The sequence below is a fragment of the Ixodes scapularis genome, unplaced genomic scaffold (genome assembly GCF_016920785.2).
Source record: "Ixodes scapularis isolate PalLabHiFi unplaced genomic scaffold, ASM1692078v2 PGA_scaffold5__190_contigs__length_132052651, whole genome shotgun sequence".
Lineage (NCBI taxonomy): Eukaryota > Metazoa > Arthropoda > Arachnida > Ixodida > Ixodidae > Ixodes > Ixodes scapularis.
The window spans coordinates 106,061,990-106,130,387 of NW_024609880.1; the positions used below are offsets into that span (position 1 = coordinate 106,061,990).

A 68,398-nucleotide genomic window follows, 5' to 3' on the forward strand; every position below is an offset into this window, starting at 1 on the left:
CGACAGATAACAAAGTATGTACCTCAAATAAGGCTGTATATATGCCAGATAAGTCTGCATATGCGCCAGATTAGGCTGCATATATTCTAGATAAGGCTTTATATTCGCCAGATAAGATTGTATATACGCCAGATAAGGCTGTATATACGCCAGATAAGGCTGCATGCATATAGGCCGTATATTATCATATAATGTTTAATATGGCCAGATATGCCCCATATATAAGATTACTGTGCGGGGCTGCTTGAAGGGGGAAAGAATGGTCCCGGTGGTACCACAGTGGGTTGGGCGGCTTGATGTGGCCACACAATCACACACAAACACAGATTTCGTCGTCGACGCCTTCCTCAGTTTGGTACTGGCCTGATACTGTTGAGCTCCACGGACTCGACGCTTCGATTCCCCCTCTGTTGCTTCCGAGTTTCCCGCTCACACTGCTCGCCTTTGCCTCAAAAGGTCCCCCTCAACGGGCCCCCGCAACCTAGCACGTAGGTATAGAAAAAACGAACAAAAAGAAACCAAACCCCAGGACGCTCGCTCGTTCGTCCCTTCATTCTCCCCGAAAGGCAGCCACGCTTTGTCTTCGTGGAGGCTCGGTCCCAAGTCTCGCACCCGCGAATTTTTTGGAAGGACGCTTCAGGCCCGGAGAATGGATAATGTAAAACAGCCGAATTTTATGACATACCCTACCAAAACATCCGGTATAACCTTCCCTATCCGGAATATGGAACCGGAAATTTGTTACTGGAAACCCGAAATCCAGATTGAGAACAAAGGAATGATTTCTGAAAATCTAAATTCCAGATAGAGTCCAGATAGAATCCAGATAGATTTCCGGTTCCATAATCCGGATAGCGAAAAGTTATACCGGAATTTTCGGTAGGGTGAATAATGTAACGCAACCGGATTTTGGGACAATTTTTTGCGATTGTTATTTTGCTTCAAATCGCCGCTTGTTTTTCCACACCTGCTGCGGAACACATTTTTGGGACTGAAATGTAGCGAAGTTAATCATCGTGCACTGATAAAGAAAAATGCGCTAACTAAAGCAATAACACTTTTACAATATTATTACAGGTACATACTATTCGGCAACACCCAACTAACCAAAGTTTTCCATATCAAATTTCTGGCGAAGGGAGCAAAGACACATGCGTTTTCCCCCGGGAATGCACAGAAGCATCGCAAAAGTAGAGTGGTTGCTGTGTACTTCCATTTGCCTCACGGAACTTTCATAGACACTAGCGTCAGGTGAACCTCTAGCGTACAATATAATACCTTTATGAAAACTTTATCAACCCTTCCTGCCTTAACTTTGACGAGTGGTGGGCAAACCTCAGAGAATCCTTTTTCAAGGCACCGTGTTATCAGGAGAGATGCCAGCAGCTCACGTTTGTACCTGCAAGTGTAACTGTAAACGAGGTCGCACGTTTTATTCCGGAGGCATCGAGCTATGTTCTAAAAACGTCCTAGCGACTTCGAGAACGTTTTGGCGTGTAAGAGTCTCGAGCCATACCAAGGCGCTAAGATGGGCGAGGACATCATGCAGTCAGCCACGCGGTTTTACACCGAGGATGATTTCGACTGTTCCAAGCAGAGCCCCAACAAAAAAGACGTTGTAACTGTTCGAAGGGGCGTCCTTGTTTTTGTAATGGGTAGGGAACGTTGGAAAGTTAAAAAGAAACGTTTGTGCAGTTCTGAATGAGGATGAGTTGAAGGATATAGCAAAATGGGGGTATCACGAGCGCAACGAGTTCAAATTTATGCATCAAGTTTTTCTAAAAGATCATAAGCCGAAAATGTTCCTTTGTCTGGTCATTATTGAGAATGGGGTACAGCAGAAAGTATCCTAACAGTTTCTACAACGAGGGTTGAGTTATGCATGCTTACAGAAGTCGCTTTCCCTTAAAAAGTTAAATAAATTAATTGACATTTTGGAGACTCATTATGGGAGGCGTTGGTCGGTGCTATCGATGGACATTAAGGGCTTTTGCTGTTCCCTAGAAGAGACGCGGTTAATGCAGAGAGCGAGGGAATCAATGGAGCTGAATGTCGGTAAGTTCCAATTGGGATCAGGTATTTCGGTAGAAAGTTTCTTGAAAATCCTGGAATTTTATCGGAAGTAATCGGTTGTAGAGTAGGAAGGAAGGAAGCTTATACAAAAAGGAGGTATTTGTAAAGGGTCATCCGTGGCATCGATGTTAGTCAAAATTTACCTAACTCTTTGAATCGTGCAGTACACGATACTTTACAGGAATTGTTCAAGCGTATGGCAATAGTGCGAAGATACGTAGATGGCATCCTGGTATGTACGATTACGGAAGGTCGTTCAGAGCGCATAGAATGTGTTTAGAATTGAAGTTTAGAATCTAAACGCGAGAGGGAGATGTTCTGCAGTTTCTGTATTTAGGTATTCACGTGCTTCAAGGGTTATGTAGGGAATACGGGAGAGGATATTTGAAACCGGTTTTGCGAAGAACGAGTTCTCATTCGAAGACCGTAAAGGATGGGATTGTGATGGCATTGGTCAGGAACGCGATAGAATGATAGTGTGTACATCATGTCACTGAAACGGTAGGAAGGTCGTGGAAAGCGATGATTAGTGAAGGATGTGATGAGTTTTATCAAACGACAATTATAATCGTTTATGAAATACACGAGTGAAACTAAATAAAAATTAAAGAACAGCCCTGCTGTAATCCCATATTTTCATAAGATTTCTCACAACCTGAAGGCATGAGCGAGGCAGTTTGGAGCGGACAAGGTCTTTAGTTCAAATTTTATTTTAAGTAAATTGTCACCCTTTCAAACAGGTGTGAGTGAGTGCAAAAAGGTCCATAAAAAATCGATACGTTGCGAGAATGGTGTTGCGAGAATGGGTCTGAATCAATGACAGATTAAACAAACATAAAAGAAATGTGAACAACAATCCAAGAAATCCGGAAATGGCGAAACATATCCATCAATGTAACAAATGCACGACGATCTTGTTGGAAACTGAAATCATGCAAAAAGATCGAGAGGAACAATCTAAACGGAGTAGTAAGGGAGACTGCGCGGATAAAATCTCTAGGCAATTGCGGAAGTCATGCTTCGCAACAGTTTGGAAGCAATTCAAAACGCTTTTTAAAAGTATAATGACAATTGTTGTGTGTGTGTGTGGGTGGTGTGAAGAGTGAACTGGGAAACCCCGGACTGTAATTGTCAAAAATAACTGTGAATGAAAAAAGCGTTTTTTAGAGGGTTGGGGGGGGGGTGCTCTGACGTGTGTCCGCACTAAAGCCGTTTCGTTTTTTTTTTTTTTTTTTTTTTTTTTTTGGCGGGGGGGTAGCAGGTGGTGAGTGAGTTTTTTTAATCTGAAGTGGGAACTGCGTTGGAATATAAAGGAGGAGAGATCCTTTTGTATAAGTTTGAAGGAGGATGGATATTGCCTAATCGCGACGACCAAGGTTGTCCACATTCTTACATTGTGGGATAAAGAATGTGCGGCTTGAGCTGTATAGACTTCGTCCATTTGTGTTCGTGGGGATAACCTTGAGATTGGGATATATAAGGAGGTGGACTAAACCAACGAGTTAGATGAATTTGAGACGCCGTCCTGTCTAGCGTGAAATCCCGAGATAGCCCCTTTAAAATTGAAAGAAAACTGGGGGAAAATGAGGAAAGGGCGGACCTTCAATACGCCATCGAGAAAAGTTGAAAAAATTATATTTTAAGATTATGCGTCTCTGTCAAACGTTTTATCTCGGCGAGGGTCATTGAAGCAAAGATGTCTGTATTTCCCAGTCAGCAATGTTCACTTCTATCCTACCCTAGCTAACTAGACGCATTTACGCCCAGGTATAATTTCAAGCAGCACCAAAAGTGCAGGTTACTGGGTCTTTTCTGTTTATTATTGGTTCAGCGATGATATAACAGATAAAGAAACATGACGAACACCATGATGGGGAACTTTTAACGCAGTCTTAATGGCACGTGAACTCACAGCACTGGCTCCGCTGAACTTAATTGAAACAAAGTATAGCTTGAAAATTGCACCTAATAAGGAAAAAAAAACTTTATTCGTACTGATAGGTTTGTAATTCCAAAAATGTAGACACTGTAAAAAAAATAGAAACAATTATTACGACGCTTTATTCCTTTATATATAAAGTGTTTTTGTCTCTGATCTGACGGGTTTCTATTCTATGCTTCCTTTTATTGATAGATGTTTTTCTGCAATGGTCGAAGGGTGTATTTATTTTTGTATTTTGGTCTTTAAGATCTGTTCCTTTTTTCGTCGAGGCTTTTTGAATTTACCTAACGCAGATGCATTTAGTTGGTTAGCTAGTCCTACACACAAGCATTAGGCACATGTCGTGGGCCAGCAATATTTTTTTGTTTATTTATCATCAGAAATAAATATGTACGCTCGTATGTATGTATGTAATTCTATTGCATAGAAAGGTGATAATCTCGCTAAGTTTTCTACATTTTTTTAATTAAGTCGTGTACAGTAAATATCGCTCAGATAATAACAGGAGAGATTTCTTATGCGCGAAATATGAAAATCACAATTTCACTTGGACATATTTATGTCAACCGAAGGTATAGCGAGAATAACATGAGACAGGAACACATGGAACTCCACATTAGCGCGAACCAAATGCATAAGCGCACGCAAAAAAAAAAAAGTATTTGCAACAGGTGATTACAGTTCTGACTATGTTTCCTAGTTTATATTGACGCTATTTTTATTTAATTATTCTGCTATTAGTATTGCTCTCGATTTCTGTTCATTCCTATATAAGCGCTTTTGAAATATCTCTCTTGACCTGAGCCAAGAGCAGCTTAAGCAGCAGGGATTTTTATTTCCAATAATATTGTGAGGATGTTTTTGGTCGCTTCAAGAAGGAGACAAATGCTGGTTGTTTCCTGGTCGAGATCAGCACGCGCTACCCGAGTCTCGTGTCCCAGCCCCAGCAGCGCGCAGTCCCGCGCACTGACGATTGTGCTTTCCACGCCACAAATGCCCCCTTCGAAGAAAAGGCCATCCTGGCCTTAAGAGATCAGGAGGGAGGGAAACGGGGATAAAACATCTTGAGGCGGCCAACATGTACGATATGTCGACCGGTGGTTCGACGATCAGATGGTGGGTTGACAGGCTCAACTAGGTAGTTGACCGGGGAGGTCTGACGAATGACTTTGTATGGGCCCTTGAACTTCGGGAGAAATTTTTCGCAGCGACCCGTTTGACGGAACGGGAAGAAGATTAAAACGAGGTCACCTGGAATGTAGTGTACGTCACGGTGTTGGGCGTCGGAACGACGTTTTGATACGTCTTGGTGTTGCAGTGTGCGAGATCGTGCAAGCTGACGAGAAGCTTCGACTGTTTGTGCCAGAAAGGAGTGTCCCTGGTCTGTGATTAGGACCTGGGGGGCGCCATGTCGTAGGATAATGTGGTGCAGAAGGAATCGTCCAACGCACTCGGCAGTTGCATCGGGAAGAGCTGCCGTTTCCACGAATCGAGTGGTGTGATCGATGGCTACGAGGATCCAACGGTTCCCTGTGGTGGACTGGGGAAGAGGGCCAAGGAGGTCCACTCCCAATCCGTCGAAAGGTTTGGGCGGTGGAGTTAGCGGTTGCAGGAGACCAGTGGGTGCCGATGACGAACGCTTGTAGCGTTGACACTGTGGGCAGTAACGGACATATTTGCAAATGGTGCGGTACATACCGGGCCAGAAGAAACGGTTGCAGATGCGAGCGTAGGTCTTGAAAAGACCGAGATGGCCTGCAGTGAGGTCGTCATGAAAATGATGAAGGATTTCGGTACGGAATTCCGATGGTACAGCCAGTAACCAGCGCCGACCTTCGGGCATGTAATTCCGGCGATAGAGATGACCGTCAATTAGACAGAAGTTTTGAGTCTTCTTAATAAATCTCTGCTTAGTAGAGGGGAAGGCTCCATTGAGGTGTTGAAGTATTGGTCGTATCCAGGGGTCAGAATGTTGGGCGGAGAGAAAGTTGTGAGATGAAGTGGTGGCGAGAATCGAAGGTGGGACGTTGGTCGACACTTCTGCGTCGTGCATAGTGCTCGGTGGAACAGGGCAGCGTGAAAGTGCATCAGCATCATTGTGTTTACGCCCTGATTTATGTATTACCGCGAAGTCGTATTCCTGAAGACGAAGTACCCAGCGTCCAAGACGGCCGGAGACGTTCTTGATGGACGAAAGCCAGCAGAGAGCGTGGTGATCGGTTACTACCTTGAAGTGGCGGCTGTATAGGTAAGGTCTGCGGGGTATTTCCTTCCCATACTCCAAAGGAAAGTACGACCGGCTGAATTCTGCTCCCATTTGACCAACCTGGAGCTACAAACTAGGACACTACCCCCAGCACAAGGTATGTTGACAACAACTCCTGTCATGACGTCCACTTCTTCATCACTGCTCACGGTACCTACCACCTCCCCGCCTACCCCGGCACCTCCACCAGATTGTGAGGGTGTTTTTGGTCGCTTCAAGAAGAGTACAAATGCCGGTTGTTTCCTGGTCGAGATCTCTATCAGCACGCGCTACCCGAGTCTCGTGTCCCAGCCCCAGCAGCGCGCAGTCCCGTGCACTGACGATTGTGCTTCCCACGCCACTATATATAAGTTTGCGGCCTCCATTAGCACGGGGCACCGTGTATTAGCGAAGAATCAATTCGTTATAATTCGAATTTAGGCATCTTGGTTATAAAATATTCCTATTTCCCTGAGATTTACGGTCGCTTCGAAAAACCAACGCGATCAGGCTGAAGTTTGTTTCGGCGACAACAGTTTGCTACTCGTGCTTGCTAAGTAACACTTAGGTTAGCCAAAGAGATCCATAAAATTCATTACAATCCAATACTGCTAAAGGAATCCAGATGAGCGTACATTCGCTGTGTCCCAAATCTTACTCAAGTAGATCCGAGCCGTATTATCCGTCTTAACAATTGATACGTCCCGTATCACGTGATAAAACAGATAAAGCAAAGCTGAACGCGAATATAATTACGAACGCAAAAGTAGAAAACATTTGCTTTCGAGTGAGATCGAGTACATTTCGAATGACTGCCTTTGTGAACTTTGGAATGATTCGAATGTGAGTTTGTTACGTTCATTGCACACTTAGTTTGCAACCTATGTGACATGTTTTCTACGTACGCTGGGGAAATTAAGTTTAAAACGAAAGGCAATGGTTTGTATGTTGTTTTTTAAGACGTTATAAAAAAGGCTTGTGTAGACATATTACTAAACAGCATCGGTTATGGGTCATTTCACATAAGAGCCAAGCGCATTAAGGTTTGTTTCAAAACCTATGTTACTCAGTATTATTTTACAGGGTATGTATTTTAATGTACTATTGTTTTAAGACGCTGCAGTGCTATCTGCAGATTTTATTTAAAGTAAAAGATAGAGGTTGCCATTTAAATTCGACCGCACATCCCACGGTACTCCTAAATTCTTTTAAAAGTATATACAATAGCTAAATTCCTGCAATTAACTAAACCTCTCTTCGTAAACTTTGAACCTGGGAGTTTCTAAATAAAGATAAAAAGTGCAGACCTCCGTATTTGTAAATTAACAATTATTTTTCTGAATGAAGAAAAATGTTCCAGAAAACAAAATTGTCTTTTCTGATCCTTTAAAAGGTACCACACTTTCCCAGAAATAATCCCCGGACTTATTGCCTATGGTTTGTAGTTTATATTCTACATTGTGCGGAAGATGTAAAGGTGCGGGCTATAAAAGAATGTGTTTGTTTGTTTTCAAATTCTTGCGTTATCGCTGCCAGGATTGATCAATGTGACTGTCGAGAACGCGGTGTTTCATACTGGCCATAGTCAGAAAGAAATTCTGAGACCGATATTATATTGCTCTTGCCCTCAATGGCCCGCTATTACGCCCAAAGTAGCTGTGCCCAAGACGACGTTGCAGGTCAAGCGTTTCGATAAAACAAACCCACTTCTCTCGGTTGTAAAATCATTACCAGAGTCAAATAGGTGACTGTGAATTCCTGCAGAAACCACAATAGCGATGCTCCCAAAAATAAGAAGAGCGTTCGGGTTCATTTTATTAAAGCGATACTAGCAATAAATACAATGAGACTAACAAAATTACACATTTACATTCATATTTAATTCGTTGGTATGAAGTCCTCTCTTGTGGGATCTGACGACACTATTGAGGGGGTAATGCATTGATGAAGTAAATGTATTGTGTATACAAAGAAACAGGTATTTTCTATTTGAAAATAGTGTTCTTTGTCATGCGAAATTTGCCCTTGCAGAGTCGAAAACCGGTAACCAAAAATACTTCAAAAATACAAAATTATAAAAAATTGACTGTAGTTATGCGGCGCCTTAGTTAAATGTTGTGGTTTGGCGCATCTATTCTTTTAATCAGGTTGTTAATGAAAAAACGGCTCGAGGTACACCTAAGCACTTCTTATGAGTTGTGAATGCGAAAGCATCCACGTCGTTCTTCCGCTTCCTTATTTCGTCTGCGGCGTACTTGCGTAGAGGGCCGAGCGCGCGCTCTCCTCGCCGCGCTGGCCTTGGGCGTGGAGCCTCTGCCCCGCTCGGCGGCCAGACGCTTCGTGTTACCGGCGCGCTGGTGGCGCGGACACGCCGCGCCATGGCGTGGCGGTCGTTGAAACTGACTCGCAGCGGCCAATGGGAGCCTCGTTTTTTCTTGAAACTATGACGCGTACCAGCCAATGGGATTGAAGCTGAAATCCATCAGAATTCGTCTTCACTCCGCTCCTCTGGGTACCGGGAAGCTAGGTGCTCTTTGGCGAGGCTTTTCGCACCGCTTCAAAAGCGGGGAGCCATCTGATCTTGGCTTCACTTGGAGAAATGAATTTAGGTGCCCTATTGGCGCGGCTTCAAAGCTGATTACGTCGGCTCGCTCCATGGGGCAGTTAATGCTTTCGCATTAATATTGCTCTAAATATCACTGGAGAGAATTTTAACCCGTAAAATATCAAAATGAGAATTTCAATGGGGCATAATTATGTGAGGCGAAGCTATAGCACGCAGTAAATGGGGCACGGAGACACGTAGCTTGACATTAGCGCAAACCAAACGTATGAGCACTACAAAAATTATTTGTTTGTTATGTTTTGCCCTTCTTTTCTTCCACTAACCTTAACTGTCGTCCTTGTGTTCAACAACGACGAACCTAAAAGGTCAAATACACAACTCCTTAGAAAAAAAGCACTGAGAGAAACGAATGGCAAGACGCACGAAGGGATTGCTGATTATATTTCAAAGGTTGTCCTCAACGGAATACTGACATGTTTACAAGCTTGCTTTTCGCACGCGGCATTTATATGGTCTTTGAGCTATACCAAGGATTATTTTTGAGTAGACGCACATACCTGCCGCGAACGCAATACATATTTACTCCCAAAACTAGATTGGTTTCGCAGAACCAAAATACATCCACAATAAAACTTTTACTAGGACTAAACTGACGGCAAAGGAGTTTCTAAAGAATAAACAAACAAATATATAGTATGTCACCTATTTTACGCCATATAAATTTAGTGCTTAAAATGCCGGATTTACTTTATTATTTCAATTGTTTAATCAATTATTTTGTTTTACTTCTTCAAGGCAAGAATGATTTAGTCCAAATGTACATAAGGCGAATGAACTTCTCTGACAAGTCACCAGTTGCCTGTGTTGTGAGACAGGTACGTCATCGTTGAAAATACACCAATGAACACAGTGACATACAAATAAACACACAGAACTAGGCGTACTGTGCGCTAAATTATGCAGGAGTGCCGTGTGATTCGAAGGGTGTGTGGTGCAATGGTCATACCACCAAGTTCCGGCAATGTGCCTCAGGGGTCATTTAGGAGGTCTCCCTCTCTTGCGGTAGGGTTTATGTTGGCCAGACGGGGAGGTGCATTCATTATAGAATCAGAGAACATTGCCGCCACCAGGCAATCCCTCTAAGTCCAACTGGCTGTACATTGTGATAGGTGTGAGTGCCAAGCCGAGTTTAAAAGTACCAAGATTATGGGAAAATTCAAAACTAAATTGGAAAGCGAGATACATGAGGCATTCGTGGCACAAATGCCTCATGGCACGAATGTGTGTATCAGTGCTCCTTTTGTTGCCTTATCCGATAAGAAGCAGGCGTTTATCGGTCACTCAATAGTGACGGCAGGCTTTCCAGGCGGTTAATGAAAGGCCATCATCTTTGCCCATGTGCGGTTTTATTCTTCTTTTTATGTGTTTCCTTCGGTAATGTTCAGTTGCAATACGCTTCGTTCTCTGTGCTTCTTTCTTTGTCCCTGTGTTTTTTCGCGTGTTTTCCACCATGCAAAAGTACCAACTAGCCCAACTCGCAGTGTTAATAAATGAACAGCAGCACGCGATGTAACAAAACACAAACAAATTATGAAAAGAAACACTACGCATACATTAATGACAACAGCAATACACTTGCAAAAGAGCAAAAGATAAAACTAAGAATAGGAAAAAACACAAAACTTCGTGAGTACCTAAAACTTCGTAAGTGTGTTCATTAAACAAAAACGTGTCAAAAATACCACAAAGGATGCTTATAAGGTGAAGACGTTCACCTTTAAAAAACAAATATATATATATATATATATATATATATATATATATATATATATACATACACTTGCCATTTGTTTAGCAAAAATACACCGAAACCATTTTAAGTAAAACTTACAATATGCGTAATAGATAGTATTATAAAAAAGAACAAAAAAACACCCAGGGTATTTAACAGGCGTGGACAGAAAGATGTTTAGACAAACCAGCATTCCAAAACAAAAGACCAACACCCTATTTTTCTTTTCTATTCTATTGCAGTTCTTGGCACAGTGCGTAGCAAGCACAGATGGGTAATGAACATGATAAATTCAATTTCAAGACATGCAGGCATGTGGGCATGGACACGGGAAGATGTAAAAATATTTCAGATCCTTCTTATCTGATTAGTGGTATTTGATATGCAGCACTTTCTATTAATTTCTACCAAACTGTTCTTGCTACCCCTGGTATCGTTTGTCACTGTATAGCGTTCGATGTTGTGGACGGAAGGTATGATGCGACCCACTCCGAGCTCAGGGAGAACGTTCTGTTTGTTCTCTATTGCCGCCGCGCTCGTATTAACTGGTAACGTGACCGCCGTCTTTAGTTGGCGGCGTGGCAGGTCGGTGGATCGCCCCAGTCACCACCGACACCAAACATGTGTTGTTTGCACTATTTAGTAGCGAGATGGTCGTACATCTCAGTGAAACATATATTTCAGAATATGGCAGGTCTCAGCTTATGAATAGCTAGAGAAGGGTATGAACGAATTAAACACTTGCACATCGTCTTAAAGGGACGGTAAACAAAAATTCGGACTTAAAAGAAAAAAAAATTATGCATGAGATGTAGGCGGGACGCTACAATCCCTACAGCACTACTCGTAAGGCGATATCTCGAATGAACGGCCGACGAGGCGCGTGACTTCAAAATATCTCGTTTCCTCCTCTCTTTCCTTCGCTCCCTCAAGGCGGTGAGGCGGAGAAGACGCGAGGCCGCTCCTTCTCTTTCTCGGAGAAACAAGACGTAAACATAAATCTGTCAAACGCGCCTCCCTTTTTTGAAGAATACGGTCATCCGTCGAGATATCGCTGTATGAGTGATGTTTTGGTGTTTGAAGCATCCCGTTGCACGCTTTTGCCGCGTCTTTTGTGGAACCCAGATTTCGGTTCAGCATTCCTTTAAAAGATCGTTCAGATAAAGATAGTCAAAGGGGTGTCATGTCAATCTTCTTGTTTCCAATTAAATTGTTGTGAACCAAGCAAAACGCGCCCACAAAACGGGACGAACCTTTTTTTTTTTTTTTTCAGGTTACTTTTTTGTTTTTTGGAGACAAAATCGCGTCTGAGAGGAGGTTCACCAACAACTTTCTTAACTGCGCCAACTTCGATGCAATACGAATAAAAATACTATTTTCTATGCCGTAAATATTTTTTATACAACGCATGCAAAATTGAGTTTTAGAATTGGTTCAATTGATTTTATTGAAGTTTATGTTTCAAGAAAAGTAAAACGACAAGCTTGGTTTCTTGCGCAACACTTTTATATCAGTGTATTTTCTGCAAATTTAAACACATTCCATTATAACTTTTTGAGCTCAAACCTTTTAACAGAGTATGCAACCCTTTGTTCACTTTAACAAAAATAGGGTTCTCCTATTGTTCGTATTTTTGGCACGCTATTTTAAAACGGTCTAGAAAACGTGAGAATTTACCAATTAATATCTCCAAAACCTATACGTCACAAAATACCTTAAAATACAAGTATTTTCCTAAAATACAGCTATAAAAACTACCAGGAACCACCAGGAAATTAAAAACTGCCGTATAAAGAGCTACCGTCTTATGCCTGTTGAGCCTCTATTGTGCGACAGGGCAATGGCAGTATGCTTGCAATCGTTGTAATAAAAACTAGCAGTACGTTGGTGTTTTAAATATTATAACTTCAGGTGTGGGCCCAATGTGGCCGTACATGCAAATGAAAGCTAAAAACGGTAAAACGGTGAACTTACAAAAAACAATACAGATGCACCAATCACAGACTCTGGGAATATCACAATAAAGTTTCTAAGGTATTTCCAGGTTCCTATCATCCCATAGTCACACATGCCTGTTCGTGTTCGCTTTGTCATCCCCTCTTTGATGAAACAAAAATTCTGGGGGGGGGGGGGGGGGCATGACAGCAGATTCGGCAGGGCGATCATAGAGCCATTCGCCATGACTACAGCAAACAACAACGTCTCAAACCCTTCCTTCCTGCTGACGAAAACTGAGGTTGAATTTCTAAAATCCGAGATAAACCCACCTCCCTGACTTGCACTTCGCGTTTTTTATCTCCCCTTCTCCCCCTTTCCCTCCTGGGTATAGTCGGCTGCTCGATGTGGAAATTTTACTCGTCTGTCGCTAGTTGAAATATGTGGTTGTGTTGACCCAGTTTTAATTGTTTTATTCTTTCGCCATCCATTACAAAAAGCACAAGGTTCCGTCTCTAGCCTAATCACTGGGGTGTCACTGGGAGAGTCGGCTGCTTTGAACGTGCTAGTTGTTTGTTTTTAGAGCGCCTATTTTTAGGTTTAGCGGCGTCGGCGTAACCGCGCGTTGCATTATGGGGCGTTTCTTCGCTAAAGTTAGTGGGAACATTTTTTGCTGAACTTAGCGGATAAATTTGTCCGCTAAATTTAGCGAGAAAATTTACCCTCTAAACTTATCGGGGAAATTTCCCATGTAAATTAAGTGGGGAAATTTCCCCCTTAATTTTAACGTGGAAATTCTTCCTCTAACTCTAGCGAGTTAAGTTTGTAACAGCGAATACGTGCAGTGTCGGCACCAACAAAGACAACAAATCGACTCCTGGGTGCGAGGCCAACGGCACGTGGAATAAACAGAACGTTTTCACCTAAGCTCGGGGTCGGTCGCAACATCTCTTCCGTCTTCAACAAGAAACGCGCTACAAATTGGTGACCCGGACGTGATGATCGGCTCCGAGCACCTGCCAGACAGGGGAACGTTCTCCGCGGCCCCGGGCATGGCAACGGCAAGGCATTTCCGATGCTTATGCAGGAGGCACATCTACCACAGCCCCCGCATGCCGAGCCTCTGCCAGCACCTCTGCCCCGTCGCATCTGCCGCCGGCATCTCTCAGCAACGGGCTGCTACCACCTCGCTCACCCCGCCGACACGGCAACTCTATGTTCGTTGGCATTTCCCCCATTGCCGTAGTCCCTGGTGTCGCCCCGGCAGTTGTGCACATCTCCGTGGTGTAGTGCTGGCCTGGCACGGCCGCGTGCTGCAACACCAGTTGGGCGTGCCACACCGTGCCACGTTGGGGCATGGCAAGTCACGGCGCAGCAGTCTTCCAAAAAGCGGGAATATTTGAATGTTGGTTTTGGATCTCCTTCATTTGCTGTTTTCTCAAATGCTAGTTCAATTTTAAGTATTCATGTTCAACCCGCTCGGGCCTTCACCAGTCCTAGTTTGAACTTTGAGATAATAAATAGCATGCCGGAATGTGTACATTGCGGAAATTTTGAAAATGTAGGTATTCCAGGGAGGTACAAAGACAAAACATAGGAGCTCTATATTTTAAGGATTGAAATCTCCTCAAAGATGTGTCACGGGACTAGTAAAGCCCAGACGGAGGACAATTCTCTAAACATGTTAATCAAACAACATTATGAATGTGGTTGTCAAGCGCTGTCATTCTATTGTATATCTCCGTGCCTGTCTTTGTTAGTTCTGTATAAAGAATCACTGGCATATTTGACCTTGCCATATCGTCTTTGTTGCAATAGGAATGCGAATATATGTGAACTGAAAACCCTGGAGAACTTCAGTTCGCTAATGTTAACTTTGTCTAAAAGTTTAGCCACCTTTCTAGTTACGCAAAGAAGCGTGCTATATTTTTGTTTCAAGGTTTTATTTCATTTTGTTTTGCACAGATAATAGCTAGGAGGCATGTTAACAACTTTTAGTTTGCGGAACTATATCATACAATAATGTTATTAGAGTATATCCTTCTAATTAAAAATAAGTGCTAGAATAAGCAGTGCTAGAAATCGTATACTCGTGCACAAATTTTAAGCTGTTATCTAAATGAACATAAAGCTGAAAACCCTTTGCAGTTGTGTTTCTTTTGTTTTTCTTCTTTGTGGCGAAGTTGGAAGTTTCGTATTTACCAAATACGACACTTCTTCAAATCCTGTTTTTTCTTACTTTTTAAGACTATTTAGTAAATATTGCAGTGGTTGAAGGCAGTATTATGTTAGAAACAAAGTTAAATACACTTGGCCATTGTTTGTGCAAAAATCGAAACCCGAAACCATTTGAAATAAAAATTACAGCTTTAGTAATGGATAGAATCAAAGTTTAAAAAAAACACAATCTTGGATGTTCAACAGGCGTGAATAGCAAAATGTTAAGAAAAGCTAACATTTAATAAAACAAGGTAAAACTTTTTTGTCATTCTAAAGCATTTCTTGGCACAGTGCACAGTAAATATAGCTGCGTCATGCACATGATGAATTCAGTGTGTCAAGACATGCTGGCTCTTCGAGAGACGTCAAAATAAATTTGATCCTTCTTACCTATTTTCTGGTATTTAATTAACAGCACTTTCTAATTATTTCTACGAAACTGTTCTTGCTACTCCTGGCTTCATTTGTCACTGTAGCGCGTTCGATGTTTAGGAAAGAGAGTATTGTTTGCGACCGACGCCGAGCTAAAGGAAAACGTTCTGTTTCTTCTTAATCACACAGGCAGTACGTAAACCTTAGCCCACAGCAAGGTGGTACCACCTTAAAGACATTGAAAACGAGATTGCGAGCGGAGGGTGGTAAGCATCACCATTTACTAGCGGATCACTAATGCGAGTCACTGCCGCGACATGGAAGTTAGATAAAACAAGATCCAGAATATTACCGGAGCAGTTCGCGAACATGTTCTACTGCGTAAAATCATTAAAATTGACAGAGTTAAACCGGCAGAACGCTTTTTGACGCGTGCATGAATTTTCACTGTTAATGCTACCGGAATTTCAGTAAACCTTTTCCAGGTTTACCGCGACTGTAAACCGCGACATTCTGTCATATCGATGTTGTTTTCCAAGAAATGGGAGTGGTCTTTAAAGATAGCAGAATCCGAGGCAGGGGGAAAACAATATGATCCATAAGATGGTTGAATCCATCAGCGGAAGTTATTTCCACCCAAACCGATTCTTGATAGATATCAAGATCGTTATGTCTGTTTGTTCAAAGATTGTCTGTAAGCTATAAGTACGCCACCGCCGTATCTCATCCCCGGATTAATTTTATTGTTTTCGTTTCTTTCGAGTTATAATTCGGTTGGAATGGTACACCATATAGCTAGCGAACGAATTGCAAGGTAGAAATGAGTAACAGGCTGAAGTTGAGCTAATTGGTACATAATGCAAAAAGAAACGGTCGCATAGAATAATTAATTAATTTAATTTAATTTATTTGCATTTCATTTATTTGAATTCAATTTAGTAGTGTAATGTAAGAATCAAGGGTGATTACTTAGCATTACTTTAGGTGTGAATGTTTTGTGTTAAAGCGATGAAGTATAAACTCTCAGTTGATAGTCAGCGAGATGTATGTTTTTTTTTTACCTGTCTGTGTTTTGTCCCTATCGTTCTAGCTGACCGTTTACTTTTGTAGAAATGCAGCTCAATGTTCTGATTTGCTCAGAACACTGCTTTCTACTATTGTTCAGCCTGCCATGATCTTTCTTTGCTTGATGAATGTTTGATTTAGATGAGAAAACAAAATGTATATTGACAGTTCGAAATGAGAGAAAAACTGTAAATAAAATATATCTTGGGAATAATTTGTGAGGTAAAAGTTTGATTTTAAACATCGCCGTAAAAAGCAAGATTTCATCACAGTAAAAATAATGATTTAAAAAATCAAGTCATTACACCTTAAATCGCGATTCAAAAAATCTTGATATTTATTCTCTAACCTGTTGGCTGGACTACTCGCGGATATTGCTTTTGGTATCATTTACAGAAGCGACGAAACTGTCCAAAAATTTTATTAAGCCATCTAGGAAAGGATACTGTAGAAATGATTTCGAATCGTGTCAGCAATGCTGGGTTTATTTTTTCAGTATTTAATTCATTAACAAGATTCCATGTTTTTCCGAGTCTCTTGTGAAGGCTATAGACTGGTTAACATAATGATTCCGTTTTGCTAAACTTGTCCTTGCTGTGTGTGACCTTTATTGCGCATTTCAAAAAAAAATTATTTTTGTTCAATACAGCTCCTGGAATTTGATGGTATCTGCTGCAAACCACATCCCTAAGGTGGAATAATTTGAGGAATTCATTATCAACACAAACATTCTGATTCCTTCATTGTTTAAACTTTACGTTCTTTGAGCAATTTGAATGGATGTCTTGGAACTTGTCAGCCAATGTATTGGAGGTTATTTATCAAGTGATCGCACTTTAAAATGAATTCCAATAAACCTCTGATTTAAACTCTCAAATTGTTTGCTATCAAGTGTAGTTTTGAGAAAGTTTTACAAAAATGAGTTTTCTAATAATCTTGCCGATTTTGTGGTGAGTGACCCATCTAGCGACGGCGTAACTATGCCACTGATACAATACTGCTTCGTTAATGTCACCTACTTCTTTATATTCTTCATTGAAACTTGCCGGAGAGTTTCAAGTTGCGTCCCTCGTCATACAGGCTGAAATTTGCTCTCTGGTGTGCCGAAAAATGTTCTGGTAGCGCATGTCCGTCGACACAACATTAGCAGCTTTGGTCAGAGGCTCTATTCTTTTCAATGCATCTAAGTTGAGGTCGGTTACGTTCCGAAAATATTAATTGCGGTATATCACTCGCTTGTGTCTTTCAAAGTAATGGGCACAATACTTCCTTTGAATGCTGAAAACTGCAGCCATGCCTGAAAAGTGGACGAACGAATTACGCGTGACTTCCTACATTCAAGTTCAAACCCGTGTATTCTTCCTTGGCGAAATGCGTCTTTTTTGTGTTTATTATCTCTCTGCTTCTATTTCTGACTTCTACTTGCTTTAGTACCGACGAATATGTGAAGGAATCGCTGAAATGCATCACCGAGAAAGAGCGCACTTTATCCCCTGATATTAGAATGAGGGGATAAACGAGGACAGCAAGCTTTAGGGGACAGTACAAAATCAGATAGACGAAATTAAAAGATATAGCCGCTGACGAAGAGTGCCTCTTTGGGGTGGTGCTTGCGTGCCCAAGTTAGTGTTATTGCCGGCAACTCTCAATAATCACAGCAGTTTTAACTACAGACGCATTGCAACCCCTGTCTAAATATGGTTCCGCTTATTCATGAGATCTGCATGATAACGTCCAAAGTCAACTTTGCTGTTCTTATCTCGACAACCTTGACTAAACGAAGACAGACAAGTTTGCGCAGTGAGGTCCTTTGGTGAGAGAATAGTGTAGACAATGAACCGGTCCGGTACACAGCCTCGATCGGAGGCACGAGGTAAACAAGGCTTATTGTATCGTAGGGCGTTGTCTGAGTCCGGCACTGCTCTGCCTCACGCTGATCAAAAGAACCGTCGTTAGTGTCAGTTCGATTAACAACAGAGTGCTACTTACAAGATAAGCGTTAATGCCTCGTTTGACACACCCACAAAAAACTGCCTGTTTTAATTTGTTTTAGTACGAAGACGATTCCTTTTGACGAACGCTCTACGTGGCTACCATAATTTGTTTTTATTTGTTAAAACTACGTAAACAAATCACAACCAGATATCCAGCTCTCTTGGTGAAACGTCGGCTGCCACTTTCGGAAGCTCTAGCCCTTATAAAAAATTTATATCTGGCCAGATCTCAAGATTTCAGATATGGCTATATCAAAAATCGGCCACATATAACCTGTATGGTTTATCTGCCAGATATAGCCTCATAATGACAGAAATAGAGCCTGATACCCCTGGCCAAGTATGGAAATCCCAGATCTGGCCAAGTAAGAAAATTCCAGATCTGGCCAGGCGTTTCAAAAGGACACAAGCCTGAAATCAGCACTTTATATCGGTTTATTGTCTACAATTCTCCCAAGTGCCCCGGCCCACACTCGTGGAGTTATGGAAACGGGGATCCTTCAGCTCCCTAGTGATTGCTAGTTCTGACCGATTCGTGCAATTCGTAGTCGCCCTGAACAAGCGTCCCATACGGCTCAAGTACCTGTCATATAACTTTCAAATTTTCTCGTCAATGGCAGCGTTTATGATACTGTGCATTCTGTACAATCTTCAACCAGGCTGAGCCGCCGATATCTCTTACGATATTATAATTCTCGCGATTGTTGTTTTAGCAGGAATTACTTAAAAGCCGAGAAATCACAACAACCAAAACCGGGATTTAGCTCGGATTCAGTGGAGCTGTTTTTGATATTTTTAGCGTTTCTAACTTAATATCAGTGTCTTTGAAGCTATACGAGAATTATAATATTGCAAGAGATAAGTCTGCAGCTCCATCCAGGTTGAAGGTTGGGCGTAATGAACTGTACTGTCATTGGCGGGACATTTTAAAAGTGGTATGACAGGTACTTGGGTTCTGTACCACACTTGTTCAGGGTGACTCCGAATTACACTCAAATCTGTGTAACCATAGAACTGGTCGAAATTTCCAATCACTGGGCAGCTGAAGAAACACCGTCCCCATGATTCCTCGACTACGGGCTGAGGCGCTTGGGGGATTTGATTTAGCAAATTCTCTATTCGGGCGTAATGTTAACACTTTCAAATAATTAGGCTACATTGAAATCCTCGTGAAAACTAGCACAAATAATCTTAAACTCAAGCTTGTCAAAGCTGAAGTTTTGGATTATTTGTGCTAATATTTAGCTCGTGAACAATGAGTTATTCACAGTTTGCTAACAAAAAAATTTTTTAAACTTTTTTAACTTTTTCATTAATTGAAAACCGGCCTCCAGATAAGTCTGTATATATGCGAGTTAAGTCTGTATATACGCCATATCAGGCTGTATATGTGCCAGATAAGTCTGTATATACGCCAGAAAAGCCTGTATATACACCAGATAAGTCTGTATATACGATATATCAGGCTGTATATACGCCAGATAAGTCTGTATATACGCCAGATAAGGCTGTATATAGGCCGTATATAATGATATAATGGTTGATATGGCCAGATGTGGCGCAGATATAAGATTTCAATACGGGAGGTAACGTTCTACCTACCAGCTTTGCTCATGTTCGTGTCTCATGTAAAAGGGATGGCAAGAAACTTCCTCTAGCCGTGAAATTTCAAGGCAAAATTACAAAGCGAATTTGTAGCAGTTGTGGTAAACTTTATTTTTTCCGAGATGAGGTTTAGGCAGGAGGGGAGTGGGAGGGCCCGTCCTCTTCTTTCTCAGGCGGCGGCCAGGTCCTGGGTTATGGTTGCGTCTTCGGCCATCTGGACGACCCCCAGTCTGAGATCCGGGTCTGAGCTAAGCAGTGCCGTCTACGGCCTACTCGCAGCAGCACTCCATCTTCAACGTGTCCGTGCCCACGCGCACCATCATGCGCTCGGTGTTCAAGCAGGGTCTGGCCGTTACCGACGAGATCATGCTGGGGCGCACTGAGTGGAAGAAGCTATTCGAGCCTCCCAACTTCTTCGAGAAGAGCAAACATTTCATTGTCCTCATGGCAACCGCGATGACCAAGGAGCACAATTTAGAGTGGTACGGACTAGTGGAGTTCAAGATCCGCATTCTGGCCTCCAACCTGTAACGTCACATAATAAGAACATTTTAATTATTGCCCTTTCTAGCTATAACAGTTTTGGCACTAATAGTAGGAGGTTTGATTTCTTGCAGAAGCCGGGCTATCGCAAATAACATAGGTTGAATATTCAAATCCACTTATTCGCACTCTTCTTTAGCGATATATTCGGTAAGAACACTCGCCCGCCAGACCTCGAAATTGAATGTCTAGCTCACCCCGCTCTCAGGCTGTAGGTGGCATTACTATAAACATGAATGGTTAATTTGACTTCCGTAACGTGCCTCCCATGTTCCAGGAGTTGTCATGTCATAACAGCAAAATGATCATGATAAACTGGCTCCTAAAACCATCTGCTATTAATGAAGTCGGCAGTAGCTTTGCGGTGAATCAAGCATCGGTGAACCAAGGATTGAGTGACGGGCTTAAAATTGGCTTGTTTAACTTGTTGTCACCAAAATACAACAAAAATATTACACCCAAGATATATATATACTATGGCTACACAATATAGGCTAGAAAATAAAAAAAAAATCGAAAGACTTTTTATAGAACATCAATGTCGACGTTTGCATATTCTAAAGTTTTGTACACATTTAAAGCGAATCAAATGTGTCCAATAAGTTTGATGAACAAGAATCATAAACCAACAGATAACTTATATAACTAGCTATACATCGATATATATCTCATGACATAGCTTCTCACCGTTCGTTTGATATAGCTGTCGCAATGTTAGTCAAAATTGCTTTGGGTGGCATATTTTTGATATTATGTAAAAATAAAGTAAAATATTAAAAGACAACCAATTTTCTCAAAACACAACCCGCATTGCCTACTTATAGAATAAATATTATTTTGACTTAATGAGAAGTTAATATTTTACAAAGACCGTCGAAACTTGAGCAAAAATCGAATCGCGATTTTCACGCATTCTATTCTGCAGTTCTATTCGGCTGAAACTACATATTTGTAATTTTTTTAAAAGGCGGGTTTGTTCACAACCGAGATTGGTATTTCGCATTATATTTTCACAGATAATCTTGAGGACCCACCCCGAGAAGTTTTGTTGAATTCAAAAGAAACCACACTAAGAGATTTCCTCTAACAGCCGTCGCTATAACGAAGTTGATTGTGGGAAATTAATGATGAGCCACATTTTTTTAGCAGAACGAAAACAGTTGTATGCGCCACGTACTGTGTTCTCTGGAGTGCCCACTCGACCTGCAAGGTTAACACGTGAAATCACTCTACTTGAAAAAGCGGGAATATTTTAATTTTGGTTTTGGCATCTTCTTCATTTGCTTTCTTACAAGCTAGTTTTAGTTTTGAGATAAAAAATAAAATGGCGGAAAAAGTAAAGTCTGGGCATTTTAAAGCGGTACGCAAACAGAACAAAGGAGCTCTATCTTAGGGATTGAATTCTCCTCGAAGATCTGTCAAGGCAGTAAAAAAACGCCGACGGAATACAAGTCGCCGACAGAAAACAAGTCTGTAAACACGTCAATCAAGCAACCTTCACAATGTGACACCCAGTCGTCGCCATTCTATTGTATGTCTTCATGTCTTTCTCTGTTAGTTCTTTATATAAAATCACTGACATATTTGTTTTTGACATATCGTCCTAGTGGCGATAGAAAAGCGGATTCAATGTGGACTGAAACCCTGCAGAACCTCAATAGGCTAATTTTAACTTAGTAAAAAATGTAGTAACCCTTCTAGGCACACAAGGAAGAGCGCTATATTTTTGTTTGAAGGCTTTATTTTGTGAATTGTTTTGCACAGATAATAGCTAAGTGGCATGTTAACAAAGTTTAGTTTGCGCAACTATATGATACATTTATTTTATCAAAGTACATTGGACTATTTAAGAATTAGCGGCCAAATAAGCAGTGCTCTAAATCTGACACCCGTGCCAAAATTCTGAGCCTCTATCTAAATCCACACAAGGTAGAAACCTTTTGGAGCTCTGTTCTGTTTGTTTTTTATGCCTGGTCGCGAAGCCGAACGTGTTGTATTTTGCAAATACGACACTTTATCGAAACATCTTTTTTCTTACACTTCAAGGCTATTGGGTAATTAATATTTCAGCAGTTGATAGCAGTATTATATTTTATTTTGTGGCCTTCAAGAATGCCGCGTAATAATGTGTGCTATGAAACAAAGCTAAATACACATGGCGTTTGTGCAAAAATAGAAACAAGAAATCATTTTAAATATATATTACAAACTGCAAAATTTACACTACTATTAAAGAAAAAAATCTTGGGTGTACAACAGGCATGAATAGCAAAATGTTTAGGAAAGCTGGTATCAAAACAGAAGTCAAACGCCTTAATGTTTTTCGCTATTCCACTGTATTCCTAAACACAGTGCATAGCAAACATAGGTGCGTAATGTATATGATGAATTTAATGTGTCAAGTCATACTGGATCTTCGGAAGACGTCAAAACAAATCTAATCTTTCTGAGCTTTTTAATGGTATTTGATTAGCAGCACTTTTTACTTTTTCTACCAAACTTTTCTTTCTGTTCGTTGAGAGCGGGAGATATGATGCGACCGACTCTGAGCTTAGGGAAAACGTTCTTTTATTCTCTCGTGCCGTCGCGCTTATATCAACGAGTAGCGTCGTCTTTCATCGGTGGCACGGTGGCGCGGCAAGCCGACGGACACCCCAATGTTCCCCGACACCAAACGTATACTGTTTGTACAGTCGGGGACAAAAGTCTCCAGGACACGCGAGCTGCGACTGAAACGCATTGCTGTGCCATCTGCCGGCGGGTCGCCTGGTTTCGAGATCAGAGAGAAGCGCATGCGCGTCCTACTGTGCCTGCCATCATGTGCGCTTTCCCGCTCTTCTGTGGCGCGGCGCCTAACTCGGAAACGGGCGCGTGTACCGTCTCGGAGATAGCGCTTACTGACATGGCACCTATGAAGCAAGAAGTTACGGCAGCTCAATTGAGCAATAAGCTGAACTGGTTATAAAGCAAGGTGCGCTGACACGGCAAATAGCGGCGCAATGCCTCAAGTGGTATCTCGAGTTTCGGAATGTGTAGCAGACGCTCGTCAGCCGCCAGCGCTATCTCCGAGGCGGTACCACGCGCCCGATTCCGAGTTAGGCGCTGTGCCGCAGAAGAGCGGAAAAACACACATGTTTGCAGGCAGAGTAGGACGCGCATGCGCTTTTGTGTGATCTCGAAACCAGGCGACCCGCCAGCAGATGGCAGAGCAATGCGTTTCAGCCGCAGCTCGCACGTCCTGGAGACTTTTGTCCCCGACTGTACTTTCCACTTGTGAGGCGGTCGTGCAACTCAATGAAACATATATTTCAAAATAAGGGCGGGCTCAGCCCGTGAATAGTTAGAAAAGGGTATGAACGAAATAAACGCTTGAACATCGTCTTAAGAGGCTGTTCGGATAGGCATAGTGAAAGGGGTATCATGTAGATCTCCTTGTTTTAAATTAAATTGTATTGAAGTAGCACATGTCCACATAACGGGACGAACCTTTTCTTCTAGAGCGTAGCTCTTAGGTGCCCGTTCCGTCTTGAGTGGCGTCAACGTAACCGCGCGTTGCATTATGGGAAGTTTTTCCTAGTGACGTCAGACGTGACATAACATGTGACATCACCAGGTTCACGAGTGATGTCACGAAGGTCACGAGTGAAGGTTATGAGCAAAGTCACGACCTTCACAGTGACCTGCACGATGCCTTCAAGAGTGACGTCACAGGGGTCACTAGAGTCACTTGTGACGTCATGAGGGAGGACAAGGGAAGAGGAAGGGAGAGGTTGAGAGGAGGAGGGGAGGAGGAAGGAAGGAGAGAGGAGGAGGAAGGTGAGGAAGAGGAGGAGGAGGGAGGACAAAGATAGGAGGACGAGAGGGTACGAAGAGGAGGAGAGAGTACCCTCCCCTTCTCCTCCTCTAGAGCTGCTCTCTAATTTGGCATCAAAAATAATTGTAGACGTCTCATTTTTAAAGAAAAAAAAGATTATTGTTTTCGGGAGAAAATGGCGTCTGAGAGGAAGTTAAATGACGACTTTTTCAACTGCGCAAGCTTTAAAGGGGTCCTACAATCATATTTAAGCGTCAACCTTTTTTTTTTTTTTTTTGCGGTTTCCACGTCTCTTGGGGTTCGGGCAAGCCAGAGAGTAACCAGTGCGTCATATTTTAACCGGACGACACAGAAACCTCTTCCACCTACGGGGGCGAACCGCGGTACCGAAAGCTCGCGATATGTGACGTTTTTGGTCCTGTGCTTTCTACTGGTCTGAGCCGCTAAAAACTTCTTTTTAGTCAAAATACAAAATATAAGTGGCGCGAGTTGTTTCAATTATTTATAAAAGTAGTTTTTGTTCAGTATTTTAGATCAGAAAAGAAACAAATGCTGTTTAGAAAGTACGGCAAAAAAAATGACCCGTTGACATACCCGCCACCAAGGTGTGGAAAAGGCGACGCATACTAGAAAGGTGTAGTGGGATCAGGCACCGACGAGTGGCGAGCGTGGAAAGGTCCCGGATGTACGCGGCGCCGCTGCAGTCGAGAATCCGACCTGTTCCGAAGGCCTTCGGTGGGCAGTTTTGGCTTGCGGTTCAGCTCTTTGGCGGAATGGCAGCGCGAAGTGGCTGATTTTTACCCCTTGTTTGCTGTCGTTTTTGGCCAATAAAGTGTCATGCCCAAGTTGTGTTTAACCGCGCACCAAATGCAATGCGAGCCACCGTGGCTGCCCGCTTCATATTAGCACCGAGATGTTTTGGTGGCGCCCTCTTATGATTTCCCTCCGTGACGTCACGACTGGGATTTGCCTCGCCGTGATGTCACCTGCCGTTATTCTGGCTACTTACCATCGGGTGCGACGACAAGTTCGATGGTGTGCTTAAAAAGCACAGTAGAAGCTAGGAGCCATCGCAATCCGAAACTAACACCGTCAAAGTTGAGAATCTGACAGCGCTCATATGCCCATGGTTTGGCCAATCGTGGAAAGCTGACCACAGCGACGCTTTTGGCCGCGCACATTGCTAATAGCCTATCCAGAACATACTTTAGTGGCACCTTCTCGAGCCGTCGACACGGAGTTCGTCAGCCGTGAGCACTCGCTGAGCTCACTACCCTTCCTCTAGTTCACGGCCACTCAAGCGACCAAGGGCGCAATGATCAGTGGCGTACCAACATGTTTTTGAGTGGGGGCGAAAACCAAACCCCCCCCCCCCCCCCCAGGGCCGGGGGGCGGTGCCATGATATCCCTTAGGCACCGCCGGCCAGTGTTTGCCCTGCCCAGTGGCGTCTGTTCCAGGGGGGGGGGGGGGGGGCAAAACACATGCCCCCCCCCTGAGAACTGGGGGGGGGGGGGGGGGGGCAAGCGCTCCTTTTTCCGCCGATTGGTACGCCCATGGCAATGATAGAGGTTATTGTTTACTTGTTTTTGTAATTTTAATTTGCCTATAACTTTGAAAATAAAGCGCAATTCAAGAAAAGAAAAGTTTTAATAACTTACTGCGATCAGTGCGCTCAGGTTCAGTGCAAATGAAAAACCAGTAAAAAAGTCCTTGCAGGGCGTGGCCCCTTTAGGGCAAAAGCAATAATGAATACAACTTTCTGCAAGGTGAATATCTTTTTGGTGTAACACACGGAATCTTGCGTACTAGGAGGATTATATAAATTAATTTTATTGAAATATTATGTTTAAAAAAAAACTGAAGAAAACAATTGGCTTCTTGCGGAACTCTTATATATAAGGGCATTTCCTGTGAGTTTTTAACAGATTTAATATAACTTTTTGAAATGAAACTTTTGACAAAATATGTAGCGCTTTGCTCGCTCTAAAAAAGGGAGTTCTACTATTGTTATTATTTCTTGAAACGCGACCACAATATTTATATAAGAAGTCAAAAGTACCGAATTTTTCAACGGCGGAAAAAAAATCTTCTCGATTTTTTAAAATTTATTTAATGAGTTCTTTAAATCCGGTGATTCAAGCCCTTGCCGGAGTGACGCCTAGAAGGGTGACGTAGCCGTTTCCATAATCAAGTCACTTTCTCGGCAGCGTGTGCTTGGTGGGGACGCAGAGGACACAAGTAACGATATAGCTGAAACGAATATACGTGAGTCTTCTAATCGTCATTGTGGACAGAACTTCCGACGCGCTTTTTGCTCGCAATTTTTAAATCAGTCTAGAAAAAGTCGAATTTACGATAACGATTATCACTTCATCTAATATCCGCACGAGCTTGATAAACACATGGTGAGGACGGCACTCGTCTAACCTTCACCCCTTCAAAAACAATGAAAACAATCTTTTGGGATGAAAATAAAACAGCCTGTGTACATAACACATACGCAGGGACAATGCAAGAATGCCTAAGTCACTTGTCATCGTTTCGTGGCACTTGAAACAATATATATACCGTAATATCCCGAGTCATCGCCCATCCCCGAGCCATCGCCCACCCCATTTTTGAGGCCAATATCGATTTCCGAAAAAACACCGAGTCATCGCCCACCCCTTTAAATACCCCAGCGCGGACTCTGCGATCCGCGAACACTCATCCTACCCGAATGACGCGGCCGCGGACCTTACAGTTGGAGGACGTCCGTGACAAAGTAAAACGAAGGAGGGAAAGACACTTCTTTTTGTTTACGCATTTCCTCGGTGAGCGACCCCAAAGTGGTCGTGTATCCGTGCGAAAAGAAAACGATGGAGATAACAAAAGAAGAGTTTGTTAACGTAACCGCGGAGTGTTAGGTCAAAGTCTGTCTCCGCCGAAGTAACGTCACCGCGAACCCGCTCCTGCTTCCCGCCCGTCGCGACCGCGGTTGTGCAATATTTTAGGCAAAGCCAAAGCGTAAATAAAGCTTTGCTAAAACGTCCTACACAGACGTTTGCAGAGCGTCCCAACCGTGCATTGATAGCCCGCCGTGCACGGACGCACGTATGTACGCACCAAACAAGTTGCGCAAGAGCTTGCAATTGACAAGGCGCCCGACTTGGCCCGACGCCAAAGTATTTGCCAACGCGACCGCCGGCTTTCCCGCTTTCCCAGCATTGCTCTTGGTCGCTTCTTTGGTCCGCTCGCTCGCTCGCTCGCTCGCTCGTTGCGCCTGGTCGGTTTTTCTATTTTCTTGTAGACTTTTCTTTCTTTCTTTTTTTCTTTTTTTTTTTTTACTAACTAGGAGAACATAATGGTGACATTCTTTCACGGAACAAACGTTCGCGCTATATGCAGATCGGCGGTGTTTCTAGCGCGTATGCAAGCAACGGACTTCGCTATAGTAAAATATTCCTTCGTGAGCATTTTTTTCTATAAAACAATGAAACTAAATCGAGTTTTGAGTTTGATGTATCTCTTGTGCATCAGCGCTAGATACGCAGAGAAAAATAGGCGTTTTTTTCCGCTTTTTTTCAAGTGTTTGTGCTCACCCACCGAGACATGGCCCACCCCACTTTTTTAACGAATTTCAGGCGGTAGGGGGGTGGGCGATGACTCGGGATATTACGGTATATATATATATATATATATATATATACACTGAATTATTGTTTTTCTACCAACAGCTTACGTGGCAGAAGATCAGAGGTGTGTATATATATATATATATATATATTTTTTTTTTACGGCAGTCACATGTTATGGTTTGATTAAATAAAAGGGCAGATATCAGAAGGTAAGGCTCCAGGAAAAGTCAAGACACCAAACTGAACGAACATGCAGCCTGCTTCAGCCTTTGTAGTGGTTTGTAGCATTCTTGCAATGCATATACCTTCTCCTGCAGAGAGTGCAGACGTTACCAACGGACTCGCAGACCAGCTCTTTCAGGTATGGTTTATATAAACCAAAATTTTGATGGGTTTCCGTGATGTCACCTTCCTAGCCAACCACGTATATATTAATCGTAATAAAACTTGCTAAGTTAAAAGCCAGTGGTTTATTTTAGTTGTTATTTCAATATGATTAAATTGTATTTGCGAATTGATGTGAAGAATAACTTGCATTAAAAAAAACACGAAAATGTTTTCTGAATATTTTGTTTTAGGTGCATGGTGCATACCTTATCTCTGCAGTGAAATATGCGTTATATGAGGACGAAACAAATAAAATATTCTGCCACTTCAGTAATGCCTATGAAGGCGTTTTTTTAAGTTGTTTCTGCCATACTCAATGCACGAACTAGAGCTTTTAAATATTTATACTTGAAGCAACCATTGTTTGGAGCAAAATGCATCGGTTGACTAACTGACCTCGGGTGTTCTCAGGGTTAGTGAAGTCATGTGGCAAGACATGGAAGTGAGTGTCCCTTAGATCTTCATTTAAAGTTACGAGTACGTTAACGTTCATAAATAATACTTCCCCCCAAGACTTTAAAATCAGGGTGAATTTATTCTCGTACTAATTCCTTCAACTAGCATTGCTTTCTCCTTTGCCGTTTATTATTTTGCACCATACACCACGCCCACTGGAAGAAGCAGTGAACAAAGATAATTAGTGCAGAATTATCTCAGTTTGTTTTCTACATTACATCTATAGGTTTGTTGCCATTTGAAGGCGTGTCCCTAGCCATATTTATTAATGTCCAATGAGCTTATTTATGTCGGTGAATTTTTGACCTGGAAGGCTTAGTGATTTACTATAGTATATGAAATGTCAGATTTCTCTATAAACTCATATTAAACTCAAGTTTGACTTAGATAACAGCGAATATTTGGTATGCACGGTGATATAATTAACAAAAACAGAACTTTATTCTGTTAAACCGGGAAATGTACAGTGTGCTCAACTGTTAAACATAACGCGGGAGCGGTGGCCGAAACTGATAGCAGAGCTGTCTAGCGATTAAATCAATGATGCACAGAGAATAAGCCGTCTCTTCTTGGGATTGTCGCCACTCCCCGATACAATTATCGCACGACCTCCTGGTTCCTCTCTTTATCACCCACGCTTTGAATTTTTACTTGTTTGTTCTGTTTTTTTTCCCAGTCTATTTAGTCACATCTACGCATTTACCATGCCGGGCTACCATATCTCGGTGATCTTGCAGTTTCTCTAATAAAGGCCACCTTCTTTAAACAACAACAAAAACGATCAAAAAACGATTTTTTTATCGCCGAGTCACGCATCGGTGATTGTTTCGGAGCTGGGAGTGTAACTCCAGAAAACAACAGCGGCATAAGCTTCCAGAGTGAGCCGGTAGATGGCGCATGCAGTCTCTCCGGCCACCGCTCCCGCGTTATGTTTAACGGTTGAGTACACTGTACGTATATAAAAACATATGCATTGATGTTCATTTCTTGTTTTGGCCCACTATAATAAATATTTCCTATAGCTATCATGAATGTCAATGCAGGAAACATAAACAGCTCGCAAAAGTATTGCACGCAACAATGTGTTTTAATACAAAAAAAATACATGCATCAATATTTCCCCTCGAATTTAATCTAAAATTCGTCTGTTCGCAAATGTTTTTTTATAGAACACAATACAGTGCCTGGTGAGATTGCACACAGCTTGGCGGGGTTCCTTAAACGCACTAAAACATTGTAAAGGAATGGTTGCATAGATTTGAACCTCAATCAAAGTAATTTCTTATATTTCACAAATGGACCAAATAAAGAACAGCTCTGCAGTACTCTCCCAACAATGAAGGAATCGACTTTGCTATTAAAGGGGTCATGAAACGTTTTCGAAAATTCTGCGCTACGTGCGATATTTTGATTACCGGTCCTCTATTGGGTAACCCACGCGCATTCGTTTTATCGTCCGGGTTAATTTATTAGCGTAAAACGACAATTTCGGTTTCCCAGGCGGCTTGCCTCTCACTTCTATGGCTACGTCTCACTAAGACAGCAAATCGGAAAGTTCTGCTTTCTGGCGTCAGGCGTAGAGCTCAAAGGCAAACCAGATACGTTCCCCAGATGCAAGATGTCCAATCGGCTGGCCCTCCTCGAGCTTCAGCGTCGATTAATCGAGCGAAGTAGACTTCTCGGCTTTGTGCCTTATGCGAACACCCCCCCTCCGAGGAGTACGAGACCACTCACCGTCCGACGGCGACACCGACAGCGAAGACGGGGCGGGCTCTGAGCAGCGAGGTGTGCGCGGCTCGACGAGAGCTCGTTCGAGCCATGATCATCAACCTCCTCAACCGGGTCGGCTTGGATGTACAAACTGGTATGTATTCGTGTTCTACACGCCATAAATCAACTCGCAAGTGAGCGCAGTCGCTGACCTAAACATTCGAATAGGTGCACCTGCGGCCGGTGCGAGGCGATGCCGACCATCGTGGAGAGCGTCTGCTGCCGCGAAATTCCGGCAGCGACCGAGCTGGACGACTTCGAGCACCACGTCGTCCAGCACAGCGACGCTGTGCCTGGACGACGTGGTGCTCGACGTCGTCTTCCATACGCTCCAGGACCACGGCGTACACGTCGAGAACACAAGGTAATGTCACATACAGGCTACATGCCTATATGTACTAGAGCCGCCTGCGCTTACGGGCGCAAATATATTTCTACCTGTACTTCGTCTCACAGTAGTAGCATGGACTAACTGCGAAGGCTGTGCATGGACCTCGCGCTGTACCATCGCTCATGCAGCCACCGAGCCGTGACGCGAAGCAACAAGCTCGCACGCGTGCGTAATAGACCCTGCTAAGGTGAGATAAAGTATCAATAACATTGTGCTTGTTACCCAGTAGGCTTAGCTTTATCTTCGTTTACAGCGTCAGCACGCTGAGAGCACATGCGAGTGTTGATAAGCTGTACCTCCAGACTTACAATTGGTATGTTCAAGTGTCTGCTTAAGGATATAAAAAAATGGCAAAGAAAGGAAGCAGTCCATACAGATCTATCTGTTTTATTACTGTGCATCTTGTAACACTTGTTCACTTTAAAAACAGACACTTTAGCTCAGTGTAAATTTGCATGGAATGGGCCTCGACAAATACTGTATGCAAAAATTGGGACGAGAAAATAAGGAAGTTTTAAATTCAGACAGAAAACTGAGCACTGCACACAATGGAGTCACAGTAGTGAAGAAAGAAGCTAATTTCACACCGACGACTCACTGGATGACTCAATTGCCATAGCATAAAATGTGTAGCATGGAAAGAAGACGATGAAGCAGAAGAAACAGAGAGAGAGATAGAGCGCATGAGCCACCGCACAAGCGGGTGATGGCGACTGCTTCACCGGTGTGATGGCGACTTGCACCGGTGGGATGGCGACAGCGCTACAGGTCAGTGCCTGATAATTTTTCTGCAGATGAGGACTATGATGCCTGGGATTGCCATTTCAACGTCGGTGCTGCGGGAAACCATTGGGATGACGCCAAAAAGCTGCTGTTCCTACCGACTCTACTGCACGGACGAGCTTTCCTGGTTTACCAGCATCTGGATCTGCAAGATCGCGCAACCTTCGCCTGTCTATCCGCTGTCATGTCAAAGTGCTTTGGATCTCCTGCTCAACGAGAAGTCGCTGCCAGGCAATTCTGAACGTGGAAACACCGTTCTGGGGAACCATATGACATACTCGCCTACGACCTGATGGACTTGTTTTCCAAGGCATTCCCAGCAATGCCTCACGAAGACCATGATGCTCTTGTGCAGGACCAGTTCAGTGCGGGACTCGGCGATGACCTTCGGTGCCGGGTACTCATTGCTGTTCCAACACCTCTGGCAGCTGCAGTAACCGCTCCAAACCGCATCAGCTGTCTCGCCAAGGCATCAGTAGATACGTCGCTTACTACTACTGCGGGCGAGGACACGGCATGCCACAAAAGCGGACATAGCATCCCTCACTTCTTCCATGGCTGCTCTCGCGGACAAGATCGAAAACCTTTCCAGAGGGGGGAAAACGACCAAACACCAGGGACGGCTTGCTAGAAACAGCGTCTCAGCTGAGACTGGGGGAAAGAAAGCACTGCTAAAGCCAGCGCACGAGCTGAGCGGGACTTAAACCGCGTCTCAAGACGCTCGCGTGCCAAGCCTTTGCAGTGCTTTCTTTCACCCAGCCTCAGCTGAGACGCTGTTCTAGCAATCCGGCCCAGGTCTCACGTCAGCAACGCTGCTTCCGTTGTGGCAGGGCAGGACTTTCGCATGCAACTGTAATGCCAGGATAGAGAACAACGGAGAACGAAACAACTGTAACCAACGTTGGAACCAATGGCATTCGGAAAACTGATCGATGCCTGAACTTGGAGCCCTGCGCAGACACCCAACCAACACGGGACTGAACAAAAACTACAGAGCTTGTCATGGTACTAGAGACGATCGCAGGTGTTTTACTAGACTTCTTCATTGATTCGGGGTCGTCAGTGGCTATCATTAGCTTTAATGCATGGACGCTATTACTGAATGCAAAGCCCGCAATCCTACCCGAACAGCGCAATGTACACGACTTAAATTGTGGGAATTTGAACGATGAAGGCATTTGCAGGTATCGAAACTCTACATTCGGTGTTAGTCATTCGCGGTATAACCCAGGAGTGCAGCCTTGGCACTGCCTTCCTTATTAGTTTGGGTTCTGTCTTAACATTTTGGATTTCTCATTGCAAGCAAAGAAACCATGTGCAGAAACTACCGGGGCGAGTCACTGAGAATTTTTACTCCAGTGAGGCTTTCGCCTCAGTGTAGTTTTTGCCGATGGCCAAGTTTAACTCTGCGGGACGGGCCTTTGACGGTGTCTTGGAACCTCGATCAGACCTCCTTTAGCGAAAAGGAGCGACATCACTGAGTCTAGAGTATGTTGTGTTTCGGAGCACTATTCCACTTTGCGTTCTGAACGACACGAAACAAGCGGTCCGATTATACCAGGGAACAAGGGCTCACTGATCATATTAGTAACGCCAATGACGACTTCTTATTGCAAAGACTGTCCTCCAAAAATGCCAGCAGCACACAAGAATCCGCATGTGGAACAAAGAACATCTGCTCCGTACTATTTTTTTTAACCACAAATACGTAGCCAAGATCTCCTGCGCCTAGGAAACCTCTTATTTTCCTTTGAGGTAGTCACTTCCCTGGGAGACTTCTATACTGGCCGCACACAAGTGATCGAACACCGCATCGACATTCGCACGTCGCAGCCCCTGAAAAAATATCGTCGACGACTTTTGCCGCATCTTAGGAGCTGCAACGCTGCATATAGCCGAAGCAGAGCACCGTCAGAAAACAGTATTACGATCGGAACGTTCACTAGCAAGATTTTAAAGTTGGCGTCAAAGTGTTACTTCACTGCCAAGCGGCGAAACGGGCAAATCATCAAAACTCAACTTGCCATGACAGGTGCCCTATATTGTTGTCAAAAAAGTTTCTGGATGTGGCGATGTTTTTGCGCTTCCTATGTTGAAGAAACCGTATTCACGAAACACACGCATTACTTTTCAGTATCCCTGTCCCTTGCCACGATCATCAGCCACATCGGCGAGAGCAAGAGGTGCCTCGTTGAAGGCGATGAAATGCTGAAATGTGATCATTTAATCGAGCGCAGCGTCGCCCCGGAGAAGTTTTCACCAAAACATCAACCAAAATAGTCATTACATTAAGTTTTTCTTGGAATGCCGAAATACAGAACACACTGGTGAACATTATAGTGTAGAATGTGGCTAATTAGACTGTACATTGACATTAAACGTTACAAGTTGTCTTTTTCAGTTTAATTTATCGGTTATTCAAAGGTGCACGGTTCACAATGAAATATCAATGAGTTCTGTACGATGAGGATTGAGTCATACACACATTTGCGTTGCTCAATCGAAATTATAGGAATCGCAAAATGATTCACGCAGTTGCGTAAATATAACAATATCGAACTGATACTGCTACCTAATATTTTCCAGTGTAAAAGCTAACCTGGAATAAAATAGTGATCAAATGATAGCAGTACCTCTCGGTGGCTTCCGAAGCCTCACGACCCGATCGTGTGATCCATTCGGAAGATTCTCCGATGGAACGGCGTTGCGTATCAAGAACCTCCTCTTGAGCACCGTTATGAAATAGGGTGGGAATATTTTACCGGAAGCCGGCGCAACCACTCAGGAAAAATAGATTGCCGAGAGCTTCGGACGGCAATGATTATTCTAAAAAATAAATAAATAAAAATCGTCAAACGTTTCACGAAAAGAAAAAAAAAAAGTTCGCCTACTTTGATTTCAAGCTGGGACCCAAGGCACGTGTAACGGACACCTTTCCACTCAGCTATTCACACAACTACAAGTTCCCGTTTTGACTATTCCTTTTAAACGAAACCCAATAAGAACAACTACCGGCAATTTTTTTTTTTTTTTGCTCGGTTTGTTGTGCCGGTTGCCGGCAGAATATCTACTGCCTTTAAAACACAATGTACGGTTTGAACGGATGCCGATGCAAGCGTGATTTACGCGCGTACATGACTGGTCTATTAGCGTAGTTTGCTTGGAAGGCATCGCTTGAAACGTGACGTCCACACACCACGTCGTGTGCAGTCAACTTCTTCCCTACTCTTACTAGTCCACAGCGATTTGAGATTATTTTTTTCGGCAGGAAAGCGATGAAAGCTGATTCCAGGCTCTAAAGCATGCGCTGAGCACTGCGGTACGCAACAAGAGCGTACTATATTCTAACAAACCTGCAGGGAACGCGGCAACAACACGGCAGCCAACTGAAACGCCGGAGTTGTTTTCCACGCAGGTGGTATTTGTTTTGGTGAACGCAGCGCGTTCGATTTCCTCGCCAATAGACGCCGCCTTCTCTTTTTCCGATTACGCCCTCTCCGCACGAATCGGACGGACGGAGAAGCGTTCGCGTGCGTCCGGATCTCGGAGGCCTTGCTATGGGGCACAGGTGGCGAACTTTCCGGCGTGGCGGCGGAGTCAAGCCGGCCACGCGCACATTGCGCGCGCCGCCTTCATGAGGTGGATCAGAGGCGGCGCACAGTCAGTCGCGGCCTGGACTCAATAGTCGCTGGTAACGATGCTAGTGTATTGATCATCTCGTCCATGTTCAAATAAATGTAGTTTCTTGTTTTTGAAACCGCGGGATCCGTGTTATTCCTCCGGGTCGGGTATGCAGCAAGGCAAACCGACCACACGTTCCGCTAGGAGACTTATGCCCGCGCAGGCTCCATGGAGCGGTTTTGATCCGATGTTTACAGAATAACCGCTCCGTCAACCTCTGGAGGTCTCTCCAGAAGTCGACAGCAGCGCTGCGCATAAGCGTCGAGGGCCGAGCATGTCCGGTCTAATGCGATTGGTTGGCTGTTTACGCGGGTGGTGACGGGGAGTGTGCGCGGTGTGGGCATTGCTACTTGTACGCTGCTACCTCGCATGGTTCAGGGGGTGCAGAGGAGGGACTTCAGCGTGGCAAATCGTAAGCGCTGATATCTGCGATTCCGGGTGGAAGAACGAGAAAGAGCACGACGAAAAATCCGAAGTAGGAATTAGAGGCAAATTTAGGACTGTTCATTTTGCCGCAACTGATTATTTACGTTTGTATACTGCACGTCACCAGTGTCATCGTGTGCAATAAAGCAAGAACAGACTAGGCAACGACCGTGAAAGTGATGATTTCCCAACTATGGGGGGGGGGGGGGGGGGGGGGGGGCGGGCTTATTAATATGTCTTACCAGCGATCTGAGGTCCGCCGCCGGCAGTCACTGCGCGTCCCGTCGTTCCGGGGTGGCGAATGTGGATCTATTCTTCCCTGTTTGTGACATTGATTTTGTGGTTCGGATAATGCTTCCGACCTCTGTCGGGTGTTTTTTCTCTTAATGGAGGGCAACCGTAGTAATTGGTTGTCAGAGATTTCATTCAACCCGTCAAGTTGGAGCTCAGGCGAGTTCAAGCAGCGGCCATTTTTGAACGACAGACCGTCTCCGGCCGGTCGCTCCAAAAATGTGACTCCATCTTCTGCTCGTCGATTTGGAGCGGATGGCACGCAGCGGTTCTTATCCTCCGTCGCTGATTTTGAAAACCGATCCGGATCTACCAACGGAATTCATCATTAGAAACTATTCATAATCTATAAATAGTATATGGTGTGCTGGGAAGAGAAAATTTTGGTTATTTTGAAAAGATAGTTAGTTCGGATAGCTAAACAAAGCACCGAAACTTGGAAGGAATAAAATCATTTCATAAATGCGCCAGAGCAGTAGAGAAACGAAGACGGAGAACCAAGCTTGTAAACACGTCAATCCAAATATTCTTCGCAACATGGCATTCTATTGTGTGTCTTCATTCCATTCGTTCCGCCATTCTATTGTGTGTCTTCATGCCTTTCTCTTTCAGTTATTTTTATAAAATCACTGTCATATTTTACCTTGACATATCATCGCAGTTGTGAAAGGGCAAATGCGAAACCAACGTGTACCGATAACTCCGCAGAAGTTTAATTCCAAGAATGTTAGGTTACATCTGTTTCCATTTCCCAAAGCCACTACTAAACAACTCTACGTCTTAGGATTTGCGAAATGTTGAATGTTATTTCTGTAATCAGTTTAAACATCAGAAGATACCGTTTACGTTTTACGTTCTAGTATTGTTAGTATTATTCCATTGCGCCCGAAATATTTAGGCGAAAAATAAAAATTATGCGACCTTTGGAAGGCAAAAATGAAAATAAACTCTCGATTTTGTTTTAATATTTACTCAATGAACTCATGAAACGGGTAATTCAGGACCTTACGACAATAATGCTTAGAAGAGTGAAGTAGTCATTTCAATCACGTAGGCTCTACAGCTCGGGGCGTGTCTTTGATGGTTACACAAACGACACAAGCGACGATATGTTTAAGACGACCATACTTCACTCATTTAAGCGGTATTGTGAGCAGTGCTTGCGTCGGGCTTTTTGCGCGCAATTTTTAAATCGGGCTAAAAAACGTTAAAATTTAGCAAAAATCAAAGACCATTAAATTTCCGGAAATTATTTTAATTAGACTGGCCTTTAATTGTGATTGCACTCAATACAGTACTTGCAACGTGACCCTTAAAGTCAATCATCAAATAGTCAATAAACAGATTTTAGTTAATTGGTTAACTTACCTAACTTTTATAAACTGATCGAATGTCCAACGAGCCTGATAAATACACCAAGATCAAACGCCCTATGAACATAAAACTTACGAACGGAAACTAAAAATGTCAGGGACACCTGTCGATATTTTTTCTTGCACTTGAAACAATATACACGCAGAAACACAGAATTATTGTTTTTACTTCACCAGCTTGCGTGGCAGAAGATCAAAGACGATTTTCTACGGCGTCATATGTCAGTGTGTTATGAAATAAAAGGGAATATAAGAAACTAGGCGTCCAGGAAAAGTCAAGATTCCAACCTAAGTGAATATGCAGCGTGGCTTTGCACATGTCGTGGTCTGTACCCTTTTGGCCACTCAGATGCTTTTCCCGGCTGAAGGAGACGACGATAACAACACGGCAAAAGTAGACTACGAGGACTACGAGGGAAAAGCAGACGAACTTTTTCAGGTAATGTAGTTATAAGGAAGACGTGGATAGGTTATAAGGCGCTCTTTATATATGGCATATTACCGAGTGGGATCAACTAATCAAACGTTCCATCATATCCACCGAGCAAATACGTCCGTGTTTAGCCGTCCCATCCATCGCTCCAACACATCCATCATGACGTCGCCAACGAGAGACTCCATCCCTTTTGGGCAATCTCCAACAACGTGCCCATCGTGTTGTTAGATCCATCGTGTTGTTTGAGCAATCCCGTCATTATATGCACAAAGAAACTACGTCCAAAGCGCATGTTAAGACATCCACAGAACCAACACACCCATTGATGAATGCGTTGGCTCGGTGGATGCTGCGATCATAAACAAACACAGGGCGAGTCAAACGTTCCTTTGAATGCTCCAGATAATATAAAAACATAAACAGGGTGCCTGAAAAGCTCCCGATGTCACTCTATGTACCCCAGCATAGGCTAGAAGCACGAGCTCAAAGTTACTGTTGAAGCTTCTGCTGCAGAAGCGTTCGTGACGTGAAGCCGAGGTGCGTCCTTGAGCAAGAATCTCATGCCTGTAGCTTTCACTACAGTGCATCTTAAGGTGAAACATACCATAGAGTGGATTGGGCGGATATTAGGGAGCATTTGTAGATTTTTTCTGCAAGCATGCCAAGAACAGCTGACCTCGCGGGAGCGTACTGGATCCACGCTCAAAATGACGGCAAGAGGTACCGCTAGCCACACAGCAATGCCGAAAACGGTTTACGGAAACTCCCTGTTGCTTGCCTAGAACTACAAGCCTGAGATGTGCAAAGGAGGGCAACGGAATATTGCTCTACACGCATTCACAAAGATAAATCTAATTGTCTAAATGAAACTCTTGTTCACATCCTATACGAATAGAATTTGAGGAAGAGATGAAAGTGCGCGGGACTGTCGAAACATCGAGCTCGATTGGAATGATTTGGGATTTTACGCACAACTAGTTGGGTTTGTCTCGTATTTTTAGTTATTTTTCCGTTTTGTGGAGTGTATACTTGCCGATTTCATCAAGTAAACATTGTACTGCTATTAAAATTTAAAAAAAAAAATATTGTTTTTGTTGAGTACTTGCGCGACAAAACGAACGCAGCTAGGATGCTTGCTTTATTTTACCCTAAGTTTTGATGGCGCCGCCCGATCAGTCGTATTAATCGACACGACTGAGCTCTCGAAAATTATCTACAGCAGAAGATAGCTGAAAGGCATGCATATTTCTCGCGCATAAACGACCTGACTGTCGGTGTATACTACAGGATTCGGACATGAAATTCAGAAATTGTCAACATTCAAACATTACATGTGTTGTACGTACCACACGGTCCAGCGCTACCCGAAAAAGGTTAATTTGAGAAAGATTTGAAATTAAAGAGCACATCTAGTGAACAGTGTCGATGACAGTCACTTCTCGACCACACCAGACGGAGTGTGAGAGGACCTTGTTTTGCGGCACGTTTGGGGAAGAGCTTCCTCTTTTCACAGCACTAGCACCCAAGCAAAGGGGCCGCTTACGGCCCGAATATCCATCGAGACAGAAGATCCAACGAGTCGTAAAATCCAATTGGTCACGTGACAGACGAGACGGAGTATCCATAGAGACGAAATGTCCAATTGAGACGGAATGTCCAACGAGTATTAATATCTAACCAGACGGAAGATCCAACCAGGCCTGCATGTCCACCGTACCTGAATATCCATCCAAATGGAAAATCCAACCTGGCTTGAATGTTGTCCACAGTGACTGAATACCCAACGAGACGGAACATCCTACCAGGTCGGGACGTCTACTGGGAATGGATGCTCGATTTGGCAACCGCTGGAGACGTAAAATATTACCGTGCTGTGCAACGTGACAAGCCAGAACCTAAAGTAACGGTATGGTAAAAATTAAGTTGGCAATTTGTAGTTGAGTAGATATGTTTCTGAGGAGACAGCTTTTTTGTGAATAAACGAGCGGTGAGGAAAAGCATCCCTGAAGTAAAGTGTACGTGAGGGGTCCTCTTAATTTTGTGATGGATTTAAAATAAATGTTCCTGGCGTCTTGGCCTCTCAGAGAAAACGGTTTGCTTGGGCAAGAATATGCAGGGTGTCCCATTTAGAACAAACTAAGATTTTAAAAAATCAGAGAGCTCTACGCGATGAAACCGACTGTGCTTTGCTTGCAAGCGTCTTCCGATAGCTCAAATATACAATCTATGAAACCTAATTAATAATTTAAGACTAATTTTCAAACTTTCGGCCGTCACAGTCGTTTGCCAGTAGTTATTTTGTTCTTAATTTGAACTGTTCATTGGAGCATTTATTAAACGAGAAATCAAACAAAAGACGGCCATATTTCTAAAAAAAATACGAGGACCCTGAATGGAATCTAGGCTCTTTTGCTGGACCCGCTTGCTGTGGTAAGACTAACATCAAACTCCCTCTCGGCAAGAAACGAGAGCCTCCATTCAGTGCATGCGTTTACCTCATTCACCAGTGACCATGCATGCTGCCATCAACCAGGACGTCTGGAATAACATGGACAGAATTACGATCATTTGTGTGCTCCCAGGGGCTACGTAACAGTTCTTTCTGTAATCGTGACGCATAAATTGAATAAATATTTCTTGTTTTCCGCTGACCACGTTGCCCTCTCTTGAAGACGTGGAGAAGGGTGCCACAGGCCAAACAGGGATCCTATATCACCCTACGAAGCTTGGTCTCTGTAGTGTTTTTGCATAATCAGTTGGTCTGGTATGCACTAATCACTCATCGTTGTATGGGTTTGCATTTTTTTCTTAAAGTCTATTTTTTGTCAGAAAATTGATGAATAAAACGATAACCTAAATAAAACATCTTTCTAAAATAAATATTGGGTGTTTGTGCAGTTAAAGCTCCGCAGAGTTGTACGTCTTTTTTTCTTTTTCAGCAGTTCAAGATGTTTTGCAAAGTTTGAGAAATTTAACCAGCTTGCTTGAATGTGCTTTAACGACGAGCATTCTCCTTAACACATTCTTCAGCTACCTCACGTCATATCACGCAGGGTAGATATCAGAAAACGGTTCGCGAATAATCGTGCCGCACTAATATCTTTCAATACCCTTTTTTTCTCTTACCACTCATCAATGAAACTGTCTACACGAGTCGCTTGTCATGGCATCATCAAACAATTAGTTTTTATGCAGACTTATTGAGGAGTGCTTGTACCTTATCTCCTGATGTGTCAAATGCGTTAATAAGTGTATAAAGCCCACTATTCTTATTGCTCTTGCCTCTAGCAAACTTTATGTCACAAACCTAGAGTTCGTTTATTGTTCCTCTCTCGGTGTATATCCCCCCCCCCCCCTTTTCTGTTATGTCTTTGGGCGCTGAAGGGTATATTGAAAAATAAATAAATAAAAAAACAAGCCTAGACCTCCTCATTTGCGTTCACTTCCCCATCGGTGGCATACCATCCAGGAGTAGCCTGGCATGTACGGTGGTTCCCTTGATCTCTAGAGTGAGTTTTCGCTACTCCATAAACTGAAATTTTCAGCCTCTAATTGCTCACCAATATCCTCCCACTTAATTTTGTTTCTACCTCCCTGCATGTTTATGAAACCCATATTGAGCAAATTCATTCTATTATTTCTACGGGATCTTACTCCTGCGCTCTCTGGTGCTCTTGCGGTACTCACACCTAGGAGCGTCGCCCAACTCTGGTACTGGCTCATATAACAATGGTATATCTACACTGGTGCCCTCCAGGCTCCACGGATCTCGAACAAAATCTACGACATGACGCTTAACCCTATCCCCTATCGTGCTACCTGTGGCTCCACACTTGTGGATGGCCCAAGCAAAAGGGTCGGAACAAGCCTCAAACACACCCCTATTTACTTCCAATACGCTATACTAAAGTCGTTGGCTCATCCCCCTAATCCCCCGGTTAGCTTCCACCATACCCTACTCTGCCTGAAAGGCTGTCCCCAGACCTCTGGTATAGTTCATATTTTCACATGCACCCTCTCAAAGACCTCCCTCAGCTTACGCACCACAACCTCTATGTGTCTGCAGAGGTTCTGGCGCCTTCCCTTCAACACATCATTAAGTCCCGCTCGCACTACTGCTAGGTTACCGCCCTCCATTTTACCCAAGAGCTCTTCCTTAGCTTTGGCCATATCGTCTACAACGCACTTCCTCGACTGGGCCACTACGTTTACCCTCCCGTCCTTTTTTACTCTGGCAAGTAGACCCCTTTAACCCCTGTTTCGTTAAGGTATCCTATCACACGTACCCTCTTAGCCTCCGACTGCCTATCTTCACTCCCTTTCCCTCCATCCCTGCCCTGCGGCTGACACCCTCAGCTATCCACGCTACCTGACTTTGTCGTTTCACCACCGCGTCCTTTACTGCACTACTGATAACCTGCTCCACTACGGCACTGTACGATCGACGATCCACTCCCGTCCCGCTGACTTTTATTTGTGCATTATAGTGCTTCCTTTCTGTGAGACTGCCATTCCTGCAACGTTCGCTGTCGCCTCCCTCCTCAGCTGCTCCAGCCCAGCTTCGCACTTCCTCTTACGCTGCCCCATGCCAGCCTTCTATACTTCCCCCTGCTTGAGCTCCTCCACCTGTCTCTCAAGCTCCACCCGCGTCTTCCACTACTCACTAAGGTCGGCTATCATGCGCTTTCCCTTTCCTTCCCATTCACTGATGAGTTCCTGAAACTCTATGTTGTTTCTCCCTCTTAGGTGACAGCTCGAGCTGAGTCTCTTTGACCAACCGCTTTTTAAACTCTACTTTAAGCTCCACTTGACCTCCTCGATCCTAGCTTCTCAGTTCCCTTCTCAACTTAAATTCGGCAAAATAAGCTACCCTCCTCCGCCTCATTTAAACTTTCGAAATTTGTATCATCTAGATGCACCAACTACATGGAGTCACTCTACGACACTAGGTCATCACCCCCGTTGTGGGGTTTCTTACGCCGAGTCATTGTGCCTACCTTAAATCGTGGTATTGAGGCTTGAAAAAGGCGCCAAAAATTAAAACGCATCCTTACTTTAGTCTTACTTTCTAGTGGCCTCTCGGCTGCCTAACCTAGCCTAACTTCCTATCCTAGCACGTCCTAAATATATGCCAACTATTTCATTCACGCTAGAGCAAAACCTATAAATGAAACAACAAATACAAAAACACAAAAACACCAGATGCAATGTCTACAAATGAAACACCAAAAAGCTTTCCACGTCTTCGGAAGAGCTGCCGCAAGCACGTCGGCTCCGCTGAGATGATGGTCAGTGTTGCAATCCCTCTCTTGCAGACAGTTGCGGCTTTGCCAAAGACGCGCGAAACAAAACTTTGAAACGTGATATTTTAAAAACTACACACAGTCTCGAAAAAAAAAATTACATCTTGTAATTCAGGGACACTGACTGAAGTGAAAACAGTCGTAATCCCAATTGCGAAAATTTTGACCGGAGTTACCTTTTAACTTCTGAAGAAGACGGGTTACTGGTTTTGCTTTGTAGATGTGACTTTCATGAATCATTACACGTGACGCATCGTGCGATGTTCACATATGCTCCACACTATGAGCGAAGTGTGTTCGTTGAGAGTATCGCGGGTTATTTGGAATGCGATTTAATATTTCTTGTGATTAGAGACTTCAAACTGCACTTGCATACCTGAAAAGATGACGCCTCAAAGACGGCGAATGGACAGCAGAGGCATTGTATGGAATAATCCAGCAGAAGAGCATAATCATGAGAGCGTAGCCTATTGTGGTGAAGGCACGAAAGGGGTGATTTTCACTCATTTTCAAGGAAGCGGCAGCGCACAACAAGAGATCTTGCTCTGCTGTGTGAAGCCTTCAAGATCGATCAGATATACGTCCGGCCCCACTGTCTAATAAGTTTTGAGTTCAGGTTAGAAAAAGAGGAGAACCCTGTTAGATTGTGAGAAACGAAGATTTAACATTTCAGCCCCTCAGGAAAAATAATTATATAAACAAGGTTATAAAGCACATGGAAAAATTAGAAAACCTTGGAGATCGTACGATATGCCACGGATTGGGAGTGCTAAAAAAACAGATGAGCTAAATGCAAAAGAAAGATCCAGTATATTTAAGTTCGTAGAAGAAAAAAGAGAAAAACGGCTGCGCGAAAACCTCAAGACGCTGGTTATTGAAGTATGCAAACCCTCAAGGTTAACCATAGACGACATTATTAGGCAGTAAAAAACAAACTACAGGTTCTTGACAGAACGTTATAAATCTGTAATTGTGAAGTTGGCAGCAGATATATATGGATATATCTAAATGCTCGGTATAATAGGCGACCTTAATTGTTTCCAATACGTACCTCAAACGCAAATTTTTTCAGTTCTGCTTTTCATTTCTTTGCTCTTTACAGTTTCTTGAAACCCTTGAAAACGGTACAATTTTGTATACTATAAAGCGCTCTTATGAGAAAAATATTCAAGCTACTACAGGTACAAAAACTATAACTTGCATCGAGGCTACAGTAATGTATGCCGAAAAAAGTTCTGCAGGACTGTGCACGATATTTAAGACAAGAGAAGAAAATGCTACGTAAGTATTTCACAACTTCTGAAATTGCAAACAACACTGGATGGGTTAATTTGAACCGACTAAAAAAATGGGAGCAGACAATGAGATGGTACATTTGAGGTCAATAGCACTATAAGGAATTTTCGAGAAAATTGAGGACGCTTTCACTCAGGAAATACAGCCATTTTTACTGTAATTCTTGGAAGCAGAAAATCAGGTGATCTAGCCAGGCAGTAGCTCTCTTAACTGCTGCACTATGCAGAAACCAATTCAAGTAAAGATACTAACCATGAAAGCGTCGCACGCAAAAGAGTGCCTTGTTTGGGTTATGTGCGACGCTTCCCTCAGGCCAAGTAGTCGAGTGCGTAGGAATGCCTTTTTAACACTGAACGAACCGGCCACATATTTCTACATTTGTAGTGTTTTTCTCTTTGTCCTACTTAAAAATGCTTTACTTAGAATCAGCACAACCTTACTTTTTTGCGTCCAAGCAAGGTGAGTAATAAGGCAGTGTGCTATGCGTTATCAAACATATATGGAGCACATTGCAAAATACGGAATCATGGTGCGAGAAGGCTTTCGCTAAAATATATAGATCTTCACAATAGACACAAGAAAAAAACTATTTTTCTCTAAGATCTTAGTTATGATGTTTCTTCAAAATAAAAAAAAACAGGAAAAGAAGTATCTAACCAATCTCCCATTAACATTTTACATCAAAGTAAATACCGCGTGTCTCCTTAAAACATTTACAATATATTTGGAACAGCAAAATCTTCGCATCGCCGAACGCTAATATCAGAGAAAGCAATGCCTTATTAAAAAAAGTTATCAGTGATTTTTTGAAAGTATCAATAAGAAAACGGGACCATTCGCAGTGGCTGACGCCATTCCTTTCTGTGTACTCGTCGGTGTCGTTGGCAGCATTTTTACAGGTTTTGATCTTTGCAAATCACTTTATACTTTGAATCAAAACTACAAGCTCTTAGACTTTGGCATATGGTCCGAACAACTAGTGCTATATTTGGACGGAGGCAGCCTTCGGCGATGTGAAATTTATTTCCGGGATGATATGAACACTGTAGTATTTCCGGAGATTGTACCGTTTTTTCCGGGCTATAGTCCGCGGGCTATACATGTTTAAAACTTGAAATTTCTGGCTGTGCGGACTATCTACGCGTGCGGACTATACAGGAATTATGTTTTTCAAGATCGTTTATTATGACGAGACGTGACGAATTTTGTGCACGAAAGTGTATGTTAATGATGATTTATGCACATTATCGGCTTTATTGTGAGCTAAAAAGCAGACATTTGTAAACGTGTGCCGTCTATGAGAACATTTTCGTGTCGACTAAGCACCAGGTGCGGACTATGCACCGGGTGCGGGCTATGCACCGGGTGCGGGCTATCTAAGCAAAATCTTTTATTTTTGACCCCAAATTTCCCCCTGCGGACTATACACCGGGTGCGGACTATAGTCCGGAAGATACGGTACATACAAGGAAAAGCGAACCCCCCTGAAGTCACTTTGATAATAAACTACGGAACGTGAAATTAAAGTCGGAGATCAAGTAAGAGCTGGACAACACACTAGAGTAATGGACGTTAGATAAAATTCAGAGCTGGCACAAGAACTTGACGGCACAGATTGTGACACGTCACCAGCTTTGGTCCGGGGCGTCATCAGCGATGCCGGAGCTGTGATGTCGGTGGCGGTCGAGGAGGTCGAGAATTTTGTTTTCTAGAACCGAAGCAGCCATCTCCGGGTGTTTTTTTTTCAAATTACCAGGATATACCCTGGAGAAGTTACAAGATTAATCCCAATAGTTGTCATATTAATTAAAGAAAAAAGTGTTCTAATTTTTTTAGTCTACTTCGAAAGAAACCAAAAAAAAACGTATTCCTTGAGACCGCGCACAGTAATTTCGTAAAAATAATAGCTCCAAGTGTGCATTTACAATGAGTTGAATCTTCAAAGAGAATAATTTTCTACCACAAAATATTATCATACACTTTAAAAAGATTATCAGACACCCTTACCTCCTTAGTCCTATAATTGATTGGGTGGAGCAATTGTTTATACTAATTTCGGAAATATAAGCAGTCGTTTCAGGAAATGAAGGAAAGCTTTTAGTCTATGAATTTCTATAACCCTCCTTGAGAACATCATCATGCACTACGGATTGTGAGTATGGACATGTGCTTACAGTAGTAAGAGACGTAGGGCGTACACCTTAGACGGTGCATCGGGCTGCGGATGGGAAGTTTTTTGATGCTGTTCCTGGTGGAATATTCTGGTTTGACACCGAGTTCAAAATTAACCCTTACAAAACTAGATCTTGCTATATTGTGATTGGTGAGCAAAAAAAAATTTAATTTGATATGATAATATTTTATATGTTGAGCTGCTGCTTACCCCACGGAAAATTAGCTAAGCTAAAACAGCTGCACTCTGTGAACAAGCAGACTTGAATGACCGTTCCTTGCATTTGCTTCCCCAACTTTAATCAGCCCTCTAGAATAAATATTTCAAACACATACGTGACTTTCGTTTGACCTTTAATCTGTCTAGCTTTTTTCCCGGCATAGTAAATTACTGGAATCAATTACCGAATGAAACTGTTAAATGAACAGCTGTAGAAAATGTTTGCTGATTCATGTTCTTTATTTTAAATGTGATGGGCCTTCATTGTTTACAGATGCTTCTTTCTAGTATAACAAACTGTTCTAAAACTCTGCACAATGACTGAGTAGAGTTTTAGTAATATCAATATTTTTCACTGGCCAGTGTTCTCTGCTTTTTAGTGATGTTGGTGGTTTTTACTTTATTTAGCCAATACGAACATTGGGTAAATTATCTATTGATAAACATCATCTTGTTTTGTGGTGCACTTTTATGGCTTGTTTTAAAATAAATATTGTGTGTGTGGTAATTGCTTGTATGCTGTGCCTCTGCATAAAACATTCTGAAGGAAACCTGTCTGTGCTTTCTCCAATGGCACAACGTAAGGCATTTTGTTTAGCTTTTTTTCAGTTGCCCCCAAAATAATTGTAGATCTTCGCTTCTATTGTCACACCCTGCTTGGGCCTGTGATGACCTACAATATACGCAATTAAGTAAATTACTAATTGCATAAATATATTTATATTTGAATAAATGCTACGCCATGAGGTACATGTAGATGCATGAATGAACTAATTTTTGTGCAGAAGTTTCTGTTATAAAATATTCCATGTTTTAAACGTTTAGCTAAACAGACTCCAGAATTTGTGGGCTACAAATGCTAAATTTGAGAGAATTCTAATAACAACGGTTTAAAAGAACAAGAACAAATTATTTCCCGTAACGTATTTTGATATGTAGAGATGTCTTCTAGAAAAAACAAAAGTCAGGCATTGATAAGCCAGCATCTGGTCTCGCCAATTTTCTTGGGTGGACTTCCCGATAAAATTGGCCAGGCCAGATGCAGGCTTCTTGCTACTTGGCTTGCTTTATTTGCGCTAAAACCTTCTTTACCTCTCAGATATTTCCAGGGCGGTTAAATTACTCAAAAGTTGAACGTCAGTGCACATGTCGTGTCAACTCGTTTTACGCATAAAACAGGAATACCACAAAGTGGGCAATATGTATTTTATGTAAAACGATGCGTGAACAATTATTTGTGGTTACAATTATGCTATGCAAAAGCAAGAAAACAAATATTGAAATGTTATGGCCTCATTAACATCAGCATCATCATCATCATTTTAGTCATTTTTATTCTTACGTGCGCAAAAATTACCAGCAGGTCTTCTCTTTGGTGCACGGAGACAATAAGGAGCAAAACGTACCAAAAACCTAATTTAAGGTTTCAAATACAAAGTGATATAAAGCACACAAAAAATTTACAGTTGGGCAGCAGGCACTTTTACTTGCTTCGCGAACACCATATTGTCACTAAATATATCAATTCGTGATTTTTAACACTGTTAAGTAGAGATTGTGCTCGTGACAAAGGAGAGGGTTTACAGACAGCGCGGACGTCGAAACTACTGTGATTTTTAATGGAACTGGGAGGGACAAGGATATTTACATCACGGAAAAGCGAACCAGGGTCTAATACGCTATTTACAATCTTGTACAGGAAAACTAAATCGCGCTCTGTATTTCTATTGGACAAAAGAACCAGCGAAACCTTATCAAAAACAAAAGTATAATCAAAATAAAAACGACGCTGGAAGTTGTAATCGTAAACAATACGTATTAGCCTTTGTTGCACATCTTCAATGGCCATTGCCTGCGTTTTCGATAGCGAATTCCATGCCACAGAACCTAACTAGAGAGCTAGACCTAACTAGGGCACATAATAAAAGAATAAACCTTGAAAGATGCATTAGAAATAAGCTGTGATGTGCAATCAAAACGCGCGCGAAAACGGCGGCTAAATACGCAGAGGACTCTATAATACCGAAAGACGATCAGGCAACGAAACGCTTCGATCGTATTCCTGTTACTCTTTCAATACTTTATATGAAAGAATGCGTGTAGTCTGCTATGTCACACTAATAACTTTTTATTGCAGGTCTGAAAGCTTCATTAGAGCGGTGACACGTACAAAAAATACTTTGTTTTCAGAGCTGCGCCCGTGCTCTGTGCCCAGCGTACACAGCGGCATCATTAAAGCGCTAGTCCTAAACAAAAACGCTTGTTGGGTTAAAAAAGAAACACTTTAATTTCAAGCTTTATAGCTCCATACACTAATGACTTTGGGTTTTCGTATATTAAGGAACCAAATATTGAGTTCATGATTGCCAAAGATAAGATTTATCCCTGAGGGCTGCAACAAGGGAGTTACATAAAATGTTATACTGGTCACATGCATGTGGAATATGGGCAAAAGATACAAAATTAAACATAATCTGATCCAAGCGGAGACTTCTTCACGAGAACGCGACATTTAAAAGTATTTTATGACAATCAAAGATGGCGTAGTCTCTCTGAAAGGACTGGCCTGACTGCTATGTGCAAGGGTAAGTTATTGCATTCTATGGTAAAGACCATAAAATGTTTGTGGGTGTATTATCCGGCAGACTGCGTTGCTAAAGAACTAACACCAGGATAGAAGTAAGCTCTGAGTGGGCGTGAGAAACCCACGAAGCCTCAATTTCGCTTAAAAATGGAAATGCTATATTTTATGTAGTTATTTGATTATTTTATTCTATAATAGTGCAGGTCAGTTCTCTAGCCCAAGCAGGAGTTGCAAAAATACAACATATGGGTGCACATGAAAAAAATTACAAAACAATAATACAAAAAAGGCAAGACCATTGCCGCGGAATAAATTATCGAACTAAGTGTCGTTCTAATGTCTGAATGAAACTGGCTGACTAAATACTGGTTTCTGGTAGTAAGTTTCAATCCAAAATATTGCGAAAAAAAAATGTGCTTAAAGGGATTTTCTTTTTTCGCTTGTTTTGCGGTCCCTACTGTATCGCGTTTTTTTAACCTAATTTATTGAGATATGGGAGCGTATTTAAGCTTACTTTGAATGTCAGGATGTTGTAATGAAATAAAATAAGAATTCTTTTCTGACGTGTATTGAGAGGTGGCATTTGTTATCTCTCATAGGTTCAGTGGGTGAGTCCAATCTGTGTATTTACTAAACATAAACCTAACTGCCTTTCTTTGTACAAGTTCAAGCTGGTGGATGTCTTTTTCCGTCTGTGGATCCCAAGTGGCTGATGCATTTTTGAGTTTTGACCTGATGAACGTATTGTTTGCGAGGAGCTTAACTATGCTGCGGGACGTGTTTGAGCTTTTGCCTTTGAAGACACAGTTTAACGAACGCTTTAGAGCAACTATTTACCAAATTAGACGACTAGTAATAGTAACACCTAAACATTTATAGCTAGTAACCTCAGGAATGGCAATGTTGTGAAGGTGGTACTCAAATAAACTCATATATTTCTTTCGTGTATTTTAGAAGCACAATTGTTTTCAATATTCAAATCCATATTTTATGTTTCACACCATTGCTCTATTTCGATCATAAACTCTTGAAGTGCAAAATGGCCGTCAGCAGTGTTGATGCCTTTAAGTACAATAGAATCATCAGCAGACAATCATCTGGAAACAGACCGAGGGACCACTTCGGTTAGGTCATTTATATAAATAAGGAATAGCACTGGTGGCTTTCAAGAGCATATCAATAGCGACTTAAAATATCATTAAAGCTTTTTTTATTAACTGTGAATTTCAAATATTGATGTCTCAGTTCGAGTAACCTTGAATTAATAAGCGCCACAAAACTGCATCTTGATCTAGAGCTGGACCACTAGAGGAACCGGCTGACCACGATTGCTCGCGCGCTCAATCAGCAGCAAGGACTTCAGGAGGTTCGCCACCGTCGCGTTGGTAATGGCCGATTCAGATGACGGACTGACCCGCAAACGGATCGATCACGTGGCGACATTTCCGCGGTTCGTTCACCTCCCAATCGCATCCACACAAGGCAGACGACGAGCTGACGCCAGCGAGGACTGACCGAACCTCTTTGCCACCCCACAGTGCCGCAAAGCTACAACATCGCACCGTGGCACCGCTGTCCAAGAGAGAAATCGACGTTTGCTACCGCGATGAAGAATCGTACACCGCCGTGACGTACAGATCGAGACAAAACACCCGGATAGGCTTCACGCGAAGCGCCACTGGCTTTACTAACCCAAAGCATGACAGTGACACAGGCATGGTTCTGCTCGAGAAGAGTTCGGTGTAGAAGCGACAAAGTTCTGGGCTCGTGGGGGGGGGGGGGGGGGGGGGGGAGGAGGGGGTGTTTGGAGATGCCTTCACAATCGAGTGGCCGTGCCTTCACGCACTCCGCGCTCGTGCACAGCACTCAAGTACACCACAGCCACCAGAGAGGTCAAACTCGGTGAAATATTCATTGGATGTGCAAGAATTATCACGGTGTGCTAAGTGAGTTCTGACGGGAGCTTGTTGACACGGACCTGGAGGAGCCGGCCAAAGTTTCGAAAGTTTCTTTCACGCGTGGAACCAAGAATCGCGCGACAAAATGAACCAACGAACACACAAAACACCACGATGTGCCATTTTTGTTTTAAACGCCCAGAGGCAAGAAACCAAGAAAACCATGTACCGTTGCCAGGCTAAACGCTTTTCAAGTCAATCCCCCGCCAAAAATTCCGCGTGTGAAAAAGGCGCTCGACTTTATCAGTCCGCGCCTCCGCGGACGAGGCGCGGATCGCAGGAATCCGTGACGTGCCGGTCACGTGGTAGACAGGGACGAAAATCGCGATTCGGTCCGTCGTGTGAATCGGCTCTAAAGCGGTAGTGGGCGAAACATTTGCGTCAGGAGAACCATTTTAGTGGGTTTTAGCCCGTACCCGAAGCGATGTCATGGAACCCAGGGGCCTTCGTCTTCATGGTCGTGCAGTTCATTCATTATGAGGCCAGAATTGACAAACTAGGCGAAAGATGAGTTGGCCTTTATTAGACCGAAGAGCCGACTCGCGTCTGGAGCAACATATCGAAGTAACGCCGATGCTTACTCGAAATTTGCGAAGAAACTGTTGGGTATTTTCTGAGTAAAATGAAGTTGTGATTCCAGTGTAAATTATAAAACGCCAAACCAGCCTCGAATGGAGTTTCGAATGGGGTTCAGACTTGAGTAGTGTTTAAGAATAGGACTGTGAGGTCTGCCGTCTATATTTTATTATTTAGATTTAAAATAAAGGGTTAGGATTACTCTTAGAGTTCGCCATTACGACGTAAATGGCTTCTTAAGCGAACGCTCGCCTCCCATAGTCGCCTTAGCCATAACATATTTGAATATGAATTCCAGTCTGTTGAAACAATATTTTTCTGAAAGTCTTCCAAGATAGCCCGCTTAGGGGTTAAAGAAGTGGCGAAATTAAAAGCGGAGAAATTATTTTCATGACCCTCTTAGTATACGACTGCTAATGCCTATTTCTATACGGCTATATTCGATTTATTCTACAACAAAAAAAAATTATAACGTTACAATTTTTCATGGGGCCCTCAGTCCGATACAATGTCAAAGCAAAAACACTATCACCAAATGCCCATCTTTGTTGATTTAAACCGTTTTAATACGACACCTTATTTACATTGAAATTAACATATGAGTAATTTGCTTCTCAGTCATTTGTTACAACTGTGTATATTATCCGAATATCCAAGAATATTGTGATCCCAATATGGTTGGATATTTTGATTATAAGAATATACTGAAACAAAAAGAGCCATTCGTTTTGTATACAAATATGTTTCATAAAATGTTTACAGACTGAAACATTATATTGACAGCTTTCTATACAAGTCCCAGGCAAAATAAAAATATCTTCAAATTGCATAGAGGTGAAAAATTGCTTCGGAGTCCTGACAATTTAAAAATAATCTCAACGACGACAAGTTCACTCAATCAATGACGACCCAAAGGCGTGCACAGCATCCATAGAAAATCATTTGCTTACTCGAGTTATTGGGTCACATTGAAGAATGTTAGAACCTACAGTTTTTTTTGTGATATAAGTTTTTAATAGCTTCTACTCGCTTTTAATTGCTGGTGATTTCTTTTTTTCAGGGCTCCCTTTGTGGCCACATATCAACGAACTGGCCCTGAAACAATTCTAGGTGAACCTGGTAAGTACCTGTTGTCTCAGAAACAAATATAGAGCACGTATATGAAAGCCCTCAAACAACTCGGTTTCGAGAAAACTTTTCGGGACAGTAAGTACATTAGATTTCAAAATTGTATAAACAACGCATGTTGAAAAAAGCAAAATCAGGTTTGTCTTCTTTCACGAATAACGCACCAGACGCACATCATATGTCGAGTGAACCGTGATGCTAATCAGGGATTGCGATGCTTATAATTCTTTCGCAAATATCTTGTAGGCGCTCTTCATACTTCATGTTGCCAGTCTGCCTTATTGGAACTAGGGTGGTTATACGGGTTTCCGACAGGTGGTGCACTATGCTCTTGTGAAAACAGCGCTATTGACTCAGAAGTCAAAGATCGTGGCTGATCTGGTTAGGAAACAAGATACTTGTGAGCTGTGAGACACAGAAGATAAAAAAGAACGGACGAAATAACCGTCAGAACAGCACAAACAACAGTCCTTCCGAGTTTAAACATTCTATGTTGGAGTCTAGATATCATTTTCATGAAGCAAAACTATAAAACTAACACATTAGACAAACAGCCACACCATTGCAAATTACACTTTACTTTGAAACCATACTTCTATCATTCAACAAAACGTTAATGACAGCGAGATAAATGGAGAAGAAAAAACTACAATATGTTACTTTATTAAGTTTGTCATAAAATCAAACAAGCTGGCACATAACTGTTAGAACATAAATATGTGTTTTAAGATTAATTGAAATTATGTATGTGGAATTTCTAGAAGTTGTTTTAGCTTGGTGATGTGAATTTAGTCATTTTTAGCTTGATACTGTATAGGCCTGGCATCAGCAATCTCGAGGCTGGCTCTAACATCGGCCAGAAAATGTAGCTCCTGCACGTAGTGAAGTCCAATGTTTACCAGATGTGTATAATTTAGTGGTTCATTTCTCCTCATAAAATATCACGGCGTTTTCCTTTTTTTCTGAAAAAAAAAACAACCTGTAACATTGCCAACATCAACGGTGGGCGTCAAAGAAGACGACCGAATTGAGCAGTGGGCACATGCGCGGTGAAATTGGGCACTGCCCGGCACACAGCACGATGCACGACCTGGCAATACGCGTCGATATTTGTGGATACGAGACACATGCACGCAAACACCCGTCGCGCGGCGCACATAATTGCTGGGACCTCATTCAGGGGCGGATTTATGGGTCAGGCCTGGGAGGGGCGGTAGACATTCGGCTGGCGGAGGGTGGGGGGAGTTTGCTGCGCACGTGTGCTCGATCTATTTAGTTGAGCCAATATTTGCTATGTCACCAAAAACTAAACTTTTGGCTAATATGTGTCAATGATTTTATTAAAACAAAGTTGACCTTGGGAAGCTTAGGGGGGGGGGGGGCCGTCACCCCCCCCCCCTAAATCTGCCCCTGCCCTGATTGGCACCGAAATTAGAACGACTCTTAGGGCTTAGCTTTAAGACACATTAGTTAATCCCAAATTATAGATTAAAGTATTCGGATGAAAAATAAAACAAATAAAACCAGCGGATACTTTATTGTACTACCGCTATATTAGTATTTATGTATTGATGTCGCAGAAATAATTACCCCAAAAGGTATGTCGACCACCCTAGCAACGCCGCGTTTGCTTTTTATTTTTTACAAGATCAAGTTATCGAGCCCTTCTAATATCAAAAATATCGAAATCGCTCCAATAAGCAACTCGGTGTATTGTATGCGGAGCGGCAGTTCATCTGCTTCTTTTGCAGGGGCTGTGGTGACGTCAGAACGACAAGCTTTGATGGACTCGGATGGAAGGATAGTGGGTAGGCCTCGAGGCCAGTTTTTACGACAGGAACTTGAGGGCTTTCGTTTAAAACTACATGGAAATATTTTATTGACTTTATGCCGAGGAGGTCACACGGAATGAAATAATTATTAGATAATAGATCTCCGTGGACATTTAAATGAGCACGGTGAAGAGTTCTATCGCTCAACTTTATGAAAACAATATTGATGGCAGAAATTTCATAGCGATTAAGTCCAAAATACTAACCCAGCAAGGAGAAATTCCGAACCACACACAACTCGCGTTTCTTCGCCTCCGGGTGGCATCGAATGGCTGGCTCGACAAGCCATTCGATAGAAAGAGCACCGCCTCGGCATTTTTTCGACACTCCTGCTGTTAACTATTTTATGAACTCTGGAGCTAACATTATGGCAAGCCTTCAAGTTTAAACTCAAACCGCCGAACCGATCTCGGCGTCGTAGCGCCGCTTCATGGCATAGTTATAATGCAATTAAATGCAAAGGGGCAAGCGAGCTGGACAAGGATTATTTTTGTCATTCATCGCATAGTCGTCTTAATTCATGAAAAACTGCTGGTTGCTAGTTGAGGTAGTGGTAATTCCACATCACCTTCCGTGTTACTCGAGGAGTTTAGAATAACTTCACAGACGGCTAGAACGTCCTCACGAGAGCGTTCGAGTCGCACACAGCACCGAACTTAAACCGAACCGATGAAACAAACTGTCGCCGTTTTTGCTTTTGAGCGTCTCGCTACGGCGCTCGCGCCATGTTTCCTGAACCGACCAGATGCAGCACGTACATATGTCACAATGACGTAGATGCTATAGTAGGTATCGCTACCATTATGTTCTATATGCGAGAGTGTAAAGACTATTCCCTCTTCAGACATTTGTACGGCTTGCTACAATCCGGAGCACGCGACCCTAGTGTCTGCTGACTACAGCTCTTTCGGTCTCGGGGCAGTCCTGCTCCAGGACCAATCATCAGGTGAGTGTCGGGCGGTGGCCTTTGCCTCGCGGTCACTCACAGCGACCGAGCAGAGGTACAGCCAGACCGAAAAGGAGACTTCGGCAATGACATGGGCCGTGCGTCGCTTCGATGAGTACGTCCGGGGATTCCGGTTTACCGTGGAAACCGATCTCCAGCTTTTGGCTGCGTTGCTTGGCGACAAGGCCGCGGGCCTTCTTCCTCCACGAGTTCAGCGACTGAGAATCAAGTTGATGCGGTATCAGTACCAGATATTTTACCTTCCTGGGAAGCTCCTGGCAACGGCCGACACCCTGCCCTGAGCGCCTTTGGGCCGGGCGACTCCGTCAACCTGCGACAGCCTAGAGCTGTACGTCCAGAGCGTGGTTCACGCAATCCAAGAAGGTGTGCACGTCAATCTCGAACTGGTCCGTCAACAACAGTCAGCAGATGGCGAGTGTACAGGTCTGGCAAAGTTCTGTGACCAATGTTGGCCTCAGAAGACCAAGGTTCCATGTCACCAAATGAAGTACTGGAACTACCGCGGAGAACAAATCGTTTGTGACAGTGTGCTTCTCAAAAGAGGACTATCGCGAATCCTGAATCGCTGCGACCTAAGGTCCTGCAGACCATTCATGAGGGACACCAAGGAGTGAACTGCTGCAAGGCACGGGCTCGAGACTCGGTGTGATGGCCTAGTATTGGCGATCAAATCAAACCATGATCAAGAAGTGCGAGCGCTGCGCATCTACGAGGGTACAGCGGGTTGAACCTCTCATGAGGTCACCTCCAACAGAGCTACCTTGGCAACAGGTGGGAGTTAATTGATTCCACTTGAACGGCCACGAATTTTTACTTCCTTGTGGGCTATCACTCACGTTATCTCGAAGAAGGGACACTGCGAAGCACGTCAAGTCCAGGCCGTGATTTCTGCAGTAAAAGCTGTCGAGGCGCATTGCGGAATCCCGGAGTTACTTCAAATGGACAACGGACCAGTTTCCCTCCCACTACTTCGCCAGATTTGCAAAGGTATATGGATTTAAGCACGTTACTAGCGGTCCGGGATTTCCACAGTCAAACGGAGAAGTGGAGCGTATAGTGCGGACAGTGAAGGACCCCTTGGTTGAAGGGGACGATCCGTTTTTGTCACTTCTAATCTATAAAGATACTCCAGGCATCTTGGGTTTCAGGCCTGCACAGCTGCAGATGGGTCGACAGCTGCGGACTCAAGTACCCAAGGCTGCTGACAAACTCCAGCCGGCATGGTCTAAGTCACAGGTCTTCTTGGAGCGAGACAGCGCGTCAAAGCGAAGCCAGGCTTCCGACTTCAACCGTTGTCATGGAGTGCGCGAGCTCAGGGAATTTTCACGTGGCGAAGACGTGTGGGTGACCGACGCACAGTGCCCTGCCCAAGTACTTAGCCGAGGGCAACGCCCACGCCCTTACATCGTTGGAACTCCGTGGTGTGTATTGCAGAGAAGTCGGCGACACCCAGTTGCTTTCGGGAGCCAACAGAATCCAGTTCCCGTCCTGCCAGCTCCGGTTCTGTCGATTCCTGCCGCAGATGGAGCCAATAGTCTGCAACCCGAAGACTCCGAACAAAGAAGACCGGTTACAGCTCCCTCTCCGCAGCCTTCTGCTGAGGGAGCTCCCGCAGGGCCAAGGGAAAGTCCGAGAGCTGATGCAAGTCAGGTACCAGCCAATGTGTGCCTCCGCTCTCCTCGACGCACTAGATTTGGCCGTCGAGTAGTAGCTCCAAAGAGACTGAACTTGTAGTGAGGTCGTGTTTTGTGATTTGTTCGTCTACGAGAAATGTCTCTGGGAAAGGGGGATGTTGTGGTAGGTGTCGCTAGGATTATGTTGTATATGCGAGAGAGGAAAAAGGTAGACGAAGTTACTCGTTGGTTCGACCCGGACTAGGCGCATGTGTGTCGAAAATAATCCCTGGAGAAGGGGAACAAGAGGGACAAAGGACAAACACAAATCTCCAAACACAGCTAGGTGACTGGTGATTTTCGTCATTCTTGTCCAGCTCGCTTGCACCTTTGCATTTAATTGCATTATAATCGTAGCATGTGTGTGTTCGTTCCTCTCTGACCTTAACGGTCGCCGGTCTCTACAGTACAGACGCCAGCGGCGGTCCCTTGGCAACTGCCTCGCGGCGGTGCTCGGTTTCATCGTAAATGCGTTCCCTGCGTAGCTTGGACGTCTGCGTCGATGTACGCCTTTGACCCTGGCAGGTTTTTTGGTCCCACATTTCACAGAAAGATAGCTACGCCTCAAAATCTCACAAGCCAAGCTGAACCACTAAAATACACATTTGATTCAAAGTATGAGGTCGCTATGTCCAGGAGCAGATTTTACGGCTAGTTTTAGCGCCAGTCACAGGATTTCTGCCACCGTATGTATCAGCTTAAATAATAATATCGCAAACGTTGCTTAGCCTTACACCATATTTTTTTTTCATCTAACACACCTCGCTCAATATTCCTTCTGGAATATTGAATGAAGCTCACCATGCTTTAATCAAAGCACGGGGTGCTTTGAATAAAGATATTGTTGTGGAAGACGAAGACTCACACCGTAAAGAGTGTTGTGCAAGACGAAGAATATCACACCGTAAAGAGTGTTGTGCAAGACGAAGACTTGCAAATACAGGAAGGAAGAAGAAGATTAGTGTGTGCCAGTGAGAGAATGGACGCCATTAAAGGCTGACGGCGAACCTGACAGAACAAAGCCTTCGAATTGCCTTCTGCCATAACAATTGGTGTCAGAAGTGGGATCATGGAAACCCGAAGCACCGCCCAGGGGAATCAGCACCAGGTCTTGGAAGCCATCAACGCTTTGAAGGAGTCACTAGACACTCTCCACGAAGAACACACTCGCCATCGGGAAGAGCATCGGGAAGCCTTCGCCGAATTGCGACGAGAGGTGGCCGCTCGACTCCAAACTCATAGTGACCGTGAAGCTTCACCGCTGCTTTCGGGATCTCAAGGCGTAATGCCAGCACTGCCATCGTCTGGTGAGGCCGCCGGAACTATGCCTGATGACAGCAGCGGTTCCCGGACCTCACCCATCGACCATGTCGGGGACCACGCAGTCGTAACAGATCCCCTGTCGTCGCAGCCAAGGACTTCCCCTGAGGGAGCAAGCCAGCAGCAAGAACTACAGGGCCCAATCGCCCCAAAGATGATCGTCAAACTTGACACATACGATGGACGCAACTCCTGGGGTACCTTCCGGACGCACTTCGACCTAGTGGCAGACATAAATGGATGGACAAATAATTCACGAGGAGCTTTCTTGGCGTCAGCACTTCGAGGGCCAGCACTGGAAGTACTGCAAAATCTACCCGCAACTATACAGAGAGACTACAACTCTCTCGTGAATGCTCTGGAGGGACGCTTCGGGGACAAGCATCTGGGGCGACTATACCACGCTACGCTCCGTACACGTGTACAACAAAAGAATGAGTCCCTGGCAGAACTCGCGACAGACATCGAAAGACTGGCACGCCATGCCTATGAAGGTTGTGCAGCCTCTACTCTTGATTTGGTTGCAGCTGGGCACTTCGTGGATGCTATTTCTGACTCGGAGGTACAGCAGTTCGTGCGACTTTCGTCACCTGGTTGCATGCGCGATGCTGTTGCGCGAGCCATGGAGGTGGAAGCGGCCAGGGGAGCTGTCAGAGCTACCAGTCGGGTATCTGCCGCCGTTGAGTTCCCACCCGCCCCGTCATCTCGTCAGCCTGCTCTGCGGCATGAGTGCAAAACATCGGTGGCACCTGCGCGTCGTAGATCCCCACCCACGTGCTGGAGCTGTGGCAGACAAGGTCACCTACAGCGCTATTGTAACTGGCATGGTACCGAGACACGTCTGCAAGGAAGCGAGGACTCTATGACGGAAAACTAGTGTCAGCCGAGCTTACCGGCCAAAACTCGGCTGAACATAAAACTAATGAGCCGGTAACTGCATTCCAGGTGCATAAATTGCGAGCCGACAAAGACGGACTTTTCGTAGATGGGCAACTCGAGGGTATTGCGTGTAGTATGCTTGTGGACACTGGGGCAAACGTCACTCTAGTGAGACCTGATATATTCAACCGAATAAAGGGATCTCTAGAATCGTACAGACATCTCGCTGGATGCTCCCTCCGTACAGCTACAGGCGATATAGCACCAGTCACGGCGTCATCACAGCTCATGTTCCGTTTTGGCAGTCAAGAATTTTCACACGTGACTTATGTCGCTGATATATTTGAAGAATGTATCCTGGGCCTCGACTTTCTGAAGGAACACGGTTGCTCGATGGATCTAAAGAATCAGACGCTAAATCTGAGCGAGGAAAGCATCATCCTGTGCAGCAGACGAGCGCTCTTCAAAAATGAGGGTGGATTCCTCATCTGTTCGAAGTCAACTGTTGTTTCCCCGCAGTGTGAAACCATCGTTTGGACAACTGATGGCAATTGCTGTTCTGAAGGCATCGCGGTCGCTGAAGGAGATGAGGCTTGTGACAACATACCAGGTGTCATTGTCGGAAAAACACTTGTGAATTTCAGCAATGAGCGCGTCCCTATCCGTATTGCCAACCTAACGGATAAAGCGATAAACATCAAGAAAGGTTGTCGAATGGCGACTTGGTCCCACGCTGCGAGCCTCAGAAGCCTGAGAAGAGAAAGTACCAACGTGAAGTAAGATGGGCTGCCGATGTCTTTGCTGGAACTAGCAGACCGCTCCAAGCAGCATCTCAGCCAACCGCAACAAGAGTCCCTTTTGAATTTAATCAACGTCTACAGAGATGTCTTCGCTTGCTCCCCGTCAGAGATCGGGCGCACGAGCGCTGCTCACCACCACATAGATACTGGTGACGCTATTCCGATCAAGCAGGCACCTCGGAGAATCCCGCTCGCTAAGAGGTATGAGGTCACTGAAATGATCCAGGATATGTGAAAACAGGACATCATTGAGCCCTCATCTAGTCCATGGGTCTCACCTGTAGTATTGGTAAAGAAGAAAGATGGGAGCACGAGGTTTTGTGTGGATTATCGTAGACTGAACAACGTCACGAAAAAGGACTCCTACCCTCTTCCTAGGATCGACGACACATTTGATGCAATGGCCGGTGCCTCCTGGTTTTCTACGCTTGATCTCAGGAGCGGCTATTGGCAAGTTGAGGTAAAACCCTCAGACCGTGAGAAGACAGCGTTTACCACAGGCGATGGTTTGTGGCAATTCAAGGTAATGCCCTTTGGCCTTTGCAACGCGCCAGCGACTTTCGAGCGCCTCATGGACAAGGTTCTTCAAGGCTTACCCCTCAATGTGTGTCTCGTATACCTTGATGACATATTGGTGCACGGAAAGACTTTTGAAGCTGCTCTTCATCATCTGTCAGACGTCTTTGAGCGCCTAAGACAAGCGAACCTAAAATTGAATCCCAAAAAAATGCTCGCTATTCCAGAAAAGAGTTCGATACTTAGGCCACATTGTCTCTGAGAATGGGATGGAGACAGACCCCGACAAGACGGACTGTATTCGAAACTGGCCCCAACCACACAGTCATCGTGAACTCAAGAGTTTCTTAGGCCTATGTACCTACTACCGACGTTTTGTCAAGAACTTTGCTACCGTGGCCAAACCACTCTATACGTTGACAGAACAGAACACGAAATTTCACTGGAACATGCAAGCTGAGGAGGCTTTTCTTCAACTCAAGAATACCCTTACTTCACCTCCTATCCTCGGATTTCCCCATCCGAATCGTCAGTTCGTCCTAGACACGGATGCAAATAACGTTGGTGTGGGTGCAGTCTTGTCACAGTTAGAGGATGGAACTGAACGGGTAATTGCGTACTACAGTCAGGTATTAAAGAAAGCAGAACTAAACTACTGCGTCACAAGAAAGGAACTGTTGGCCGTAGTTAAAGCTGTAGGACATTTTCACCATTATCTCTACGGCAAGCGCTTCCTCTTAAGGACCGATCACGCGTCCCTCACCTGGCTTTTGAATTTTAAGAACCCTGAAGGACAAGTTGCAAGGTGGTTGGAGCGTTTACAACAGTACCAATTTAATGTCCAACACCGAGCTGGTAGGAAACACATGAACGCCGATGCACTCTCGCGAAGGCCTTGCTCACGAAAAGATTGCTACCCGTGCCTTGATGCTGAAGAGCACTCCGACCTCAACAGCACGAATCCACCGTCTCAGTCAACGGTCACGCGACAGGCGGTGATCACGCGTCCATCAACCGATGATGACCCCACTGACTGGAGTGACGAAACCTTGCGTACGCTTCAAAGAAAGGACGACAATATTTGGCTTCTTATACAGTGGAAGCAAGACGGCGAAAGGCCGGATTGGTACCGGGTTGCACCGCACAACCATGTTGTCAAAGCCTACTGGGCTCAATGGGATTCTCTCCTCATACAAAACGGCCTCCTGTTTCGCTGCTGGGAAAACAACGATGGAGTTAACTTTTCCCTTCAACTTGTCCTGCCTCAAGTGCGAGTCAAAACTGTGCTGCAGGAACTCCATGACAGTCCTACGGGCGGACATTTTGGGGTACACAAAACTCTACAGAGAGTGCGTGACAGATTCTACTGGGTTGGCGCCAGCCGTGACGTGCGCGAATGGTGCAGAGGCTGTGACCACTGCACATCGCGCAAAGGACCTCCCTCTCGTTGCCGAGGACAGATGAGAACATACAACGTTGGCGTGCCGTTTGAGCGAGTAGCCATTGACGTCGTAGGGCCACTACCAGAAACAAGAGAAGGAAATCGGTATCTAAGAGTAATTGCAGACTACTTCACAAAGTGGCCAGAAGCTTTCCCTGTTCGTAAGTACGACGCAGCAACCATCACTCGAATCTTGCTTACAGACATCGTATCGAGGTACGGAGTGCCCCTAGAAATCCATTCTGATCAGGGACGCACTTTTGAGTCGCAGACCTTCAAGAATTTGTGCACAGCACTTGGCATAAAGAAAACTAGAACAACACCATTACATCCACAGTCGAACGGTATGGTGGAGAGGCTCAACCGGACCCTTAAGCAATATCTATCTCTCTTTATCAACGAGCACCAGGACAACTGGGACGTGCTGGTTCCCCTCTTTTTACTTGCCTACCGTTCAGCTGTCCACGCAGCAACAGAGTACACACCATCAATGTTGCTCATGGGGAGAGAGCTAAGAATACCTGCGGACATTATGTTCGGTACTCCGGCGCCACCACCACGGGAGGCAACACGTGAAAATGTTCACTTAGATCACGCTCTCCATTTACGCAAGAAATTGGAATCTGTCCATGACTTCGCACGAAGGCATTTACAACTCAGCAGCAGCCATGCAGAGACTCGCTACAATCGAAGCGCATCCAGCCACCAACTGGAACCTGGAGATTTGGTGTGGCTATACAGACCAACTAGAACCAAAGGTCGTAGTCCAAAACTACAACGAAACTGGGATGGCCCCTACGAGATCATCAAGAAACTGAACGATGTTGTCTACCGGATCCGCCATGTTAACAACCATAGACCTCAGACAGTCCATTTTGATCGTCTCGCACCATACCACACTAAGTGAACACTTATGCGGGCCTCGGGACGAGAGCCTCTACAGGGAGGGGTGCAGTGTTGTGGAAGACGAAGACTCACACCGTAAAGAGTGTTGTGCAAGACGAAGAATATCACACCGTAAAGAGTGTTGTGCAAGACGAAGACTTGCAAATACAGGAAGGAAGAAGAAGATCAGTGTGTGCCAGTGAGAGAATGGACGCCATTAAAGGCTGACGGCGAACCTGACAGAACAAAGCCTTCGAATTGCCTTCTGCCATAACAATATAATTAAATCATTACTGATGTGAAATACTATCGCGCCCAATAAGAGATGAATGCCACATCGCGTTGCGCACGGTACGATCTGAGACACCTGCTGTGTTGTACTGTAAACTGTGACTCACGCTGTGGCCAAGACAAATCTGGAACTCCGCCCGTTTATTGCAGACATACATGTGTTTCAAATTTAGAAATGCTCTGCGCTTCAGTGTAGTCTTGTAATAAGCAAGGTGAGGTGGCAAACCCTTCTTTCATCGAACCGTAAAACCTATGTGTGACACTGCATAAATCTGTCGAACGCTTTTTTAAAACGAAATCTGCAGGTTCACACAACAATCGGTCCACATCTAAGTGGCTCAAACATGGATTGATTTTTATATTTGCCATCACAACAAAACTGTCAAGAATTCCGGAAGAAGTGCGTCATACCTCTCATCATTAAAGAGGTAACACTTGGCATAACGAAACGGCCGTTAGGGACCGTGAATCGAAGAATTCACGCGGGGATGAAGGTAAACCTAGGGATGCCCCCTCGACAAAAGGCTTTCTTGAGCTACAAGGGAGTAAGAGCACCACCAACTTATCGCAGCTGTGTTAGTTAATTATTTTAACTAACACAGCTTCGAAGTATCCATCCGGAAAGTGCTGTCAGTACTGACGTGGACGTGAGGGGGGACCCAAGAGTAACCGAAAGTCCTGAACGGTGGGCCGTTCGTAGTACCTACTTCCGCCGCTAGGAGCGCTTAGCGCCACTCCTTCCGAGTCAGTTTGCCGACCGGCGTTGTCTGCTAAAGTTTAAGCAGCATGTTGCGACTTTTTCCCCACGCTCTTCATTATCATTCCTCGTATTGCTTTTCCAATGTATGATATAAAGGAACAGTGTGCGGCTGTGAAATTCTATTTTCTCTCAAAGAAAATGGTGGCGGAAACTCTTGTAATACTTCAGGTGACAAAAAAGATGCTCTTAAAAATAGCAGACCTACTGGTGGTTCTCTCGATTCAAGGTTGGTGAATAACTGATCGGAGACCAATTAATCTCGTTGACCTTCTGAGACCTGAGAAAAAACTGCGATAAGATTTTCAAAACTGGCACTTCATTCTTGTTTTGGAAGTAAAATAAAGGGAAGAAAAAATAACTGTAAAGCAATAATATCTATAATGCTAAGCAGAGTCATACCCAATTGGGTACTGCAGGTTTCAGCGCTTATGAAAATCCATGAAACCGCTCCTATTTTGCAGGCAGACGAAAGCTTTGCACTTCACGCACCGGATTCCGGACATCCCGGAGCATCATTTTTTTCTGCAGTTCATTTGAGACTTAAAGGCCCACCTACAAAACCATTTTCCGCGGGAGAAGAGGTTTCCTCCTTGCCACCCAGAAAGGAGGAAACCCCTTCTCCTTTCCACGGAGACTAGCTTCCGGACCCGCCCTTTTCAGGGGAGGAGGAGGAAGGAGTGCGAGAGGGGAGGGAGCGAAGGTCGCTGGGGAGCACTTTCCTACCCTGCGGAAAATGGTTTCGTAAGTCGACCTTCAAGCGTGACGTGTTCCCCAAAGTGGTCACCCGGTCGATCCTGACAGCATCTGGTGGCAAAGACAAATTTCGCTGTCTCTTGGGCTCTGAAGAGCGCGTCAACTCCTCATCGCTGCTTTCTGTACCAAAAGCGCCGTCTTGCCCCTTTAGCTTGCGGGACTATCGCTTTTCATTTCCATTGGCCTGGTGTGGTGATGACATTTTTTCAGAAAGAATAATCGCCTCCGTAATTTGGAGCTTGAAATCCAGAAGGTCAAGGATTTTCTTCCTTGGCATGCGGTGCTGACCACAGTGTTGCTAGTACTCAACCCACCCATTGCATGCGGTGCTGACCACAGTGTTGCTAGTACTCAACCCACCCATTGCACACGGCAAGATCAAGGAAGTGTGCCTAGACTCAAGCGGCTCATTTCTTTGTCGTAATTTTGATGCGGCATTAGGACATAGAGGGGCCGATACCGTCAACACCACCCATGTATATGTTGTATGCCTTGATTGCCGCAGATTGCGGTACGTCAATTTCAGCTCTCTGCTCGTTCGGCCACCTTACTTGCCGTCGACGGAACGAGCACAGCTTTTTGTCCTTCCACTTCGTAACACATAATTTGTTGTCACTTCGGCATACGCACGACGAATGGCCTCTTTCAAGGCGTTCATCATTAGGACGTTTCTGTACTGCTTACCCAGTTCGTGTGCTTAAAACAGTTTCTGGGAGGTGAGCGTTTCTGGACCTCAGAAACTCGGTCAGCCTCAGTCCAGTGAAGTACATGCCACTAAATACATGAACTGTCTGGCTTGTTGGGAAAGTCTCGAGAAGGCGCTTGGCAATAGCTCATCCAAGCAAGTTCCCTTTTTGGATTCGGCTAGCACAGTTTCTTTCCCAGTATAGATCCTGAAATATAGCACAAGGCCTTGTGGTGTCGCAAAAGCAGAGTCTTTCAGACCAACTGGGTTTGGCTTTGATTTGGCAGGGATGGGCACCGTCCAGTGAACGGTATAATTTATTCATCCACTCACAACTTATAAGGGCGTGGTAACTCCACGCAGGTCGAGAGAAACGAATCGAGAAATGGCTGAACTCAGAACAACTTGTTCTGCGTTTCGTCGTCTGTGGGCGTCTGAAGATCAACGAAGTGAAGCACGTCGACAAGATCGAAGAAGCTATCTCTCGCAATGTGACTACATGTCAGCGGCGCCGTTAGGGACAGGGACCAATACTTCCGGACTCCGGGGCGGCCCATCAGCAAGTGAGCACCAGCCAACGTTCGCATTTCTTGTTAGTTTGTCCTGGCTGACCTGTGATCTCGTGTTTGAACTGAATAAAGATTTGTCTGATTAGCACAAAGTTGGCAAACTGTTCGGGAAAGTACTTCAGAGAATACGAGTACGCGCTCTCCGGTGCTTCATATCTCTCCTCCAGAGCATAGACTTCAGGATTCGTTGCTATCCGAAAACTGAAAAAGCAAGGAATTATGAAGAAACTGACAAGTATTAAAATTGAGGCTCTGTAACTCATCATTTTTCCAGACAACCTTCCTGGAGGTTGTGGCTGGCGATGATTGCTTTGGGATCAATTCTGCTTCTGGTTTTCAGAGTCATCTTCTTTCACTGGTACACCAGATATTGTGAAGCCTACATCGCCATCCGAGCAGGGGCGGATGAAGGAATTTTCTGAGGGGGGGGGGGGGGGGGGGGTTAGGTGTTGGTCAGCGTACCATATGTTTAGGAACCCCCCCCCCCCCCTCTCCTTAGTTTTACACCCTAAATTTTACACATGCAGAAATCAAGAGGGGAGTCAGGACATCTGAACCCCCCCCTCTAAATCCGCCCCTGCATCCGAATCGTCAATGTTCCCTGTGCTGACAAGGAGAACAATCTGGTCGTCTGAAAGAATTTTTTTGAAATGCGAAAGCGACACAGATTAGTAGACAAAAGAGTGAATTTCGTAGAGTAATAGGCTGTTTTGCTCTGCGGTCTTGCTGCTCGGAGTGGCATTCCTACCGTGAGCTCACGCTCTGACATAGAAACATGCTCTTGAGGCCGCGCCAGGAACCCTAATCGCGGCCACAGTACCCAGCTGTAACGCTCCGCTAAAACTGCCTAATGGTCGCGAATAGGCGATTGGGTACCTCCCAAGGAATTGGCCACTTCAAAGCAAATTAACTTCAATAGCGGGCTCTTCGAATATTTCGCAATATCAGACCGTCACGTTGCCTCTACATTAACAAAGAGAAGTCCGTGCTACTCACAACTAAGACAAGAAAGATAAAAAAAAAAAAAAAACGTACAACTTTGCTGGCGTCCACTCGATGCCCCGAAAGTCGCCAATTTCTAAAGCACGTGTTGCGAGAACAGTTAACGTGTGGTGTAATCCCGGGGCAGCGATAGAAACCAAGCTTCACACAAACGGGTTCTATAGGTTTTGTTGCAGAAACTTCTATGCATGTAAGCCTTGTTTTTTTTTAATTTTAAGCGAAAGTACCCAATTGGGTACCTAAGATCTGAAGCTCTCAACCTCCTGAGTTAATGAAAACGTCGAAATATTCGGTCAGTGCTGTGGGCGGTTCTTTAACGCCCCTTCCTTGAGTGGACACGACACAGGCTCTATGTTAAATGTTTATTAAGCCAAGAGTGTTTACGAGGCAAGCCTCACATCAATGTCCGGGCAGTCGGCGGGCAGCACGCATACGTCGTCCTGGGACGGTTTCCCAATGGTCTAGAGGCGCGCAAACGTCGTCCATAGGAAGCTGCGGTTCCGGGTAAGTGGCCGCGTTGGCTTCGACGGCCACTGTCGTCCAGGGGCTCCGGGAAGGTCACCGGCTTGCGGCGGCACTCAGAGCCCCGCGCTCAAGAAGCCAGGCAGCCGTCCCCGTTCGTCCCCGCGCAGCCGAGAGCTGTAACCGTCGTCTATCCGTCGCTTTTGTAGCTTGTAATCTTCGGCCATGCGCCGCTGTGGCCACGAGATTGTGCACTTCGGCAATACCCCTCCGGTGTTATTGCCACATGGCGTCAGCAGCGCACGATGCGGTGGGAAGGAACACGATGGGTTCCCACTTTGCTTACCCGAGTTTGTTCCTTCTAGCGAAACTGTTAAACAAGTGTTTTACCTGGAAAATTTGCGACACTTGCGCAACTCAGGGGGCAGACACACGCAGATTGAGGGAAAGAGAAGAGTGGTGGTTCTATCACGAACAATGCCCAGCACACACTGCCCTGTCAGAGCAAGCAATATTTGAACAAAAATAGCTTGACACAGCTTCTCCAC

At 44.1% G+C, this 68,398-nt stretch overlaps 1 protein-coding gene and 1 pseudogene across 1 annotated transcript; one reads left to right on the top strand and one right to left on the bottom strand.

The window, feature by feature from the left end:
- Window positions 1–28,034: 28,034 nt before the first annotated feature.
- LOC120842712 lies at window positions 28,035–53,038 on the top strand. Its single transcript, XM_042294295.1, has 3 exons — window positions 28,035–28,145; window positions 44,184–44,362; window positions 52,948–53,038. The coding sequence occupies exons 1-3, from the start codon at window positions 28,035–28,037 to the stop codon at window positions 53,036–53,038; spliced, it is 381 nt and encodes a 126-aa protein (XP_042150229.1).
- An 11,760-nt stretch (window positions 53,039–64,798) lies between these two features.
- LOC121838200 lies at window positions 64,799–66,732 on the bottom strand (annotated as a pseudogene).
- Window positions 66,733–68,398: the final 1,666 nt, after the last annotated feature.

What these genes read in the sequence shown, in the direction of transcription:
- LOC120842712 (XM_042294295.1), top strand. Translation starts at nt 28,035, where the DNA reads ATGCAGCCTGCTTCAGCCTTTGTAGTGGTTTGTAGCATTCTTGCAATG. An exon ending in TCGCAGACCAGCTCTTTCAG is followed by an intron (nt 28,146 to 44,183) that starts GTATGGTTTATA and finishes TGCTCTTTACAG; the next exon opens with TTTCTTGAAACCCTTGAAAA. An exon ending in ACAAGAGAAGAAAATGCTAC is followed by an intron (nt 44,363 to 52,947) that starts GTAAGTATTTCA and finishes TCTTTTTTTCAG; the next exon opens with GGCTCCCTTTGTGGCCACAT.